Source organism: Papaver somniferum, chromosome 3 (assembly GCF_003573695.1).
Source record: "Papaver somniferum cultivar HN1 chromosome 3, ASM357369v1, whole genome shotgun sequence".
NCBI lineage: Eukaryota > Viridiplantae > Streptophyta > Magnoliopsida > Ranunculales > Papaveraceae > Papaver > Papaver somniferum.
The window spans coordinates 87,867,322-87,939,410 of NC_039360.1; the positions used below are offsets into that span (position 1 = coordinate 87,867,322).

At 39.1% G+C, this 72,089-nt stretch overlaps 3 protein-coding genes and 1 long non-coding RNA gene across 4 annotated transcripts; 1 reads left to right on the forward strand and 3 right to left on the reverse strand.

Moving 5' to 3' along the window:
- Window positions 1-7,301: 7,301 nt before the first annotated feature.
- Window positions 7,302-12,304, reverse strand: LOC113356748. Its single transcript, XM_026599956.1, has 3 exons — window positions 10,632-12,304; window positions 8,309-9,254; window positions 7,302-7,772 (listed from the first exon to the last, which is right to left on the reverse strand). The coding sequence occupies exons 1-3, from the start codon at window positions 11,971-11,973 to the stop codon at window positions 7,586-7,588; spliced, it is 2,475 nt and encodes an 824-aa protein (XP_026455741.1). The 5' UTR covers window positions 11,974-12,304; the 3' UTR covers window positions 7,302-7,585.
- A 1,528-nt stretch (window positions 12,305-13,832) lies between these two features.
- On the reverse strand, window positions 13,833-16,286 carry LOC113359707. Its single transcript, XM_026603298.1, has 2 exons — window positions 16,199-16,286; window positions 13,833-14,377 (listed from the first exon to the last, which is right to left on the reverse strand). Exons 1-2 carry the CDS (start codon window positions 16,284-16,286, stop codon window positions 13,833-13,835), a joined length of 633 nt encoding a protein of 210 aa, XP_026459083.1.
- A 19,960-nt stretch (window positions 16,287-36,246) lies between these two features.
- Window positions 36,247-36,611, forward strand: LOC113361449. Its single transcript, XR_003365124.1, has 3 exons — window positions 36,247-36,258; window positions 36,352-36,438; window positions 36,519-36,611. It is a non-coding gene; the product is annotated as an uncharacterized LOC113361449 (long non-coding RNA).
- Window positions 36,612-37,448: 837 nt separating this feature from the next.
- On the reverse strand, window positions 37,449-39,570 carry LOC113359708 (zinc finger BED domain-containing protein RICESLEEPER 2-like). Its single transcript, XM_026603299.1, has 4 exons — window positions 39,508-39,570; window positions 38,527-39,228; window positions 37,764-38,436; window positions 37,449-37,615 (listed from the first exon to the last, which is right to left on the reverse strand). Exons 1-4 carry the CDS (start codon window positions 39,568-39,570, stop codon window positions 37,449-37,451), a joined length of 1,605 nt encoding a protein of 534 aa, XP_026459084.1.
- Between the last annotated feature and the right edge of the window lie 32,519 nt (window positions 39,571-72,089).

The window sequence follows — 72,089 nt, forward strand, 5'->3', positions numbered from 1 at the left end:
GGACTGCTTCATTCATAAATAGAAAGATAGGGTTGGTCTATGCAGGTAAGTTGAAAGACATGAGACTAGAGTTTTGAGTTGCAGAGAGTTGAAAGAGAAAAAAACTCCAAGAAAGGTTTGTAGAAAGCTACCTTTCGTTATGAACTGGTGTTGTGTTTAGAGTTACCAATAATTAGTCTATTTATAGCTTTGAAAAACCTATAATTAGTCTATTTATAGATTTGCAAAACCTATAATGTGTTTAGCATTACTGATAATTAGTCTATTTTTAGCTTTGCGATATACGGACATTTGCGGTTTTCTCTATAACAAAACCTTGTTGTGTGCATTTGTTTTACTTTCTGCACTGCAATTATTGTTTTTGTTATAATAAAATGGACGCACTTGTACGTAAATCCAACACTTGGGTTTGATCCAAATAATTAGGTTTGGTTACCTATTTTATATATTCATTGTCACCTTGTTGCAAAGTAAACTCCTTGATAGTACTTGTCTAAATTAGATTACACAATGTGTGTCTTAAATAGGTTCATATCGAAAAGATTGTGGTGTACTTGGTACCGTCATCATTTTATTTTCCCCAAAGAAATTTTCTCAATATGGTGTTTAGTTTATTCTCAATAGAAGTAGGAAGATAAAGTAAGGAAAGAAAATAAGTGTAAAGGCATGCTAATGAGATTTTTATCAAAGTGATCTTCCCATCCTTATTGGGAAATTTTCTCTTCCAAAGTGTGCTAATTTCTTTTGCATTCTCTCTACAATCCTCTCCCATATCGTAAGGCTTCGTTTCATAGTCCAATTGGCCTTCCTAAATAAGTAATTGGAAGTGAGTCAACTATGAACCCATGTTTCAGAGCTAGCTCATTGACAACATTATCCGCACCAATGCTTATCATTGATCTTTTCTTCAGGTTAAGCTTGATCCCAGTTAGAACGTAAAATATCACGAGAATAACATGTAGCCTCCACTTCAAATTTAGATGTACTAAGCAAACTTATTGTATCATCTGCAAACTTATTGTACTAAGCTACTTGAAAGTTAAACCCTCTAATTTTATTTTGTCTTACTACTTCATATAGAAGTTTAAATAGGATTTCAACAACAAGTAAAAACAAGAAGGGATATGGGGTCACCCTGTCTTATTCTTTTAGATGGTATAAATTTTATAGTTGCCACATCATGTCTTATTCTTTTAGATAGTTTAATTTTATAGTTGTCACACCAATTACAAGAATGGAGCACTGAGCACCAGTGACACGACAATGAATCCAGCTAATCCATTTGTAAACGAAGTCGTTCTTTCTCAACATTGGAAAAAAAACCATTCAAGTTCACACTGTCAAATGTCTTACAAACAATATCAGGTAATTTTTTCTTGAGTCTGCTATCAATACACTCATTAGCAATCAGAATTCCATCGAATATCAGCTTATCCTTGATGAAAGCATCTCGAGGATTGAAAATAAGTCTTGACATTACAATCTTCAAACCCAAACATATTTCTAAAATAGAAGTTTAGGGGAATTAAAGTCTAGACTTTATTATCGGTAGCAGGGTCAACTTCTTTGTAATCTAAGTAGTATTTAGCTCGTAAGTTTTTCCAGAGAAGGTTATCGATAAGGGATTTTGGATGGATTCTAAACTCTTTTTTCTTGGTTTGTACGCCATTTTGAGCTCTCTTCATTTACTCTTGGAAAGTCACTCAACATATTTTTAAAATTTGCGAACCAAAAAGTAAAACATGACATGTCGTGGAAATTTACAGAATCTTATTTGCGCTTGAATTATGAGAATTAAACTTCTTTGAGTTAACTTTACAGTCTGTTATTATCGGTCTAATATAGGCAAACCAGGAGTTAAAGACTATGTCTAGTTATTATAGAACGATTTTTTGGGGACCGTGGTTTTTTTGGGGGACCATGGTTCTATTTTTAGTAAGACATTGAGAAGTAAATCTAGGTCACCCCTTATCTAGATATTTATATTAATACCTAAACTACCCTCCTGATTAAGTTTGGATAATGATTAGTTAGTGTTAATATTAGTTAGTGAAATGATTAAGTTAAAGACAATTAGTGAGATTAAAAAATCAGATGAGTTTTCTTAAAAAGAAGTAGAATTATTGAGTAAAGTTAGAGAAGATGAAGAAGAAAAACATGGGAAAAAAAATTGAGTTCACTAAGCTTGAGTATTCAAGTGATGATTCAATTGATGGCTCATCTGAATCATGTAACCGAACAAAACCGGAGAAAGACTATTTGGGTACCCAGGTATGCTTCAAACTTAGATAATGTTGGTTGAATTGCTCCAAATTTTCAAAAAAAATATAAATTTTTGAAGTAGATTTGGCCTTGTTCGGTTACCTTATGTGAAGAACATGTAACCGAACACATCTGAAAGTGTAGTTCGGTTACTTTTTCCAAACACGCAGGTTACCGAACTCCCTCGTTAATGGAGGTTTTTAGTCGTTCGGTTAACATACATGTTACCGAACTTTGTTTATAGGACTTACATAGTAATGTTCGGTTTCCCCGCAATGTTACCGAACTTTAGGGTCTAGAAGTTCGGTTGGTTCGCAAACAATATCTAACCGAACTTTACGTGAACATAAGATTTTACCAAGTGTACATAGTTTGGTTGGTTCGCAAACTTCATACCAACCAACTATCTAACCGAACTTTACGTAAAAAAAATTTTTATGCCAAGTGTAAGAAGTTCGGTTGGTTCGCAAACTTTTACCCAACATCATATCTAACCGAACTCAATATCAGAGTAAAGTTCGGTTAAATTAAAAACTTAACAATTTTTGTGATCCAACCGAACTGAACTTGCAAATGCCTATTTAGAATTAGCCCATAGTTCAGTTACAAGGAAAACTTAACATTTTTGCGAACGAACCGAACTTTTGGACTTTTCATTATTTTCGTAAACTAAATTTCAGTGATATCCTTATTTTGCGAAGGAACCGAACTTATGGACTTGTGTTGTTCTAATACAAGGAGTTCGGTTAAAAGTATTTTTTGTGAATCAACCGAACTGTGAGTTCGGTTAAGAAAAAATTAATTCGTGATAACCGAACTTTTTGCGATGAAACAGAACGTTTTGCGACGTAACCGAACTAAAAGTTCGGCTGAGACTTGTTTTTTGCTACGTAACCGAACCTTTCTCTTAAAAAAAAAATCCATTAAACCTCTCTGCAACTTCCATTTTCAACTCATTTTGATGATTATTTCTCATTTTTTCAACCAAAAACAAATTACAAGTAATGGGTTTGTGAGAATATCTTTGTTAATGATTTAAATTAAGCTATATATATAGAGGTGGTGGTGGTTGGTGGTGGTGGTAATCGGAGGTGGTGGTGGTAATCGGAGGTGGTGGTGGTAACCGGAGGTGGTGGTATCGGTGGTTGGTGGTGATGATAATCGGAGATGGTGGTGGTGGTAATCGGCGGCGGTGAGCGGTGGTGGTGGGAGGAGGTGGTTGGTGGTGGTGATAATCGGAGGTGGTGGTAGTGGTAATCGGCGATGGTAGGCGGTGGTGGTGGGAGGAAGTGGTGGTTATATATATATATGTGTGTGTGATTATTAGGTTGATTTTAAATTAAATTAGGTTAAGGATAGGTTAGTCATTTCAACGCTTTAGGACACCCCTTATAATTATAAGGAAGGTGGTCTAATAAAACCATGATCCCCTCTATTATACGCGTTAAAGAGAAGTAAGTTGAGAAAGAATAGAGCCCGTTCTAGTATGGTTGGCATTTATCACCCGTAAACAATAGGGGCTTGTTGCTTGTTTTGGGCCTACCTTTTTTGTTTGAGTTTTTTCTTAAATATCGTCTGCGTACGTAATTCATTGGTTGGTATGTAGGGGTGTGCAACGGACGAACGGTTGCGGATTAGAGGTCACCCGTGTCCAATCCGTCAAAGTTGTGGATTTTAAAAATCCAACCGTGTCCGGCCCAATCATCCGCAGATTTGGCATCCGTGGATCGACAAATGATACGGGCCGGATGCGGATAAACCGCGGTTTAGTCTCTTAAAAAATAAAATCCATTAGTGAAAGATTTATTCAATGGGTATCGGCTAAACACGTGGTTAGGAGTCCAATATCAGCCGTGTTTGTATGATGGATTGGAATAACTCAGTTAGATAAACACGGTATCATGCAACTGTTGTTGATTTCTTCCCCTCTCAAATGTCTTTGTGATAAATTTATTCTTGGGAGTCCAATTATGATGTGTGCGTGACCGTATGAGCAACCTTATATCGCCCTTCATACATGGAACTATTTCATGGCTATTGATGACGCATTATCCACTTGGCCCACGGAACTTCGCTTAGTTGGGTAACAAAATTACTGGAGGCTGAAAATCCATAACATTCCATGGTAGCCAGTTTGATTAAACTTAATTAATTTTAGTAGGAATTACTGGCTAGTCCAGTTCTAGCAGACCCAGTTAATGGCTAGTCCATCCTTGGAAAAGATTTACTCTCTAGTCCAAAAACATGTTTTTGGACTAGATTATTTACTCTCTAGTCCAAAAACTTCGTGGAGATTATAAAGTATATTTTATAAATTCCTAAAACACCCTTCCAGGTCTAATTAGTAACAACACATGTAAATGTTACTAGTAGTATGTTACTACATACTAATAGTATCAATACGGTGATACTACATATTAATATGTACTGTACTAGTAGTAACAAAAATATCTTATTGTTACTAGTAAATTATGTAACTACTCTAGTATACTAGTATACTACTATAGTATAGTATACTAGTAAATTAGTATACTAGTAAAGTAGTACTAGTAGTAAAATATGTAGGATCAATACATAACAAATTTTTTTTGATATGTAGTATCAATACATAACATACTACATATCAATATGTAGTATCAATATATAACATACTACATATCAATATATAACATACTACATGTCAATATGTAGTATCACTACATAACATATTGCATATCAATATGTAGTATCAATATATAACATATTACTATTAGTATACTACATACTACATATGTTATTACTACATATTACATACTAGTTACTACTAGTATATTACATACTACATATGTTATTACTACATACTAGTTACTACTAATTACTACTAGTATACTAGTTACTACTAGTATACTATACTACATATGTAGTATCAATATATAACATACTACATATCAATATGTAGTATCAATATATAACATACTACATATCAATATATAACATACTACATGTCAATATGTAGTATCAATACATGACATACTACATATCAATATGTAGTATCAATACATAACATATTACTACTAGTATACTAGTTACTACTAGTATACTACATACTACATACTAGTTACTAGTAGTATATTACATACTACATATGTTATTACTACATACTACATACTAGTTACTACTAATTACTACTAGTATACAAGTATACTACATATGTATTATTATACGTAATGTTATATACTAGGATTAGTAGAGTAAATTTACTCTTTTCAAAACTTTTTTGGACTAGGGAGTAAATATTTTTTGGCGCTGAACTAGCCAGTAACTCGGATCGGGTTTTCTGGACTAAACAGTAAATCCCTCTTAATTTTAAGCTAAATACCTCGCCTTATTGTCCTGCGGTGCGGGTGAATGCGCGGATTTCAAAACCCATCCGCAACCAAACCGTTAAAAATCTGGATTTGAGAATCCCACCCAAGACCGGCCCATAGATCTTGCGGATTGGGTTTCATCCGTAATTTTACGGACGGATACGGATGAAATCCGCGGTTACGGACTTTTTGCTCACCCCTAATGGTATGTTAATGTTGGTATGTTAATGAAAGGCTAAACTTCCAAAAGGTGGGTTCTTCCTAATCTGCTACTTTACCTGTCCATATCGCATGTATACCGTTTTGGCAAGTAACCTTTTTTTCTTCAGATATTGTCTGCGCAAACAAATCCTTTTCCTGCTAACGAAAGGCTACATTTGCTAAAAGTGGTTTCTCCTAACGGCATACCTTTCGTAACAATTTGTATGCTGTGGACATGTGGTTATGAAAGCGTTTCTATTGCATTAATAACACACACCACCCGTTAATTAACTGATTGGATTAGATTTTTTCATGCAGAAAAAATGTACAGTATGATTTTACTCAACTTTGTGTTTGATACTGTAATTAAGTGTTAAGACAATCTCATTTAAGACGTTCTGTCCCAAATATATTTATAGCACCAAATAGAACCCGATCACTCCATATATTTGAATGGACGAGAGTGAAGTGTTCTGAGGCGCGACGTGCTAAGACTTTCGTCATTTTTTCATAAAAATAACAAAAATGAAAATGTAGCTGGTTTCATATGGTGTGCTGTGAAAGGAAAAACGGAAAGTGTATATAAGAGTAAGAACAGATCCTGTTTTGACAGATGATGATTATTTTTTACGGTGGTTTTGAACCACATAAAAACTGCTCGCACACATAAGGTGTGGGTTTGCTCTCCGGGAAAAAATACGAGGTCTTATTTATGAGTTTTGTTGTGAGTGGATGATTTTTATGCGGTTCAACACTACGGGTTGACAAATGATCACGACTAACAAACTAGGCTTTTTTCAGTTTCTTGCATAACATTTAATTTTGGATAAGAACGTGACACACAAGAAAAAAATCAAAACCTATTCACCAACTCGCATGTAGCCACCACTGTATAGTGTATAGCGTCAAATTACAAGTTTGCGTCCACAGTTCACACACTAGATGCTGGACCAGTATGCACGAGGACTTTCAAGAACCTGCTAAATCCTAATAGTCGGTCTCTGCCAACATTGTTTTCCAATTACAATATTTGTTATTTGTTTATTACAAGGTCCATTTCGTCTATTATTTTGTTCTTAGTGCGTAAAAGTAATCCAATTGTTTGCAAAGAATACGGCTGAAAAACCTTTGTTGAAGACTGTACGATTTTAAGCTACAATAATGAACACAGCAAAACATCTCGGGTTGAACACAGCAAAACACGAAAAAAGTGTTGCTAAATCAGTGAATAGCAAACAAACGTGTTGTACTTCATGCAAAGGTTCAACGATATATCAAGTTTCTCGAGTCAAAGGAAGAGCAGTGGAATAGTATCCCTTGTGTTTCTCAGAATCATTTGGTTTGAAAAATTGATTGGTGGGCGGTGCCAGGATTTGAGGAATGGGTGAGCAAGACATCAATCGGCACGTATTTGAGGGGTGCAAATGGGCTAAAATGGCTACAAAGCAGTCAAATTAGACTTGGGAAGTCCAATGGGCAACTGAGAAAATGGAATTTGAATGCTCTTCAGATGCTAATTGGATCCGTGCGACTAGCATCAAGGGTTCATTTAAATGTCAGTTTAATACAGGAGACAACAATCTAAGAAGACTTGTTACTTTTGAAGTTACCACTATTACTATTAGTATCGTCAGAAGAATGGCCAACTCTGGGGCTGTCAATATGGCAAAAATCTGTAATAGAATGGACAGACTCAACTATGACTGTGGCACCATGATATCTACAAACTATGTGCGAACAAATCACACAGTTTCATCTCTTAACGATTTGTTGAACTAGGTTGGACGAAAGAAAGGATCTTCTTTCTTCTGATATATACTGAATAATTGCTTTGAGTAATTTGCAGCCAATCTCCTGCAGTCTCCAACGGCTTTCCGATCAAACATCTCCAAGTCCTTTACAGATTTGTTCAAGTCACCTTCTTGGCCTCCGTCCATCAAAAATTCAGCTAACGCAGCTCCCCTGCGAATAAATATCAGAGACTACAGTATCAATAAATTTCTCTACTGGAATGATCATGCAAATGGTTCTACGGGTTTGTATAGAAGAAAAACATTGAAATTGGTCAGATGTAGATCTCATTCAAAACATAGCAAAGCACACTTTTCCGTATTCCCGTGAGCTAACTGTAATTCAAAGAAGAAGAAAAAAAAGGCTAGTTTGTCACTAAAGCACCTTGTGTCTGAGGAAAATTGATGATAAATTTCTATTTTCACATCAATACACAGAGATATCCCCTTGAATAAGTTGATAGGTGCATAAACATGGACGAAATATTGAAAGTAGCCCTACAAGTGAATTTATAACACTGAAGAGACGGTCATTTCTATTTTAGAAAAGATTAACAGTTCATCTAGTTTCGTGAAGATAATTTTTAATTTTTTGACCCGGCTGACCACTTTAGTCTCGGTTTAAGGTCAGATGTCGGACTAGGAGCAGGTGAGATGCAAATCAGATAAGAAATGTAGAAGCTTAACAAGGGGGACTTGATGCCATACCTGAGCACATCATACTTGTTAAAGCCTCGGTTAGTGGAACATGAAGATCTCGTCTCTGAGTTTTTGAAAGACATTTGCTGCCGATAGAGAGTACAAACAGCCTTCATACAAAGTTCCGGATCCTCTTCAAATGAAGACAGCATGTCTGCCTCAAACTGCCATTTTGATTCTCTCAATCTGCTTCGTTTAAGTTTTTCTAGAACCTGTTTATAAGACAAGTCGATGCATTTCGAATCTTCTGAGTCACTAGAACTATCTCCACTGCCGGAACTATCAGAGCTTTTTACACATAGTCCACCCAAATTTTTACCCTCACTGTCGTCTGACCCAACTTTATCCACAACATTTTCTTTGTACAAATGCTTTATAGTACTTTCTGCACAATAACTTTTGCCTAGACACTGTCTCGGCGAAACCGATCTCCTTCTCGAAGAGGATACGGAAATTTCCATCTGTTGACCTCTGGCACACAAATTCATTGTACTACTGACTGGAATTGTAACATCATCTTTACTTTTGGTTCTACTGATTAATGCTTCCGTAATTCTACATTTTTTCGCAGTTTCAGGTAATGGGATTAATGCCTCATCCTCTCCAAAGATGCTTTCATATTCCTCACATCTCTGATCTGGCAGCGGCCTCTTTAAACACTTATTAGGAGTCAGCAAATTTTTTTGGGAAGTAACATCAGTTGAAAACTGATCCATTTCTTTGTTTGTGATGTTATAAGTATGATTTGGAGAAATCTCCTTTCCATGGTCACTGTCATCAATCTCAATTAGACCTCTTGACAATGTTCTTACACTACCTTGCTCGGGTATAAGTAGCTTTTCACTAGATATCCCTTTTATCTCATGACCTAGTTGCTTTTCTACTATCGTCGCTAATCCCACCCTCGAAGCTAATGGTGTACTCATCTTATCGTCCTTGACATTATAACACGGGCCTGCATATAGTCAACAAATTAGCAAAGATTATTATATTGCACTATGAGTTTATTTTCACTGTAATGGTCAGTGGTGCAGACATCCCATTAAGAAGCACAACATACTTGTAAGTTTGTACAATCAACTTTTAAGTTTATCTTCATAATCCGCAGCACATACCCTAGGTCTATCTACTTGGATTTATAAGGTGGTTCTTTAGTAGATCTTCTAGTGCAGAAAACAAGTGAGCAAGTTATTGTTTAGCATGGATAATCTTCTTAGTAAAAACTCCTAAGAGGTATTTATACACCCATAATGAAAAGTACTAAACCTTTGAACGAATGATGCATTACAAATTTACAACTAAGACTTATACCTTTTTATCAAAGAGAATTTTAATGCTAAAAATGATTGCGCGAATTCATCCTTAGGAGAAGATAACGGTTTCAAGATAAAGGTGAGAATTCGATTCACAAAGAAAGAGGCATTGGAGAAAGGCATAACAGCCTTCACAGGGTTTGTTGTTTTGCTAAAAATCAGAATCATATTGAAAGAGAAGCATTTATACATACACTCATATAAAAAATAAAATAACAAAAACACAGATCCTAAGACGAGGAGAAACTTGAGGTTCTTAATGTCTTGTAATCATTTGAAAAGGATTCCTGCACACCAATGCATAAAATAAAAATTTGGCCAGTAGGTTGATACAATGAACGCTCAAAGAAGTGGATAATATCAGGTGGCAACGCACTAAGTTCCTGGCAGTGGATTTAGTGTTCCTTGCAAACAGTACATCCAATGCACTTTAACCACAGATTTCAACTCAAGTAAGGTCTAATATCATGGAACAGAACTCCATATTGTAAAAGAAACTCAGCAACCAAATTATAAGAAAATTCAAGTACTTGCTACATCCCCACTAGGAATGCCAAATTGTCAATGGAATATTAGAAATTCACCCAGCAGGGGTGACGTATGAAAAGTGCAGATCAATAGAATACATACACCGTCCTATCAGGGAAATCAGTTTGAGATGGTTATTTTAGCGAGTTGTTTGCCTTTTGTTTAAAAACCTTAATTGCAAAGGGAAATTTAAATAGCACTTAAGAGGATAAAAATAAAAGATGATCAAGTCTTTGCAGCCATTCCAATTTTCTACTCAGCTTTTATAATAGGTACCCTTCTTTCTACTGTGATACTCCAACTGGGTTGTTCCCTGTATGTTTACTAGTTAAAGAGAGACCATGAAATGGTCTACTTGAATGCAGTAGATGAAGGAGTTAATATCCACCTATGGTATATACAGACACAAAAAAATACAAGGGGAAAATGTAAAACAATTATACTAAGTAATACCAATTAGACATATCCAAGAAGAGGTATATCATTGTTACCTGAGCCATGTTCATTTATGCTCCCCTGAAGTGAGGCAGGGTTGCAACTGGGTAGAAAGGCGGATGTAAGAATCTTTTCAGTGTTACTAAACATCTTCTCTTTGATGGTGGACGGAAGCACATGAGCATCATCGGCTGCGCTGTCCATTTCACTGCAAAGTATTTCGTTTATATCGTTCTTTCCTTTATTCAGCGAACCTTTTGGTTCAGATTCTCTTTCTTTATTACCATGAGAATGTGATATTCTCAAAGCTGAATTACCGTCGTCCAGCCTCAAGACCTGCGCCTCCGACTCCCTTCCATTTCCAATCTTTTTGACTACCTCTTCCAGGTAAGTAATTCTTTCCTGTGACTTCTTCTCTCTTTCGCAACTAACATTAAGTTCTTTACATAGACACATAATATGCTCTTCCAGTCCACTGAATCCCGTCTTATAACCTTCAATTTCATTTTCAAAAGCGACTTTTATTGACATTAGATTCCTCAATTTATCTTCAAACTCAACACACTTCATTTCTTTATCCTTAAGCTCCAAAGACAAATTGTTACACTTAGTTCGATAAACTTCCAATTCTTTCCCCAATTCAATTCCATTGTTCTTCCAAAAGTCTGCTTGAGTCTCCAATTGCCTAAACTTAGACTTAAAGAGTTCAATCTCATCCTCAGCTCTTCTTTTCTCCTCATTGAGCTGGATAATTTTTTCTCCCTCATCACATTTCATCATCATCTTCTTATTTTCCTCCTCCAAGAAATTGATTCTTTCTTGTACCTTTTTCTCTCTTTCAATTAAAACATTTTTATCTTCTTCAAGACTCTGAATTTGCTCTTTCAGCTGAACACACATTTGCTTGTACTCTTTCAGTTCACTTTCAAGAGAAATCCCTCTTGTTTTCTTCTCCCTAAACCTCATACGCAACTCATCACACTTAGTTTGCGAAACTTCCAATTTTTTCTCCAAATCAAGTTCATATTTGAACCTCAAATTTGCTTGAACCTCCAAATCCTTAAACCTTCTCATGAATTCCTCAATCTTCTGATTCATTTTATGACACAAATTCTTCTTCTTTTTGAGTTCGTTCTCAGTAGAAACCCTTGCCTCAGTCGATTCCTTCAATTTACCCTCAACAACAACAAAATCTGCATTCTTCTCCTGAAGTTCCACATATAATGCATCATACTTAACTCTATAGTCTTCCAATTTTTCTTCCAAGTCAGTGATTTTAGATTCATTTTTTTTCTCATTCACAAATCGATTCTGTAAATCTAAGAATTTCCTCTTCCAGAAATCAACTTCTTCATCTTTTCTTCTTCTCTCACACTCCAAATCCTCAGAAACATCCATTCGATTTACTAATTGGTAAAATCTTTCCCAGAAGCTAAAGAACTAGGGTTTAAAAGGAAGCAAGATTGAGAGAAAGAAAACCAAGAAGATCATTTCTGCAAAATTAACTGAAAAGAAAAAGAATTGTAAAAGAAGCGAACCTAGAGATGATGAATAACTTTCAACATTGCTGAGCTATCTAGAATTTCAACGATGGCCTGTAAAATTCCCTGTTAGAAATTTCTTTAGAGTGAGTGAGCAGAAAATGAATGAAGGGAGAACGAAACGACAAAAATTGTACTCCGTACCCCCCGAAAAAGCGAACGAAGAATATAGTTTTCCTCTCTTATCCTTAGTTTGATACGGATTTCAGGCGCTTATTTGGGGGATTAAAATGTCTTTGCAGGCAGCTGGACAGTTGGTATGATCGCTTATGTGTTTCCTTCAGTCAAAGTGAAACTGAAAGTGAATAGTAATCAATAATGGGACGAAGCTCAATTTCGTCAGAATTTTGAACTTTGCCAATTCGCATCTAGCGAACATGTAACAGGAGATTGGTCCTCTCGTGACCCTCCTTCTTGTATCTACTTTTACCTCAATTTCCTTGAGGAGTAAGATATAACCTGTGTGGTAACAGCTTGAAATTTATCACTGCATAAAATAGTTCTAGCCAATAGTTTTGACTACTGCATTTTGTTCCTACCCATTGTAAAGTCAGTTAGTTCCCGAGTAAAAGCAGTCTCGTTAAGTGAATAGTCATCCAAGCTTTAAATCGGATTGCGAGTTTTAGTTGCTATTCACGCGTTTAGAATTGCTCAGTCCTTCAATACGAGGAAAATACCGTTCGAATGCTATTCATCTTGCGGTCTTGAATGATAACTTGGTGTCATGGAAGCTACCGCTCCACTGGAAGAACCGGAAGAGGTTTTTGATACTCCCATATATAGAGAAGGAAACAAATGTGCGGATGTGATAGCCAAATGGGGAGCAAAGTTTGTAGTCGAGCGCAGTGGCGGAGCTACTGTGAAGCAAGGGTGTGCAGTTAAGACCCCTTGCTTTCAAAATTCTCCACTAGGCACTAACAACTTTAGTTATCCAAGCCCAAGAAATTGTTGCGCCCCCTAAAGCCCAACTTACTGCCTAAAAAAACATGAATTCTTTCCTTTATTTTTCCAGTTCCATTATTCCATGTCGAGGAAACACACAAAAACTCAAAATATCTCTCTCGTATCTCGTCCTCACAGAAATTTCTATGATGCGATTAGGTAAGTCTGATAAATTTGATGAGATTTGAGTTATTGTTTTCTTTCTTCCACAACTGCAGGTACATCTTTTGTTAATTTGACTTTGTAATTTCTATCTTAACTAAGACTAGAATTCATATCAAATTTTTGGGGTTTTATTAACATTTGACCCTTTTTTTTTACTCGGTCAAGGAAATAGAATAAAAAAGCGAAACTGTACAGGGGCAAGGCTATAATAGCGCTAAGCCAAAAGGCTGCACGCTAAAAAACCTAAAAACGATAGTAAACCTCTCCAGGCCATTCAACAGATTGAATAAAGCCTGGCCTACCCTCATAAAACTCATAATGTTCCTCAGCCAACAAACAAGCTTGTTTGGCCGAGACATCCGCTGAAAAATTAGCCTCTCTGTAGCTATGAACATAGCTAATATTGTTGTAAAAAGTCTTCGCTATTCTCCACCTCTGCATCAGTTGCCATGGTAATTCCTCTTTTTGAAGAGCAAAGAGGCAACTCATCGAATCCGATCTAACACACATGTTCTTCACACTCCATCTTTGAGCAACGACAGCACCATAGATAACCGCACAAACTTCAGCATAGAAGTTGGTCTGCCAGCCCAGACCAACGCACAGAACTCACAAAATTACCGAGTTGGAATCACGGATGACTACACCAGAACCAGCTTGCCCCGGGTTGCCAAGAGAAGCACCATCACAACAGATCATAATCTCACCAGGATTCGGTGGCATCCAAGTAACTTCAATTGGATCAGAGTGATCGCAAGATCTATGCTTCACTGTAAAGAAATTCACAATACGCAGATCATCCAAAGTATTATGCATATGGCCCTTCATTCTAATAGAGTTATCACGAATTACCTGATGAACCCTTCCTTTAAATTCCAGCCAACGAACCCGCATGTTATCGAAATAAGCTTTGTTACGCAACTTCCACAATTCCGTAACTATTGCAAGATTAGCAACAAGCCACAGGTCTTTTATCATTCTACTCCGCCCCTTTGCCTCCTTGTAAGAGGCCACGAGATCCTCGTTCGGTTTTATCTTAAAAATAGCAGCTGCCCAACTCCAAATCCGCTTAGCAATTTTGCAATGCCAAGTAATATGGCTAACATCTTCGCAATCATCCCTGCATAGTCGACACATAGAAGGCATCTCCCTAGCTGTCTTCTTCATAACATTATCATCAGTAGCACAACATTGCTTATGAAATAACTTCCAGTATTGAACACTCAAAGTAGGATGCACAACACTTCTAGAGAAAAGAGCTGCAACTGGCGAAACTTCGATAGGCCCACGAATGGCAGCCTTGGCCGACTTGACAGAGAAAATCCCCTTACTGTCCAAGTCCCAAATTTTATAATCATCTCCACCACCAATAAGAGGCAAATTATCAACATCAATATTGCATCGTATCATCAAATTCTTTAGTCTTTGGAGGAATAACCCAAGAGCCATCAACAATAATATCACTAACTTTAGCCTTAAAATCATTAGGGCCCTTTGTTGTGATACCAATACGTTGTGCAATTGAAAAATCAGCACACCAATTATCAAAAAATAAGGAAGTATTAGCACCGTTACCTATAATTGAGCGTGTATGCCTTTGCACAAAATTATGCACCAATCTGATTCCTGGAAAAACCGAAGAACCCAACTTATAATCAATCAAGTTGCCACTAACCTTGAAATATTTTTCCTTCAAAAATCTGGCCCAAGTCTTATTAGAGTCTCGAATCGAAACCCATAACTTCATAAGCATGGCCTTATTAACATCATTCAATTTCTTTAGACCAATCCCACCTTCACGCCTAGAACGGCATAAGTCATCATAAAGAACCGTGAAATGTTTGCGCTTCTCAGCATCCCCAGACCACAAAAAATTGCGAATGTCTCTCTCCACCGTTTGGATGGCCGTGCGTGGCCATTTATACACAGCCATTGAATGAAGCAAATAACTAGAGATTACTGATTTGATCAAAACTAAACGGGCTTGAAAAGACAAAAGCTTACCCTTCCAACCTGCTAGCTTATCCATAATCTTCTCCATTACTTGACGAACATGAATATGACGCACAATACCAGGTTTTAATTGGATTCCCAAATATTTATCTGGGAACAACGCCCTCTCCATGCCCATAAAGTTTGCAATAGCAACAACACGAGAATGTCTATCTCCACCATAATAGAATTTGCTTTTAGCATAACTAACATACTGCCCGGAAGCACGTTGATACATGCCAAGCATCTCCTTCAAATTCTGCAAACTATGAAGATTTCCTTTACAGAAAATAAGAATATCATCCGCAAAGAGTAAATGGGTTGGAGCCGCACCTTTCTTACTCACCATGTGGTGCATACTTCTGGTAGCAAACAACTTTGAGAGATTGCGGCTCAAAACATCTTCAATAAGAACAAATATCAAAGGTGAAAGAGGATCACCTTGACGAAAGCCTCTTGTAATACTGAAAAAACCTTCAGGGCTACCATTAATCATAATAGATATACGGGCAGAGTTAAGAATACTAAGCATCCACGAACACCATGCATCAGAAAAACCATATTGACGAAAAACTTCAACAACAAACTCCCAACTAACCGTGTCAAAAGCTTGGGCTATATCCAATTTAAGGCCAACATTACCATGTTTCCGTTCCACACTAATCTCATTGATCAGTTCAGAGGCCAATGCTATGTTCTCGTGAATGTTTCTTCCTTTCATAAACGCCACTTGCTCTTCAGAAATCAATTTGTTCAACACCGTGCCAAGTCTGGCGCCATAATCTTTGTAATGATTTTGAAGAAGAAGTTGCTTAAACCAATTGGCCTATAGTCTTTAATAGCATCAGACTTGTTATTTTTTGGGATTAGGACAATAAAACTAGAGTTAATTCCATTAGGAATTTTCTTCATCGCCCAACAGTTTGCAATAGCATTAAAAAGATCTCTAGAAATAATGTTCCAACAGACTCGAAAGAAAGAACCTGTAAATCCATCAGGGCCAGGTGCAGAATCCGCTCCCAAATCAAAAAAAGCTTCTCTAACCTCCTCCATTGACGGAATAGCATCCATGAAAGCACTCTCAGCAGCAGAGATGCTCTCATGATCATAATCAAACAGCCTCGGATCGATATGCACAGCTCAACCATTGAACTTTGCACGATAGTGATCAATAATGTAATATTTAATTTCATCCTGCAAAAACAAAGTAGAGTTAGTAGAAATCTTCAGTTCAGAGATGGTGTTTTGGCTTCTTCTCATTCGAATGGCATTGTGAAAGAAACGAGTGTTTTGATCACCATCCTCCAACCAACTAGTTCTCGATTTGTGCTTGAGCATAATGGCCAGCTCAGAACGCACATCATCAACAGCCTTCCTGGCGTCAGCAACCTTCAAAAATTGTAGCTCACAACTAACATTATGATCCAAAATATCATTCTCCTTATCAAGATTCAATTCCGCTTGTTTTAAGCGAAACTGAACATCTCCAAACACCGTTCTATTCCAAATCTTCAAAGCATCCTTCAATCTCTTCAACTTTGACGTAAAAACAAAAGGAGGAGCACCATCCAACCTAGCACTCCGATTATCTTTAACGAAATCCAAAAAAGATGGATGAGAAAGCCACATCTTCTGAATTCTAAAAGGAGCCCTCTTCGGCCTTGGACTATCAAAAACAAAACCCAAAAGAGGAGAATGGTCAGAGCAAATTCGCGGCATAGCTTTGCATCTCCAGTTAGCATACTTATCATGCCAAGCATCATTAATAACAACCCTATCATGCTTAGAAACAATTCTATGAATTCCACTCCGACAATTAGACCAAGTATATTTCTTCCCAATAGCATCTGCCTCCACCAAACCATTGTCAGAGATCCAGCTTCGAAACTCATTCATATAAATTTCTTTGATCGGCCTTCCACCACGGAATGGAAGAAAATCCCAGCCCCAGCTGCCGCCAAAGAGACCTCCTTGTCACCGCATCAGAAGAAGCATGCACAGCCGTAATATAACTACCAAAAAAATCTAAAGTGATAGCCTGCTTTGAAGAAGATAAAACACTCGTCCTTGCTAGAGTATTCCTCCAAAAGACCCAAATGTTACCTCTCTGGCCATGCACTTCATTAGTGATAACATCTTCACAAAAATCAATCAAATTAAGATTCCTAACAAAACGTGTAGTGCAACGAACCAGCGGCTCCGCAATACAAATAACATCAGGATTGTGCAAGCGATAAAACTCACTCAACTTGGCCCTTGCACCATCTTTAGCCAAGCCTTGAGCATTCCAATAAAAGACACACATTAATTAACTCTATTCCTCGTAGGGCTTTCCGAACCCTGTCTAGAAGATCTTCCACCGCGTGTTTGAACTTGACTAACAGCTGCCACAGCAACTGCCTTCTTCTTAGGAGCTTTTGATTTTTTCTTCTTGTTAGCCAACTCCTTCTTCTCATGATCATCTAATTCCTTATCAGCAAGGACTTCCAAATTCTTTGCCTCGTCTTCAACAATTTTGTAAGTGTTAGTTGCAACCATATCCATCTCATCTGTAATATCATCATCAGCCTCAATAACTTCCTTATCAATTTCCTCGGTCCCAGTTTCAAACATATTAGAAAGCGTTAAGTTCTCTAAAGATTTAGCTGGTGTAGATCTTCTTGAAGTCTTCGTGGCCTCACTAAAATTAGCCTCCTCATGAGCATCCATAGTAGTTGGATTATTAACTAGAGAATGATGCAAATTTAAAACCTGCTTCCTCAAATTCTCTAGCTTTGTTCGAGCAATATCTTGTTGAATTTTAGCAGCTGCAGCATCAGCCTCACGTTGCCTAGATGCCTCCTTCATGGCCTCATAATTCCTATAAGCTTCCATCTCCTGCATCTCCAAAGTGGTATCATCTTCCTTTGATAGATTATCATGCACAATCTCCGCAAGAACCGCACCAGCACTACGCAAGACCGATTCCACAGCGTCATTGCGGACAGATTCCGCATCCTCCTTACGTAACCCAGGTGAAATTTCACCACCAGCGTTTGCATCATCTTCGCATTGTTTAGATAGGCCACCATCCTCCATGAGCTGCACGGACTGTACAACATCCTCATTGTGAGCTTCAGCTATCGAAGAATCATCAGAATGCAGCACGGACAATGCAGCATCATCGTTATGCATCTCCGATTCTTTACCATCTTCTTCTAATGGACCACCATAACTATCACTATGCTCATGAAAGATTGTACGCTTACCAGTAGCCATCTCAATAATTGAATGCTTCTTCTTCAAAGTTATTGGATCTTCACCAGGCTTAGATTGGTCTTTTTCCAGGATTGGAGCATCAGACGACAAATTCTTCTTACCCTTAGGAATTCTTTCTTTTTGCCAGAAATTCTTAAGCTCATCCATATCAGCTTCTATTGCTTTTTTAATCTCAGGATCAGTTTCTACATCGGCCTTGTTTTTCAAATCATCAAACTTCTTTGTTCTACAATCAGATTTTTTATGACCAATAGATTTGCAATAATCTCAAAAGCTAGGCCTATTTAAAATTTCATAATCTTGAACAAAAATTTCGTCATTCTCTTCACCATCTATCAAAATCCTTCCCAAAGGTTGAGAAAAATCTATGTCAATCAAAGCTGCAGCAAAGTAACCATATTCATGGCGCAAAGTACGCGGATCAACCGAAACCGGCTTACCAAGCCCTCTTGCCATCCTAAAAATCGTCTCTTCATCCCAAAACTCCATTGGCAAAGCCGTGAAACGAACCCAAACTGCAGCTCTAGTAATCTTATCTTTCCCAGGATCAAACATAGGCGTCCATGGATGAATTTTAAGCTGTTAATTCCTGTTGCAGACTTAATCTTCCACGGACCATCGTAGATTACACGTTTTCGATCATCTTCATTGTCTAGCTTAATAACAAAGTATCCCTTCTTCCATGGAATAAATTGAACCGAACCAGATAGCTTCCATTGATTCACTCCACACAGCCTTAATCCTTGCATGAGTCTCGCGCGGGATCTTAATCAAAACATCATTATTTGTTGTAGAACGAATTGGAGGATGAGATAGTGTTTCAGCATCAATTCTTGATAAAACATGAGTTCTTCTCCTTAATATAGCCGCATAAGATCCACCTTGATTTCCATCTTCATGCGATTTCCTAAACGAGCCATGATTTCCATCTTCAATCCTAGACGCGTTATGATTGCCGGACTCCATCTGATTCCTTAACGCGTTAGGGTTTTGTTCTTCGTGCTGCCTCCCAAACTCAGATGAATTAGGGATCATAGCATTAGGGTTTGCGGGATGATTCCTAGGGATATAGATACTTTTTGTTCCTGATTGATTCCATATCCTTTTTGATTGATTATCATAACGATTGCTAAAAACTGGCGGATTATTGTCTTGATTTTGCGCCATTAGAGCGCAAAATCAAAAGAAACTTAAAAAACGCAAAGAGAAAAGAGGGAGAGAAAAAACCGGAGCTACACCACTATTAACATTTGGCCCTTGCAAGACACTACGAGGGATAGGCAGGGGCGGAGCCAACCCCATGCAAGGTATGCAGTTGCACCCCCTTAATTTTTCAAATCTCCATTGATTGTTGTGTTTTCAAAGCCAAAGAAACAAACGAGACCTTGTTTGCACCCCCTCAAAAACCCATACGGAAAGCAATTATTATTATTGTTAGATAACTTGGATTAGCAGAGATGTGTTCGTGTCAGCTTCTTCACTACCGAGTTTGTGCTTTCTCTATTTCATATCATCATAGAATCAATATAGTGATTCTTCAATTGACTGATTGATGTACACAACATCTAAACTCTAACAAAGATTTTCACCCAGCATTTGTAAATCTTCTCTTCTGATTCGTTGTACTTCCAACTCATAAAAAATTGAGGAATTTACTGATGTAAGAAGTGCAACTCTTCTTATTTCAAATTTTTAGTCTTTGCGCACTAATACAGTATACTTTATTTACGAAGGGGTTTCATAATTCCATCGTGAAAGAGGTGTTTATGAAAATCAGTTACATTTGATTGTTGTTTGCAATTACTTGTATAATGGAAGTTGAGAATGAGGTTGAAATCCACAAATTTGCAAAGATGATGTTTGAAGAAATGACTAAATGAAGTTACACATTTAGTTATTTGGAAATTAATTATAGGCAGGTTTGGTCCCATACTCCCATTTCCTCTATTGACTTCGGCATTTGCCATTGAAGAAAACTCCCTCGATATTCCTTCATTTCTCTATTCTTCTAGATCTCTTCTTATTTTAAACCATGAAGCCAATATCGAGAAAGATTTCGTTTTTGGAAAGAACATGAAGTATGTCTCTTTTAGGTGACTGCAACATGAATTTTGATGTGCGCTGGAAAAAAAACCTTGCACCCCCTCTCTCCAAATCCTGGCTCCGCCCCTGGGGATAGGCGCATACTTTCTGAAGCGTTCCCACAATAATGCTTCGAGAAACATTGAAATAATACATGACTCAATTTTCATAAAGCAATTAGAGACACTGGAATATACAACCAATGGGTCTAAGTTGGAGAATAATGAGCCCAAGAACAGACTAACAACAGGAAGTCTCTCACCTTTAGCCATTTTAATAGTGAAAGGAATCACAAATGGCTTCAACAAGTGTCCACTATCTTCAAGCACATCTCTGAATAACCACAAAGACAAGAAAGCATCAATGGTCAATGTACCATCAGCAGGCCTGTCAGGATCCTTATCTATCGGCCACCAATACCTCAACCACTAAGCATAACATTTGCTAGATGATTTATTAAATTCAAGCATCTTAGTTGTCAAAACTTCAGATATCACAGTTTCTTCTGCTGAGACCCCTTCAGGAAGATTACCTGTAACAGGAAGGTGAAACAAGACTGCCACGTCCTCCAAAGTAATGGTGAACTCTCCTCATCTTCATATGAAAGTATGAGTAGGAATACACCAAAGAGCGAGCAAGGCTACTATACCTCGTACGTCATGATAAGCAAACAAGTATCCAACTGCTCGAATGGCCTCAGTTATCTGTGCATGGTCTAACATGGATCGAACGTGGTCATGACCTAGCATATGCCTCGTCCATCCAGAAAACTCTGCTAAAGGTTTTCGAGAAAGCTTAAATTCTATGGGCGAAGCAGAATAATGTCCACCTTACAGACAAAACCGGATTTATGAGGAAACGAAATGCATAACCCAGAGGATACTTTTCGGTACCATACTGAACTACAAAGAAATCATCATCCGTGTTTGGAGTATTCTTAATCACTGATACTTCTTCTCCTTCATCGTCAATGGAATTATCATCATAGCTAGTGCCTGACATCTCTGCAAAGTAGTTGTAACATTCATACAATGCTTCTACTTCAGTATATCACTCATACAGGATGCAAGCTTCAGCAAAGCAACTGAGTTGAAGCACAACAATGGAATAATAAAGATACTGTTCACATCAATTAAAAGCGTCTACAAAAACGATAAGGGTTCCCTTTCTTGGGTCACAGTCCTACAAATGCTAAACCCATCAAATTGAATTCCTAGAAAATATTATATTTTCATCAAAATATCTCATTACTTCAATTCACGGCTTTTCTCAGCTGAATTCCATGGGTTAATAATAAATATTCACTTTTCGGGCATATGGGCACCACCTAGTAAGCCCCGAGAAAATGGTGCGAGTGTACTTATCAATAATACACGAACGCGCACCCAAAAATATAGACGAACGAGGAAATATGGAGAGATAAGGAATAATTAAAAAAAAAAGTTTGGAAGAGGCGTCACGGGACCGGGCCCACCAACCAGTCGGCCATGCCATGATCGGTCCCACGCCTTTCCAATTACTTATATTATTATTATCATTATTATTATTATTTTATTTTTTATTATTGAAAAAGCGGGGGTCTAACAACACCACCCAATATTTCGCTTAGCAATCTGTATGGACTAACTCCGAAATACTTTGCTAGAGAATCAACTAGACAGTCAGACTCAATCTAGATAAAAGTATCTCAAGGAGTTAATATCTCTCTCTTGATTTGATTTTTACTCAAGCTAAAAATAATAGCGAGTCTTTATCAAATACAAGGAATACTTGGACGGTACCAAAGACCAATGTCCAAGGATCAATCAATATCAATCAACAACCAAAGGTTGGATTTCCAATTGATGATCACGAACGCACAACATGTGTTATTCCAATTATATAAAATATAATGCGGAAAAGAAATAACACAGACACCAGAAATTTTGTTAACGAGGAAACCGCAAATGCAGAAAAACCCTGGGACCTAGTCCAGATTGAATACACACTGTATTAAGCCGCTACAGACACTAGCCTACTGTAAACTAACTTCGGACTGGACTATAGTTGAACCCCAATCAGTCTCCCACCGATCCAAGGTACAGTTGTACTCCTACGCCTCTGATCCCAGCAGGATACTGCGCACTTGCTTCCCTTAGCTGATCTCACCCACAACCAAGAGTTGTTGTAACCCAAAATCACAGACTTGATAATAAACAAATCTGTCTCACACAGAAAAGTCTATAAGAGGATAAATCTGTCTCCCACAGATAAACCCTGGGTTTTGTTCCGTCTTTAGATATAAAATCAAGGTAACAGGAACCAATTGATAATTCGGTCTTATATTCCCGAAGAACAACCTAGATTAATCAATCACCTCTCTACAATCCTTCCTGACTACACAAGCGGATTGTCGAGGAATCATAAACAGTGAGACGAAGATGTTTGTGACTTCTTTATCTTGCCTATCGGAGAACTCCCACGATCTCAAGTCAATCAATCGATTGTACTCGTACGATAGAAGATGCAAGATCAGATCACACAACTACGATAAAAGTAGTATCGGTCTGGCTTCACAATCCCAATGAAATCTTTAATTCGTTAACCTGATTTTAGAGAAGAAAATCAAAGGTTAATGGAGATCGACTCAAGCAGGCGCACTAGTAGCACACAGACGTGTGGGGCTTAGTTTTTCACAATGCTAGATGTCTCCTTTATATAGCCTTCAAATCAGGGTTTTGCCTTAGTTACAAAGCAATCCTTATTCACCGTTAGATGAAAAACTGATTTAGATTCAAGCTAATATTTCTCAACCATTAGATCGAAAACTTAGCTTGTCACACACACTTGGGTAGACGTTTACTGGGTTCGTGAAAACCATGCCCAAACGTGTATGTGTATGTTGGTTCAATATAGTAACCCAAAAGGTTAACCATATGAGTATTTCATATTAACCTTGTTCTTCTTCGCCATAACTAGTTCAATTGACTCAAATGAACTAGTTAAAGAGTTGTTCAATTTCAATGAGATCTTATGTAACTACACAAGACACAATTAAAACATAAATGATTCGATTTGATTGAATTGGCTCATGAACATTATAGCCACGGTTTGCATAAATCATTCCTTAGTAATTTAATGTTTCATGTTCAGAGCACATCTTTAGATCATAGCCTCTTAAGTTCACAAACAAGTTCGCGGACTTAAGTTAATCGGTTGAGTTTTCCAAACTCAGCAAATTCTAAGGATGAGAACTTCCGCCAGTTCGCGGACTTAGCACACAAACGAGTTTTGGAAAATCCCAGCAGAAATTCTCAGTCGAGAACTTTTGACAGTTCGCGGACTTGGCAAGCCAATTCCACAATCCTCCTGATTTCTCTTGATCAACAAAGTTCGAAAACTTCGGTTCAAGGAATACATGGTTATGTACTCTAAACTCTCATTTCAATCATTGAGACATTCTCAGAGGACGCTATGTAGCCGTTATTCACAGACTGATTCACGTCAGAGCAATTCTCAAAGTGATTGAAACTTTTCATGACTTTCATCACTAGGTGAAGATAAACTTAATCATAGAGAAACGCTTTACCAACACATGATTTCGAGATAAAAGATAAGCAATGAATGCTCAGCTCGAAATGTCAAATGTGCATGATCTAGTTTATATAGCATACGACTTTTGTCTCATAAGAAGTAGGAGATAGAATAGATAGACTTTTGAGTGATAGATAAGTTCAAGTCTCCACATACCTTTTTTTTGATGAAGTTCCACGGTTCCTTGTATAGATCTTCGTCGTTGTACGATGAATCGCCATGAAGTCCTTGAGCTCAACTACACTTTTCTATCCTAGTCCGAGACTTAGCTATGTAGGCTAGAAATTAAGACTTATAGTTTTGATCACTAACATTGACAAACATGCTTGAGATATAAACGCATGCGAGGTTTACCGAGCTATGCTCTAACAATCTCCCCCTTTGTCAATCTTAGTGACAAAACTATTAATACATATGGAATACAAAAAAGATAAACTTTAGTGGCTCCTATTCCATAATCTAATCTTCAACGTTCCTTGAAATCTTCGTCCTTACAAGTACTCCAATGATCCCAAAGGCTGTAAGTTTAGCACCATCGTTGTTGAAGATCCGTAGCTATAACAATGAGAGAAATCGAGATTCTCGATCATTATTATACAGTGTTATAGTATTATTATATAACATCAAAGTCCAATTGTATCACGACTTTAACAATAATACTACGGTGATACGTATCACTCCCCCTTAGTCAATACTCCATCTCGATCATGGAAACCACTCCCCCTTACACAATGATCCGAAAACCATATGTATTTGTAGTGTGAACTACAATATTTCTCCCCCTTTTTGTCAATAAAATTGGCAAAGGTACAAGAATGGGATCATAATGAAATTACCACAAGAGACATTTCATGACCAAAAGAAAAATACATACCAACTTAATTTAGATGCAATCTAATAGCCGAAACTAAAAGCATTCATCAAGGAGTTTTAAGATACAAGATAGCCCCTATAAAATTCCACAGCCGCACTCCCCGCGAGATATTACCATTAAGCACAAGTTCAAAAGAACTCTCCCCCATTTGATGTCATTCCCGAGAGAACAACAAGAACGACCTTAATTTCGAAAGAAAAGAAGTATTTTTTATTGGACACCAAAAACCATGAGAATGATTTTCTATATCCAAAACTCAACTAAATTAACCACAAGTAAACCCATGATTAATTCAATTGGAATACACAACTAAATAAAAACCACAAAAGTGATCAATTTAATTGAAAGTGCTCAACATAAGTAAACTCACGGAGTTACGACTAAGTCAATCACACGGAGATGACTAACTTAACCGTTCAAATACTCAACATAAGGAAAACCTTACGGTATATATGACTACATTAACCAAAGAACATGATAGTGTAGCCTTTCATATACTCAACATAAGAACTTGTGGAATATATGAAAACTCAACTAGATTAATTACAAGAGAACCTATAATTAATCTAATTGGAATACAAATAACCAAACTAATCACTGAAGTAATCAATTTAATTATTTTGGGCTCAACATAAAAGAACTTATGGAACCCCGACTAAGTTCATCATAGAATATGACAACCTTAACCGTACATGTCCTCGATATAAGAAAGAAAACATATGGAGTACAAACTAAATAACCAAACAAGTTGATTAATTTAGTTCTTAATGCTCGACATATAACATCTTATGGAACAACCAACAAAGCCAAGGTAAATCGACTTAGTTGTAAGGTGCTCAACATAAGACACACAATGGAGCCTTCACGGAAAAACATAATAAAATGGATCAATGAAGATCAATACCGTGGATAATCATACAAGGATCTATTCTATTTTCCATCATAACGACATAATAGACTTTATCCTTGTTGAACAAAATATTTTATCCTATTTTCCATCAAATTAATAATTACATAGGCTTACCTTTGTATATGTCAAAAGTCCATTCGTCCTTTCATCAATACGAATACTGATTCATGAACAACTTTACTTTTGACTGCAATATGGGACCTTCAAATTCACGGTCGTAAACAATACATATCCCATAAAAATATTGCAATATCAAAAACCATTAAAATACTGCAATAAACATCACCCTCCAAATATTTTTAGAATTTAATACCGATAAACCTAAAAAATAACATAAGAAGATGAAAACAAAAATAGCTATGTGTAGTCACAATCATCGCTATTCAAAGCACTATTTATTCTTCCAACTAATCCAAAAATAAGACTTACTAGGTATTCAACTAGAACCAAGATCATACGAAACGCTAAATCTTGTCTGCAACCAGGGATTGAACAAAAATGAGTTCCTCAGTTGCCTTCCTTAGTTCGTCTTTTAGGTAGTCTAGATTCCATGTTGCGATACCAAGCTGTTCGCGAACGATCTTAAAGCATCCAAGAAGATTTCCTACCAATTGTGAAGAAATCTGAATTGGCAGTTTGTCTTCGTTTTCATGATCAAGAGCATGAAAGCATGAGATATCAATAGGACATAGCTCAACATCATCAACTTTGTTGCTTCCCTTCATTGTGCACCAAAAAGGATTTTAGAACATCTTTTTGCACCTTTGGAACACAATATATATATATATATATATATATATATATATAAGAAATTCCTTCAAACCCTAGGAACCATGAAGTTCGTGAGGGTTGGTGCGTGTACTAGAGAAACGGGCCTATGATAGACCAGGAAGCCCAAAATATATGTTGAGGAGCAAACGGAATAAAGTAACAACAAATGCAGTACAATCCTGACAGCTTTCTCAAGACGAAAAATCCTGAGAATCAAGAGCATCCCTTTTTAACAAGACAGAAATTAAAAAGAGATGCAACATGAACATGTCAGGGTGTAATAAGATGAGCATCTTGCTCATCATTGTTTACTTCTTCTTTTTCCTTTTCATCGGTATTTAATAAACTACCTGGTTTAGTTGAAGAAGTATTATCAAGATAAGATTTAGAAGTACCTGGGTTAACAGCATTCCATGTTTTCTTGATATTCCGTCTTAGTCTGTTTATGTGAATCTTCAGATCAGAGACACGATTGTTGACATGTAAGAAGTCTGAATTGGAAGTCTTGGATTCACAGTCCTTTTTGAGAGAATTTGAGGAACCTGACCTTTTCTTCCTTCTGTTCCTTTTTCTCTTTTCAGACTGATTTAACAGATCCGTTAGATTTTTTCCATTATTTTTTCTTCCTTTGTAGAAATCCTTCGAAGGAACATGGCAAGGATCAACTTTATCACACTTCCTCCCTTGATAGCGAGATTCATTGATTCTGCCAATCTGTGATACAGGTGTAACAACTTCTTTAGACATCCACGTAAGAATGTTACGAAGTTTTTCATTCCTTTTCTGAATACAACATCTTTGCTCAGAGTGTACTTTGTTCCCGTAAAAATAACAGTGAAAGGATTTATATTCAGTGGTTCTCTTACTAGCAGACTTTGTTGGAGTAGAATCCTTGTTCTTGCAAGATGACACAGGTCTTTCACATGAAGTATTATTAATGTCTCTAACAAAGTTGATCTTACCTGTGCTTGGAATGTCTATACCTTTATATCCCAGACAACGGGTATCACGATGTTCTTTACATGCTCCAAGCATAGATGATAGCTTTGTAGAGTTAATGTTAAATATCTTCAGATTTTCCTCCAGAGATTTTACCTTCTCAAGCGCAGAGGCAAGTTCAGTTTTCAAGGATTTTTCTTTGGTAAGAAACTGATGTTCTTTGTCCTTGAACCATTTACGCTGAGATTCATATCTTGCTTCAGTTTCGTCAAGCCTTTCTTTTAACACATCGAGGTTACGAAGAAGATTATCGCATTCAGTTTTTTTTAGCGTACCTCTTCTTCATGATCTTTAACGTTAGATTGTAATAGTTAGTATCCACCATCATAACCCTTGAAGAGTTTTCTCAATTTTCTGGTTTCTTGACAGAGAGGACCCATGAATTTTCTCAGGAAAGCAGTTGTCTTGGTTTCTTTTAATTCACGATTAAACAACATGATATATTTGAGAAAATTCCTTATCAACGCTCTATTCTTCTTCTGAATCACTGTCATCTGAAAGATCATCCAACTGTTCATCAAGAGATTTTTTCCAGTTGAATGCAGATTCGGCAGAAGGAGACGAGAAGGAGTTTTTCTCAAAGGTTTCAGATCTCTGAATCTTATCTGAATAACCTTGACCTGATGTTGCGTTATCATAGATAGTACTCTTGTCCATAGAGTCAGATTGCTACAAACACAGACTGATGAGGTCTTAAACGTGTTTGCATGCTCTGATTCCAATTGAAAAAGCGGGGCTCTAACAACACCACCCAATATTTCGCTTAGCAATCTGTATGGACTAACTCCGAAATACTTTGCTAGAGAATCAACTAGACAGTCAGACTCAATCTATATAAGAGTATCTCAAGGAGTTAATATCTCTCTCTTGATTCGATTTTTACTCAAGCTAAAAATAATAGCGAGTCTTTATCAAATACAAGGAATACTTGGACGGTACCAAAGACCAATGTCCAAGGATCAATTAATATCAATCAACAACCAAAGGTTGGATTTCCAATTGATGTCCAGAAATTTTGTTAACGAGGAAACCGCAAATACTGAAAAACCCCGGGACCTAGTCCAGATTGAATACACACTGTATTAAGCCGCTACAAACACTAGCCTACTGCAAACTAACTTCGGACTGGACTATAGTTGAACCCCAATCGGTCTCCCACCGATCCAAGTTACAGTTGTACTCCTACGCCTCTGATCCCAGTAGGATACTGCGCACTTGATTCCCTTAGCTGATCTCACCCACAACCAATAGTTGTTGTAACCCAAAATCACAGACTTGATAATAAACAGATTTGTCTCACACATAAAAGTCTATAAGAGGATAAATCTGTCTCCCACAGATAAACCCTAGATTTTGTTCCGTCTTTCGATATAAAATCAAGGTAACAGGAACCAATTGATAATCCGGTCTTATATTCCCGAAGAACAACCTAGATTAATCAATCACCTTTCTACAATCCTTCCTGACTACACAAGCGGATTGTCGAGGAATCACAAACAGTGAGACGAAGATATTTGTGACTTCTTTATCTTGCCTATCGTAGAACTCTCACCATCTCAAGTCAATCAATCGATTATACTCGTACGATAGAAGATACAAGATCAGATCACACAACTACGATAAAAGTAGTATCGGTCTGGCTTCACAATCACAATGAAGTTTTTAAGTCGTTAACCTGATTTTAGAGAAGAAAATCAAAGGTTAATGGAGATCTACTCTAGCGGGCGCACTAGTAGCACACAGACGTGTGGGGATTAGTTTTGCACAATGCTAGATGTCTCCTTTATATAGCCTTCAAATCAGGGTTTTGCCTTAGTTATAAAGCAATCCTTATTCACCGTTAGATGAAAACCTGATTTAGATTCAAGCTAATATTTCTCAACCGTTAGATCGAAAACTTAGCTTGTCACACACACTTGGGTAGACGTTTACTGGGTTCGTGAAAACCATGCCCAAACGTGTACGTGTATGTTGGTTCAACATCGTAGACCAAAAGGTTAACCATATGAGCATTTCATATTAACCTTGTTCTTCTTCACCATAACTAGTTCAATTGACTCAAATGAACTAGTTAAAGAGTAGTTCAATTGCTATGAGATATTATGTAACTACACAAGACACAATTGAAAGAAAGATGATTCGATTTGATTGAATCGGCTCATGAACATTATAGCACGGTTTTCATAAAGCATTCCTTAGTAATTTAATGTTTCATGTTCAGAGCACATCTTTAGATCATAACCTCTTAAGTTCACAAACAAGTTCGCGGACTTAAGTTAATCGGTTGAGTTTTTCAAACTCAACATAAATTTTCGGGATGAGAACTTCCGCCAGTTCGCGGACTTAGCACACAAACGAGTTTTGGAAAATCCCAGCAGAAATTCTCGGTCGAGAACTTCCGACAGTTCGCGGACTTGGCAAGCCAATTCCACAATCCTCCCGGTTTCTCTTGATCAACAAAGTTCGAAAACTTCGGTTCAAGGAATACATAGTTATGTACTCTAAACTCTCATTTCAATCATTTAGACATTCTCAGAGGACGCTATGTAACCGTTATTCACAGACCGATTCACGTCAGAGCAATTCTCAAAGTGATTGAAACTTTTCATGACTTTCGTCACTAGGTGAAGATAAACTTGATCAAAGCGAAACTCTTTACCAACACACGATTTCGAGATAAAAGATAAGCAATGAATGCTCATCTCGAAATGTCAAATGTGCATGATCTAGTCTATATAACATACGACTTTTGTCTCATAAGAAGTAGGATATAGAAGAGATAGACTTTTGAGTGATAGATAAGTTCAAGTCTCCACATACCTTTTTGTTGGTGAAGTTCCATGGTTCCTTGTACATATCTTCGTCGTTGTATGTGGAATCGCCATGAAGTCCTTGAGCTTAACTACACTTTTCTATCCTAGTCCGAGACTTAGCTATGTAGTCTAGAAATCAAGACTTATAGTTTTGATCACTAACATTGACAAACATGATTGAGATAGCAACGCATGCGAGGTTGACCGAGCTATGCTCTAACAATTATTACTATTGGATAAAGAGTATTACATTAACTAGTTTGAAGCCTAACAAGCTAAGCTCCAACAACATACTACTACATTAATTGAACAGGTTGTTGTACTAACCTACCAGCGAGCCTCATGGGTAACCTAGCCAAGGGAGCCGAAGCGGATGGGGGGGATGAGATTGTGTCACAAGGGGGGCAAACTAACACTACCTTCCATGTTAATATCTGCAATATTACGCTATTGGGGACTCGAACCTGGGACCTCCTGGAACGCATGAAATTTTTGATAACGGGGATGACCAGCTGAGCTAGGAAAACTCCATGTTATTATTATTATTATTATTATTATTATTATTATTTCCCTCATCTCTTGAAACTCTCTCGTTTGAGCAAAACTCCTAGTTTTCCATATTTCTCTAAATATTTCTCAAAGTTGGAAAGTTGAAAAACTAATAATAAAAATAGGAAAGAGACAGGGGACTGGGCCCGCCATCCGGCCATGCTATGGCCTTGGCCGGTCCCATGCCCCTCCAATTCCTTATTTTATTATTATTTCTCTCATCTCTTGAAACTCCCTCGTTTAAGCATACTTTTGGTTTCCATATTTCTCTAATATTACTTAAATCTCCAAAAAGTCAGAAAAAGTCAAATGGTCCCACGACCATCCGGACTTCTCGCGGAAAATGTTAAAATTCCGTTATTTTAATATTCTTAAAATAATGGTCACACGAGTAAATACCTACTTGATCATTCATGCAAAATTGAGAGTTTCAGTCAACATCAAACTCTTCTGAAAATCCAAAATATTGCTCGAACGTCCAACAAAAATACCTAAAATTCTCAGGAATGGACGCGCGAGGGGCATGGTGGCCCATGCACCACCATGACCGAACTTGGTCGGTCCCTTGGCCATCATGGCCGATCGGTCCCACGTCTCTCCATTAATATTTTAATAATAATAATTCATATATTTCATGATTCTCCAATAATCAATCCTCGTTCAAGGATATTTCCGCACGCTCGGTCGTCCACCCACCACCAATGGCCGGATCTCATGCCCATTGATTGATCGATATTTCTCCACCCACATTGGATAATTGTCCATCTCCAGGAACCAGAGTTCTCCAATATTAAGGTACTGGATTTATGATAATTCGATAAACGTCGGTAACTTTTATATTTATCCAACAATCAATATTTTAATTTATATTTAATGTTCGGCTACCAACATTTTTGCTTGACCGAGCAACATGGTTCGAACAAACGACCGTTCAATAATCACAAATCCAATACTTTGATTCGTACTTTGTCATTCGACCATTCATGACATATTAGATCATGAACGAGCATTCTGCATAATTCAGCAACATCTGTCGAATACTCAACATATCAGAATAGGTCCATGATCGAGAAATCCCATCGGACGCGTCAATCCAAATTATCAAAACATCATTATTACCTCAACTGGTAAAATGATATATCACAATTCATCAAGACTTAACGTTTGTGCATTGTTCTACCTCAACTGGTAAAATGATATATCACAATTCATCAAGACTCAACTTATATCCATCATTCTGTCTCGGCAGACACTTTATGCTCAATCCATGAGTCTCAGAGCATAACACATTATTTCATTATGCTCGAATCATCAAGGCTAAGATTCATGTCTAGTTAAGTCAACAATTGACCAATTAAATACACGTCTGCCTTGTAGACTCCATATTCATGAGACATAAATCACGTCACATGGGGGATATTCACTAGGGTTTTTCTATGGAAGCCTACAACACGTGTGTACACCCACGACGAGAAATATGAGTAAGTCGTGTAAGCAGTTGAATGATTAACAAAGTAATGGATGGAAAATCAACCAAGTATCCCGCATAACGTGGAACTGGTTCAAACACGATTTCCACTTTACCAGTCTTTCACTTCTCGGCAACCGTCACACTTACTGGGGTCAATGTATCTACTACTCTTGCAATATAAATAGGTTCCTCAATCCACGATTGAACAACATAAGAAAACTTAACTCAATGGAACTCAGTCGAACTTATCAGAATTCACCGACGTTTCGTCAAACTTGCAGAAGTCTCTAACACATATACAATCCTTCAATCATTGTTGATCTCACACATCTCAGCTTCCCTCCTACAGATCGACCCTCATCCCTCTTTGTGACCGAATTGACTCTGGAACGGCCATTGTCTTGGTTTAGGCCGGAGTCCTACAGATTGATCTCTCGAACTCAAAGCACTCATGTGCAGTGCATCTGTTTTGTAAAGGTTTGGGCAATTTGCTCGATCGAGGAATGGCTCGTCTCTCCACTTTTTATCAAAACCAGCAAATCATTTTCACCCATCTATAACCGTATGTTGTCTGCTTTTGAGGTGGATCCCTAATCAAATGCTTTTGGTTCGTTTGAGAGCATCTGAAGCTTCTCTAGGTGTATAAAAGGCTAGTAGGAATTGTAACATAAAATCTATTATGTGCAACGGATTTTGATTTTTTTTTGCTAGTTCTTTTTGTTGTGCATTATTCTTTTTGCTACGCTTGTCTTAAAATCCTGGATTCTCCGCTGGTCTAGCGTTGATGGAGTAATTCATTTGATTTTCTTTAGCCTTTAATGGGAGGTGACATGATGGATATTTACTGGTTTCATTAATCCTTGTCGTTTTTATTTTATTTTTGTTAGTTTTTTTTTTCTTTCTCTCACCTTTCAGTAAGTTAGGCTTATGTCCCCCTCTTTATTTTATCTTTTTCTTCATATATATATATATTTATTTATTTATTTATTTTGGATAAACAAGAAACCTTTTCATTAGCGATAATTTGAGGTTACAATGAGTTTAAGATCAAAAATAAGAGAATACAAAGAAACAAGATCATATCGTAAGAGTACAATACCGAGAAAACTGACTAGAGAAAGAGAAGGATTACCGGAGTAAGACAAATACAAGTATGAATAAGATCCGATTAAATTGGAGGAAGAATAGTTCTTTTCGTAATTAAATTCCAACCATTTAGTTTGATTTTCTTCTATAGAAAGATGTGCTCCCAAAATAGGAGTGATCCGCTCAAATCTCTTGTAATTAGGGATGGAGATTTCGTCATCAAAAAATCACCGTCGTAGTTTCCGTCGCCGGATAAATTAATGATGAAAATTTCTTCTCCGGAGACAACAAAGATGATGGTTTCTTCATTGTAGAACATCTCGATTGATCTTAAAACCCAAACTAATAACCAAGAACTTTCATTAATGCGCGGATAAACCTTCAAAAAAGGGATAAAACCACCATAATGGTGTAGATAACTAAATAACATGATAACGACTAAACTAAACTTACTAAATAACCTAGAAATCAAGAAAAATGAAGAAACCTGCTCAGATCTAGCCCCAAACAGACCAGATCTAGGCAGAGAAAGAGTTACCAGAGGTGTTTTTGTTGGAGAAGAAGAATGGGGAGAGAGAGGTGAGAAAGGTTAACAATAAAGTGCTTGTTCATTTTCTTTATAATTTAATCCCCAGAGTTTGCTCAAAAAAAAAAAAAAAACTTAGTAAAATGGAAAAGTAAAGAAAATGGGTAACGAGAAATAGAGATTATAGCCAACTCACTATTTAGATCCATAAGGTCGGTTCCTATGCACATGACATTTGTGTCAGTTTGCCATTTATGCACCACTGTATATGGGCATAACAAAGTGATAAACATAAATGGCTAAGTAGGAAATGTGCCACTTACTCAGTCAAGGTGGAGTGTCTATCGAGCGGTAGATTCTTGACTACTCGTTAGAGACTACACCGCGCGGTCAAGTTGAAGCCTCCAGCAGTCGAGATCCGATGGCTACAAATATATGACCCCGCAATACTCAACTCTAATATCTTTTCGACTCACATCTCTCTACACTTCTCGATCTCTCACTCAAATTTGTTATAATCTAAAATAAAATTCACCATTTTACTCCCACCTTCTCTACAGTTTATTATTGTCTAATTTTCTTTAATATGGCTTCTCAATCTGATTTTCAAACTGGCTGGCGTAACAAATTAGTTCGGGGTGCAAGGTTTGACGTAGCCGAAGATGTAATGACCGTCACTCCATCGATATTGTCCCAACTTAGCCATTGCGTCTATCCGGCAGTGTGGGGTTTTCAACGGGCATCGCTGCGGTAATCCAGCAGCCACTTCCCAGGAGGTCACCCATCCCAGGATTGCTCCCGCCCGAGCACGCTTAACTTCAGAGTTTTCTGCCAACTCTGGAGCCAATTATGTTGAAGGCCTCGTTTTTAGGAAAGGACAAACCATTACTTATTTTCCGTTCGGCCAACCACTGCTGAATATCGGGGTATTACAATACCACCACCTTAAATTGGAGCCATCATCGGCTCCGGAATATATATACAATCCCAGATCTCCGACGTTCCCTACCTCTCATGAGAAACACCTGGACCAACCCCGTCCAGTGTACCTTCCCAGCCTCTGTAGGAGACCCGTCGTCGGCTCTGATACCATTTGTAATGACCCGTCACTCCACCGATATTGTACCCACTTATCCACTGCGGCTATCCGGCAGTGTGGGGTTTTCAACGGGCATCACGGCGGTAATCCAGCAGTAACTTCCCGGGAGGTCACCTATCCCAGGATTGCTCCCGCCCGAGCACGCTTAACTTCAGAGTTTTCTGCCAACTCTGGAGCCAATTGTGCTGAAAAGGCCTCGGTGTTAGGAAAGGACAAACCATTACTTATATTCCATTCGGACAACCACTGCAGAATATCGGGGTAGTACAATAAGCGTGCTCTATCGGGAGTAGTCACAGGTTGGGTGACCTCTCGAAAAGCTACTCCTGGATAACCGCAGTTAGGGCTGCACATGGGTCGGTTTGGGTCGGTTTTGGCCTCACCCACCACCCAACCCACTGATGGCGGGTAACAGAAGTTGTCACCCGCAACCGACCCAACATCACAATGGGTCGGTTTTCGCCCGACCCACATTACGGCGGGTTTGGTCGGGTGGGCGGTGGGTTACCCACCATAAAATAAAATGACATTACAGATTTAGAAAGTGTTTACTTAATAGTGTTTACTGTTTACATAATAAAGTTGATGCAAAGTTGCAAACTACAAAGTGATAAAGCTAACAATAAAAAGGAACAGAGTTCAATTGTTCAAAGCTCAAAAGATAAAAGAGTGCATTACTATTGAGTATTGCCTACTATACTAAAGCCTAGTATGTAAATTAGTTACAGACTTACAGTAACAAAGATGAACTCAGAAATATCAAGCTATTGACAATGACCCTTGGCGTCATTACCTTGTCTAAGCCAATAGGAATCAGTCATCTATGACAATGGAAGAAGCAGCAAGGTCACCGAATAGCTCTGCAAGCGAAATGAACAATTAGAATGAATGAAAGGGTAGATGAATTTCTTGAAACAATTAAAATAGCTCTGCAAGCGAATGATGAAAATATGGAGTTAAAGAATAAAAAGGCTAATCTTGGTGAAGATTACGTTTGGACTGATTACATGTCATTGCCATTTTACTCAAAATGTGAGTTCTAAATTGGAAAACAGATATGGTTTTAAAGTAGTTTAACTCTTAATGATGTTTATAGTTTATGTTGGATCTAAATTATTATTACAGGTGATTAGTGAAACTCTGAGAATGGCAAACATAATCAATGGGGTCTGGAGAAAAGCTCTCAAGGATGTTCAAAACTTCAAATCAAAGGTAAAAAATAATTTACAGATCAAAGGAATTTAATTATTAATTTATCTACTGATCAGAATTTATGAATTAATAATTTGCAGGTTACTTGATACCTAAGGGATGGTGTGTGTTAGCTTCTTTTAGTTCAGTTCACATGGATGAAGAGAATTATGACAACCCTTATGAATTTGATCCTTGGAAGTGGCAGCAACAGGTATGTTAATTCACATATGGTTAGATGATTATGTTTGGTTAATTAAATTCAAAAGAAGTCCACTAATCAATATTCCAATGTGCTCAGTACTTTTTGAACATGTATGCTAATCATTTACGCAGAGCTAAAGTACCATAAATGTTGAATCAAATTATATTGGCTTAATCAAATAAAAACAATAGAGCCAAGGAAAATTTAGACATACCAGACTCAACAATATCAATCTCCTCCTCCTCGACTCCAAGGGTAGATGAATCCATGTCTATTGGTGTTCGTAACCAATTTTGTAACAAAATTAAGGCCTCAAGTGTCTTGGGATTTAAGGAGCTTCGAAAAGGATCCAAAATTCCTTTTCTGGTACTAAATGATGATTCTGAAGCAACGGAAGAAACAGGAATAGCAAATATATCTTTAGCCATAAGTGGCAAAATTTCAAACCTCGTAGCATTTACCTTCCACCATTGTAATATATCAAAAGTAGCATTTTCATTGGTGGGTGTGTAGATCGGTTCAGCCAAGTACCTTTCTACCTCAGATCTCCCATTGTCCTCCACATTACTCAATTGATGCTTTCGTTTATTCCTTCCCGCCATATACTTGGCCTTGCTAGAAATAGTACTTCCAAAACTCGAAGAACTTTGAGTAGAACTAGAATTAGTCTCGCCCACAGATTCTGATGAAGATACTGCACATCTAACATTTTCTGCTTTATAAGCTGCAAACAGCTCCACAAAATTTTTCAGAACTTCTTCAACCCATTTTTCTACAAGGTTTTTCTTCATTGCTGGGTCATAATGCACAATTAAATCTTCAACAGTCACAAATAATCCATGTTCTTTCTCTCGTGGTCAAGAAGTACAGCCATAAACATCAACGAATTCATCTTTCTGTATGTTCCCCAATATTTGTTGTACTTGAGCAACATTACAGCACCCATGTGGCTTAAGAAAGGGTCCTCATGTGTATTTTTCCATTCTTCTAATTCTTGACGAACAGTACCAAGTTCCAATAAGAAAGAATGAGAAGTAACATAAGTAGAAGCTGAAAATGCAACAGTTTCTTCATAAAATACGTGTAGAAACTTAATCAGAACTCTCGCATTGCACCAATCGTATCGTTCAGGAGCATGCACTTTTGGCCTGTTTTTTTTTCTTGGCTTTCCTGACAGCAGCAGAATCTTCTTCTTCAGTAGTATCAAGTTCTTCTTCATTTTCTGATTCCATATCATAATCAGCATCAAGATCAACAGTATCATCACCATCACCCATAATATTATCTGGTACTGGAATATCAAAGCAAAACTCTTCACAAAATTCCTTATCCAAATCACGTAGCCTTTCAAATGCATTTTCATATCTTTCAGCAGCAACAAGCATTAAGTAAGTAGAATTCCACCGCGTTCTCACATCTAATATCAGAACCTTTTTACAATCTATTCTTTCCGACTCAGCAGCCTCCGTAAACCTTTTATATCTTGCGGGAGATTTCGTGACATATTTTACCACTGCCCTGATCCTGAGAAGTGATGTATGATACTTCTTCATACCGTCCTTCACAACAAGTGCAAGTACGTGAGCCGCACATCGAACATGTAAATGTTTAGCTCCGAGTAATGCAGAACCCCAACTCTGAACTCTCTTCCTCAAATAGTCAACAACAACTTTATTTGCAGACGCATTATCAAGCGTCACAGTGAAAACCTTTTCAAGTCCCCAGTCTAGCAAACATTTCGCCAAAGCATCTCCAATTTTTGTACCTTCATGGCTATCAATCAAACAAAAACAGATAATTCTTTTATGTAGTTTCTAGTGATAATCAATGAAATGCGCAGTCACTACCATATAATTGTAATTCTACGATGACGTCCAAGTGTCAGTAGTAAGGCACACTCTTACCTTGTTTGCTTTGAAATAACTTTTCAGATTAGCCTTCTTTGTCAAAAACAGCTTGCACACATCACGGTATATTGTCATACGACTTGGAAGCTTAAATCGAGGCTCAAGATACTTACAAAAAGCTATAAAACCTTCACCTTCAACAATTCTAAAAGCCATTTCATCGGTAACGATAAATCTAATCAGCGCTCTCCTGCACGCATCTTGAGAAAAAGACACCCCAACCAACTGTGGTTCCTCTCCAAGCTTGCAAGGATGGAAGTCAAGTGTTTGTTGTCCGTCAGCTCTAGCCTCATTCATTTCATTCTTATACTTCTGACACTTATCCAAATGATGTTGGAGATTAGAAGTCCCATGTTTCTTACCATCCAAATTTTTCTTACCAATCTTGTAATTAGCCTTTTTGCAATATTTACATTTCGCTCTCTCACCATTTTCATAAATATCATAGTGATCCCATACCTTTGATCTCCTCACACTAGCATTAGGATTATTATCTAATGTTTCACCTGCGGCACAAGCATGTGAAGGTTTAGAAGCTGGTGTAGATGAGCCAGCGGTACTCCCTGTCCCTGCTGATGGTCCATGCACTTTTCCAAAACGCGGTGTACATGGAGGGGGAGGTCCCATTTGTGATGCCACTCCATGTATAATTGGAAGATTAGAAGCAGAATCATCTTCTGAGATTTCAACCATGGTAACCTGCACAAAAGAAACAAGTTACATCGTTAAAACACATTACAATCAAACACCATACTAACACCATACTCAATTGAATATTTGAAACAATTGAAAGTACTAACACCATACTGAATTGAACACCATACTCATGACTTAGTTCAATTACCAAATAAATTAACTAGGTTGTACTAAAGAACTGAGATTGATTTAAAATTTAAAATTTAAAATCAAACTACTGGTTCTGAACATAAATGAGTAATTCCAAATACTCATTGTTGCAGCTTAGAAGAATAATAACACCTGTAAAAACACATAAACATTAACAACGAGGTCCACAGTAATACTTCTCCCTGATATTATCATTTATACAAACAAGTTGTATTCGTCTCATGTAACTATCTCAATGGATCAGTAAAATAAGCAAAACCAATTTGGGTTTCTCAATAACCATCCCAAAGAATCCTTAGAATCTACTGATTAAACTCTTCATTACTGAGTTCTAACATCATACCAATTCATTCCAAACTGAAATTAAAAAACAACACCCTAAACAGATAAACCCTAAATTGAAAATTACAAAAAATCACATCATCAAAAAATTACAAGTTTACAGCGGTTCCTAATCTTACCTTCCGTTATTGGTTTGCTTCTGGTGATGCCGATGATCCACAAAGCGAATCTGAGAGTCTGAGACTAAGCGAAGAAAAAAGAATGGAGTCTGTCTGAGACTCTGAAAAGGAGAGAAGAGGCCGCGGAAGTGAAGGGTTCGTGAAAAATACGATTAGGTTAGGTATTTTATTCATCAATTCAATGGCTGTGATAATTCATTCTAGGTTAGGATTAGATAATCTAAGGGTCAGGAATCCTATGTTAGTTTTGGGCGGGTGGGTGGGTCGGTTCGGGTGACGGAAGTTTCTACCCGCAACCTACCTAAGATAGGTGGGTTCTGGCGTGCCTCACCCATAGTCGACCCATGCCTAGGTGGGTTGAATCGAGTGCGGGTATTTTTGGTCGGGTACGGGTAGGGTCGGCGGGTTAGGTCGGGTATGTGCAGCCCTAACCGCAGTAGTGCCGTTAAAAAATCCCACACTGTTGGATAACCGCAGTGGGTAAGTGGGAACAATATCGGTGTTAGTTGGGATATAACTAGGGGTCGTTCGCCTGTACTCGGGTCGGGGATTATGCTGGGGATTATGCCAGATACTGATCTCATAGGAGACAAGGAATGTCTACATTATACTGAGGCTTTTTCATTAAAATTGCTACAGAGTTGGCAAAAAACTCTGCAGTTAAGCATGCTCGGGCGGGAGCAATCCAGGGATGGGTGACCCCAGGAAGTTGTTGCTGGATAACCGTAGCGATACCCGTTGAAATTCCCACACTACCGGATGACCGTAGTGGCTAAGTGGGGACAATATCGGTGGAGGGACGGGTCATTACAAATGGTATCAGAGCCGACGAAGGATCACTTGTCGAGGGTGGGAAGGTATGTTGGACGGGGTTGGTCCAGGTGCTTATCATGAGGGGCAGGAAAAGACGGATATCTGGGCTTGAGAATATATTCTGGAGCCGAAGACGGCTCCAATTTAAGGTTTTGGTATTGTAATACCCCGATATTCGGCAGTGGTTGGTCGAATGGAATATAAGTAATGATTTGTCCTTTCCTAATACCGAGGCCTTTTCAGCATAATTGGCTCCAGAGTTGGCATAAAATTCTGCAGTTAAGCGTGCTCGGGCGGGAGCAATCCAGGGATGGGTGACCTCCCGGAAGTTACTGCTGGATAACCGCAGCGATACCCGTTGAAAATCCCACACTACCGGATGACCGCATTGGCTAAGTGGGGACAATATCGGTGGAGGTACAGGTCACTACAGAAGATGAATGTATTTGCAGAAATTAATGTTTATTTACACAAGATAGTATCAATGGTGCCCAACAACAAGGAACAAGATGTGCGGGAATATGTATTTCTATAATTATATGAAGAAACTATGAACATCAGTAGTCGTGATCTAAATGGTATGCCATGTCGCTTTGTTACAATCAACTAGAAAGTAGCCTTATATGTTGTTGTTGTTGTAATGCAATCCATTCATTCCCGAGGGATCGATGATGTCGATGTTGATGTGGAACCAAAGTGTCAGAATGATTGGCATCATACAATTTCCATTTGAAAGTCATTACCTGTTAAAGCACTGTTCAGTCTCACTCGTAAGTTTTGCTATCTCAAGTTTGTTATCAATGTTATATGCACAAAACTGTGTCTTGATTTCTAGTCTACTAAAGTCAAGTCCGTGGACATCACTAAATAACGTTTGAAAATTTAAGTCTGGAGAACAAACAAAGACATTTGCGAGAACTTCACTAGAAATAGTTATGTGAATATTGACCTATCATATTCACTCACGACATCATTTACAAGAGTTAATCAGATTCTAGAGCTTACATAGGATTTGACATTGGCAAGGCAATGTTATTAGTCGGCTACACCAGAAACACCAAAGATGAAGTTTGCCCGGCTCAAGATAAGTTTGTAAGAAGAACAAACTTCACTATTTATAGACCAATGTAGTTTGGACACCAAGGAATTTGCATAACCGAAGATATTCAAAAAATATGCAATAAAACACGTAAATTCGGTTTTATGAATTCCAACCAATATCCAACAGTACAACCGAAATTTTAATGGAAAACTCAATTTTAGATAACAATTAACTGATATATATTTCCAGAGATATGTTTTGATTGTTGGTAAAACAAAATATATTATTTTCAAAAATCTCAAAAAGATTCTCTACTAATTTCGGTTTGGGATCTCACCTTGAGTGTCAAGGAATATCTTTGAACAATTAAGAAATAAGATTTCAGCACATGTTCAAATTACTCACTATGTCGACATCTTGAACTCTCCTATTTTGCAAACCCAATTTCCAAATCACACAAACCCTAAAGTGTACGTGACTTATAGAAATCGGTTTTGCCTATGGAGATCGTTTCTACCATGATACCTACATCAAATTAGGATCAGTTCTACCTTGACTCCCGATATAGGTAGGGATCGGTTCTACCTTGAATCCCAACATAAGTTAGGATCGGTTCTACCTTGATTCTCTATATAGGTTAGGATCGGTCATACTAGGATCTTTAATGAAGGTTCTACGAGACCATAATCCTTTTGATTTCCTTTCGACTATGAAACAAGTCCATACATCTGCTTCCTTAAACTTATGTAATTAAACATAGTTTCTTTAGGTATGAAATCAAACCTATGTTCACTGCACAATCTGGTAACAAGTTACAAAGATTATGTCGATCGTAATTACGAAGTTCCAAAAGATAAGCATTATACTTCGTAAATAAATATACTAGTATAAAGCACTTATTACTTATTGATATATTGTTCCTTGACACTTTGATCACAAAATAATGATCCACCCTATTATACTAGAGTTTCACATATATAACTTCGCATGTTATGTTTTCAATCAGAAACAACTTGAAAGCAAACGATATAAAAATGGAAACAAGTCAAGTCATGTATTACTAACCTCATGTGGAAGTATGATGTTATCTTCGTTGTCGATACGTCTTCGGAATCTTCGGGTCTTCAGAGTAATACTTGTATGTCTCAACATTTCCAGACTTCTTAGTCTAACCTAACGAAGTTGATTCTAGTAATCTAATCAAGCGACTTATGAGTTTTGATAATAAAATATGACAACCAACCTTGACATACCAATGCTTGGTAGGTTCCACCGAGCAGTGCTCGAACAACTTGAAGATGTGTTTTTTTTTATTTGTATATGTTTAGATGAATAGTCTCTTGTCTCTCTGTCTCTTACCTACTGCAAGCAAAGTTGTTTTAATCAACTTGACTAGGATCTGAATTACTTCTAATCCTGTTGAATAATGACTTAATCAGATTTGAGTTTTGTTAGACAATGTTTCTGACTAATATTATGAAATGCATGGAGCATGCCGAAACAAGTTTGGAGGTGCAAGGAGTTTATGAATTTGGAATTTGGAATTTGGAGCATGTCAAACTTGGAGTTTTTTTAATTTGTAATGTTTATGTTTTGAATTGTGTTTATAAACTTGAATTCTGAATTGTGTGACTTGTGTGTTAATTACATTAAGAATGTTTATGAATTTGGAATGTGTATAAAATATGAATGTCTGCAGGTAGGTTTAAATTTTTTTGAACTGTGATTTTCTTTAAAGATTTGAACTATCATTTTCAGGAAACTTACATAGCAGTCGGTTAACCGAAACCCGCTAGAGATAAACCGAAATCGATCAGAACCTACTAGAAACCGAGCCGATTGTTAATGGCTCGGTGTCGAAACCGAGAGTAAGGGTTTCAAATATGGTTTTACTGGAAACCGAGACGAACCGAGCCATATACAACACTAATCAATGTAGTTTTTATTTATTTGTTTGTTTGATGGAATCATGATGTTTGTAGTGGTCGTGGTAGATGAAGCGACCATGATGGTCGTGGTGGAATCATGATGGTCGTGGTGGATGAAGAGACCATGGTCGATGATGATAGAGATAATTGTAGTCGCGAAAATTGGGTCTGAAAGAACTTACTCTGATACCAATTGAAAAGAATGGTTTGTTTCTTATTCAACGACCAGCAGATTCAAGCCCATAAGGTCAGGATACTATAAACTGAATAAACCAAACAATAACAATTTTCTCAATTCTCCGATTAATTCTTAATAAATTCGCAAGGCCTTTTTATAAGTTATATCACTTAGAAAATAAGAAAACAATATTTTCCTAAATACTATCCTAAGCACATATAAAATTTGAATAAAATAAATAAATATACTTATAATATAATAAAATAAAACACCTAATACAATAGTTATCTATATTTATAAATAATTTACGGTTACTCAATTCCATGTGCCTCCATTAGACTTGTGTACTCATCGCGCCCTATACTAACTATCCAGGGTGGCTTGGATAATTTTAAAAAACATGATTCGTATAAAGGACCATGTTAGAGCACTGCTCGGTCGAACTCGCAAGCGTTGCTATCTCAAGCTTGTTTGTCAAGTTTAGTTGCAAAAACTATAAGTCTTGATTTCTAGTCTACTTATAGCTAGGTCTCAGACTAGGATAGAAAGTGTAGTTGAGCTCTAGACTCCACGACGTTCATCATAAAAAGACGAAGAACTACTCAAGGAACTGGTGGAACTTCATTGACTAAAATGGTATGTGGAGACTTGATCTTATCTATCACTCAAAAGTCCATCTACTCTATCTCCTATCTTGAGACAAAAGTCGTATTGCTATATAGACTTCGATTTTAGACATTTGCTATTTCGATCCGAGGTTATCTCGCTTATCTATTTCTTGAAATATGTGTTGGTATGATTTCGCTTTGGCCAAGTTCATCTTTACAAGTGACGAAAGTCATGTTGATTATTTCAATATCTTGAAAATCGCATTGATGAAAAATAATGTGTGAATAACCTCTATTTAACATCCTCTAAGAATGTTTCAATGATTGAAATAGAGAGTTTAGAACATGTAACCATCTTTGGATACAAGCATATAGTGTGTTTGCATATTAGTGTATAAGTCCAAAACCGGGAACCAAATGTATGCATACTTATGTGTATACTAAATGGTTGATGGAGACTGGGTAAGTATGCGTACCCGTACGCATGCTGGCGGAAGTTCACGACCGTAAATTTCGGCTAAGTTTGGAAATCAAAACCAACTCAATCTGGTTACCTAAGTATGCGTACCCGTATGCATATTGGCGCAAAGTTCACGTCTGTGAATTTCTGCTGAGTTTGGAAATCAAAACAAACTCAAATCCAGTTACTTAAGTACGCATACTCGTACACATACTTAAGTGTGTTACTTTCTAAAATTGGTTTATTCATGAACTAAAACATTTATATAATAAGGAATGCAATTTGCAAACCGTGGCTATAATGTACATGAATCGATTCGAGTGAATCAAAACCGATTTTTCTTCGATTGTGTCTTATATATTTCTATGAGATCTAAGCAATTGAATAACTCTCTAACTAGTTATTTTGAGTCATTTGAACTAGTTATGGTGAAGATGAATAAGGTTGATATGAAAGTGCTCATATGGCTAACCATTTGGTTAACTATTGTTGAACCAACTAGGTGTACACGTTTAGGTACGGTTACACAAACCTAAATGAACTTGCATTTCATTTGTGTATACAAGCTAAGTTCGATCTAACGGTTGAAAGATATTAGCTTGAATCTAATCAGGTTTTCATCTAACGGTGAATATTGAATGCTTTGTTACCAAGGTAGCATTGATTGCAAACCCTGATTTAGAGACTATATAAAGGAGAACTCTAGCAACTGGGAAACCTAATCCCCACACCTCCTGTATTATACTAGTTGTATAAGCTAGAATCGATTCTCCTTTAACCTTAGGTTTCTACCGAGACCCTGTAGGTTAACGACTTGATAACTTCATTGGGATTGTGAAGCCAGGCCCAACTATTTTCTTTGTAGTTGCATGATATGATCTTGTTGTTTCTATCGTGATTGAGTGCAATCGTAAGATTAGCTTGAGATTAATTTCTCCGATAGGAAAGATAGAAAAGTAGTCACAAACATCTTCGTCTCATCGTTTGTGATTCTACAATATCTTGTTTCGCTAGTCGATTAATATTATTGTGAGGTGATTGATATTTTTAGGCTGTTCTTCTGGAATATAAGTCTGGTATATCAATTGGTTCCTGTTCACCTTGATTTATCAAAAGACGGAACAAAACTCGTAAGTATTTCTGTGGGAGACAGATTTATCTATTATTGTAGACATTTCTGTGTGATACATATTTGTTTATTAAAGTCTTCGACTTTGGGTCGTAGCAACTCTTAGTTGTGGGTGAGATCAATTAAGGGAATCAAGTGCGTAGTATCATGCTGGGATCAAAGACGTAAGGAGCGCAACTGTACCTTGGATCAGTGTGATATTGCTTGGGTTTCAACTAAAGTCCAGACCGAAGTTAGTTTGTAGTAGGCTAGTGTCTGTAGCGGCTTAATACAGTGTGTGTTCAATCTGGACTAGGTCCCGAGTTTTTTATGCATTTGCGGTTTCCTCGTTAACATAACTTCTGGTGTCTGTGTTATTTCTTTTCCGCATTATATTTTGTTATATAATTGAAATATCACAGGTTGTGCGTTGAATCGATCAATTGGTAAATCCAACCTTTGGTTGTTGATTGAAATTGATTGATCCTTGAACATTGGTCTTTGGTACCGTTAAAGTTAATTTCTCTTGTATTCAATTAGGCTCGCAGATTTCTATTTGCTTGAGTAAGTATTAAATCTAGAAATTGAGATATAACTCTTTGATATACTTTTTATTAAGATAGAGTCTGACAGTCTAGTTGATTCTCTTAAAAGTATATCGGAGTTAGTCCATACAGATTGCTAAGCGAAATATTGGGTGAGGTTGTTAGACCCTCGCTTTTTCAATTAGTATCAGAGCAGGCAAACATGTTTAAAGACCTTACAAGTCTGTGTTTGTGGTGATCTGACTCTATGGACAGGAGTACTATCTCTGATAAACGCATCACCAGAAACAAAAGTTTTGTTTCAACAATGTCTATTAAAGAGAAAGATTCGTCAATCTCAAATATTGACGAACCTGTTATTCTGACGAGACAGAAAAACACTGACATTTGTTATCCCGATTACCCTTCAAAAGAGTCTAACTTCGTTAATGATAAGGAAGCAACTTAAGAAAGTAAACTGATTCTAAACCTTGTTAGAATCCAAGTTGATAGATTTAATCGGTTGAAAAACAATGTCAATGTTCTTTTTGGTATAGTAAGAGACTGTGATTCCAAAAATGTTGAAGTTCAATCTTCACGTATCCTACTCGAGGAAAGCCTCAAAAAGGATGCATTGGAAATTGAACATCGCTTGAGTAAACTTTCTATTCAAGGATGTTCCAAAAAGTCCTCTATACCATTTACTTCTATCATAACTGAAAGAGTTCCAGTTTCAGAAGTAAAACCGGAATCCCTTCCCATGGGAAAAGATGTGCCTATAACCTCCACTAATCAAGGATGTTGCACATCACATGGAATAAAGAAATCTCCAAAAGATGATGTTAAGTCTGTACTATCTAATCACCTTCGTGATCAGAAAGTCTGTCTCTTTTGTGATTCAAAAGTGCCTGTTAAGCAAAAGAGAAACTCTCGGTTGAATAACAATTTCATTGTTCGTCTTCAAAACACCTTAGATTTAATCCTCAAAGGTGTAATTGACATTCGTATGTCTAAACCAATTGGTTTCAGTACTCACCCTGGGTATTCTACCAGGAAATTCAGTTCGATGAGTTCCTCAAATGCTCAAAAGCATAACAGACGACTCAACAAAAATCGTTTGAGGAGAGATCAAGAATCTTCTTCTGTCAAAACAAGAGATAATGGTACTTTTGATGTGAACAAAGTTTCAGGATAAGGAAGCAAACATGATGATATGAAAAATAACCTAAAGGTGTTAATTGAAGGTTATAGGGAAATCGTTAATAGGCTGTGAACTTCCTCTGGTCAAAATCTGTCTGGTAAGAACTCAATCTATGTCTCGTATTTTGATGACAGTAAGTTTTATGATAATTGTTCACATCAAAAGAGATTATTTCCTAGATTCGAACGGAAAAGGAACCGTAAACACATTTCACCTAATGAGCAAAGGGCTCATACTTGTGGTAACTAATCACAAGGGTTAAGAACTTACTCATAGAAATCCTGTTAAGTAAGATGTGTTAATAATCAGGTATACCGTTGGAAAAATTTTTGTCTGTTAGTTGAGCTATTTTCTTATCGTCCATAGCTTAACTATTGTCTGCAGACAACGTTGCTTAAGTATTGGTTATGTCTATTGTCGTCCTTCTTTATTTTTTCTTTTAAGAAGAAGTTTTCGTTGCAACTATGTTGTCTGCTACTTTTGTGTCTCGATGAAGATATAAAATTTATTGAGCCAAAAAAATTTGTGAAAATTTTCACGTAGCAAAAATTTTGTCGTGTCGTAAAATACGACCCTTTGTGTTTTTATTTTTAGGTCAAGTTGTGTCCGTAGGGGTATCCATATTACTGTCACGAATCAACTAAGGAAACCCTAAAAGTTACCTTCCCTAAGAAACCTTTTAAATACCAAACCTTTGAGTCTTTTTTTTATGAAAAAAAAGAAGGTTTGGTATTTAAAAGGTTTCTTAGGGAAGGTAACTTTTAGGGTTTCCTTAGTTGATTCGTGACAGTAACATGGATACCTTTGAATCTCGTACGTATACTCATGATTATTTTGTGGATTGTCAAGAATGTCTTCTTCTTCATACTCTGGTGGCTTTGCAAGAGGTTTTCTTGATAAAGGTATTGGTTTCGAATCCAAAGGGAGGAAGAAAACAACTCTAGTAGAAGATGATCATCCTAATGCCTCATGTTTCTATGCCTATACACATCAGGATATTGAGAAGGAGGATATGGTCTCTGCTGAAGTTGTTCATGATTTTCTTAAATACTTTGAGGAAGCAAAACTGCAACTCGTTGATACTTTGAATACTCTTGATGTGTTAAGAACTGAGTTGAAAAAGGTTACTTCTGACCTTGGTCTCATAAAGACTGTTGATGGTGGATTTTAGTTCAGGGCTAAAATTGTGAAACCAAATTTATGCGCTGACATCTTGCAAAGGATAAATCCACTGATAAAATGATGAATACTTCTTCACTTCGCTAATTTACCTAGAATGGAGCATGTGGTAACAATCCCATGTACCCTGTGAATTTATAGCATTATTAATGCATGCTTAGCATTGTATTTCCTGCAGAACTCTCATTATTAGTGCGACATGACGACTGAGTGTTACTCTCATCAGAGTAACACGAATCTCCAAGTATTAATAGTGAGGAATGCACGAAATACGCGTACAGGCTACATCTCTCGGTGTGTTATACTAACTCGATTGAGCATATTCGAATATGAACTGTCCATATCAGTCTCAGAAACAATCATGACCACGCAAGTTGGCCGCACGATTTAACCATCCCTAGACGATCCTCAGCGGGAGCAGGCTACTAAATTAATGACCACCAGCGGTCCCACTTATGCCCTGGTCGGTCGAATACCTACCATGCCTCCCAAACTACCACCGAACACCAGCCTGAAGTTGGATGTCCAAACGGGTATGGAGCAGCTTAGAGGAATCGTACAAAGGCCGCCTATGGCAGTCTCAAGTTCATCACATCCATCCAACTTCACCAGCGTGGTTGGACAGCGTGGTTCAGCCCAAAGCCGGTGGAACAAGCGCCGTGGTGTACACCGGCGGACCTTCTTCCTACCTGCATGACCGACTCTTCCTTAACCTGACCAGATTGCAATATATGATTGTCCGAAGTTGTGTCAGCGTGAAGAATTGAGGGTCGCAGGAAAGTCCACTAAAAACCTAAAATTAATCACGACCATCCAACTTCACCAGCACGGTTGGATGGCTTAGATTAACCCTGAGGTGGTCGGACACATACCACCACACTCACCACCGGCCTAATAAGTGCCCCGTACAATCGGCCTCTCCATATGAGGTGTATAGCATGTATTTTCGTTTAGCCGAACTAGCTAACATGCGGCCGGCAAAACCCCTAATTAGAGTTTATGTCGCAAATCGATCATGAGCGTCCATTTTCTTCTGCTCGGATGAAGGGTCTGGGAATAGACTAAGCAGGTCCCGTGAGTATCAACACGATCATCGTGGGCCCACCTATCTCCACGCTCGATCATCCAAGTCAAACCATGGCTGGATGCCTTGGTTCGCACGCCCTAAAGATGGCATGTTGCTCCTCTTTAAAAATTCTTTGCAGCACGAGATTTCTGTCGCAAATCGATCTCAACCACTCCTCTTCACCGGTCGAATTGAGTGTCCTAGATCGCACTTTCACAGGACAGTGAGGTATGGACATGTACACCGGCGTGCCTTCCACACGCATGCCCGGTCGGTCCTGCCAAAAAATGTCCCCAAGCTTGGTTTCGACCAAGCTGAAGAGTGATGCTTGTGCACCTCTTCAAAACCCTAATTCCACTAACAGTCGCAGATGAATGTCACAAGATCATCTCGTCCGTTCAACTTCACCTGCTTGGTTATATAACCCTGGTCATGAGTTAACTGGTCAATAAGGTGTCGTGGTGATTACCATCCGCCACTCTACCACACCATGTGGTCGGCTAAGGGAGAACTTGCCTGCGCAGCCTCCAAACCATCACATGAAGATGGCTAGACATGCATCTATTTTAAGACGCTTAAATCGCGACTAAATCCGTTAATCCTTAAAAACAACGATGCTTTCTCCATATTGAATTTATTTAATGCATTACATGCATAGAATTAACACGATATTTCATAAATATCGACTTCCTAAATAACTTAGTTATTTAACCTAGCATCACATGCTTTCTGTGGGTCCCACAATCCACACACTCGAGACATTAATCATGTCACAAACTTGGGGATACATACTGGGGTATTGGTCTGGCGGTTTACAGCTGTTTATGGGTGAAAACTATTTCCGCCGGTTTTGGTAATTTGGGGTGTGCGGATGAGAAATGAATCTAAACCCTATACAAATGCACTGCACGTGAGTGCTTGTGATTCGAGAAATCAATCTGCACAATTCTGGCCTAAACCAAGAAATGGCCGTTCCATACTTGCTTCGGTCACAAAGTGAAGGAGATGGGGTTGATTTTAGGGAGGGAAGCGAAGAAGGTGTTGAGATTGTGAAGGTGTTGGCTGTGTATGACTTGTATCAGAAAGATGAACTGGCTTGCAAAATGTAAGCTATCAGTTCTGGTGTTTGAATACGGTTGTATCAACACTTGCTTCTGTTGTCTTGTCTTGTTAATAGGGAGGAGAACCTATTTATACAAGTCATTGAGCCTAACCCACGTCTCTCATGAGAAGTGGAGAAAGTGGAGTGATGGAGTAGTGGAGTTGCGTGTGTTAGTGTTACACGATCAGTCTTGCCCACTTCTCCCATCATCACTAACCGTCCATAACTTCCTGACACGTTCTTGTGATGGCACGTTGTGCGCTGTAAACCGCCTGACCAATACCCCAGTATGTATCCCCCAGTTTGTGACATGATTAATGTCTCAATTGTGTGGATCGTGGGACCCACAGGAAGTAGCATGTAATGCTAGGTTAAATAACTAAGTTATTTGGGAATTTGATACTTGTAAAATATCACATGAATTATATGCATTAATGCATTGAATGTATTTAGCATGAGTGAAGCATCGCTGTTTTAAGGCTTAATGGAGTAAGTCACGATTAAGCGTCTTAAAATAGATGCATGTCTATCCATCTTCAAGTGATCGTTTGGGGTTGTACAGGTAAGTCCTGACATGTCCGATCACTTGGTGTGGTAGAGTTACGGATGGTAATCACCATGACACCTCATTGACCAGTTAACTCCTAGCAAGGGTTGTATTACCAAGCAGATGAAGTTGAACGGACGAGATGATCTTTAAGACACTCATCTGCGACGTTGGTGGAATTAGGGTTTATGAAGAGGTGCGCAAGCATCACTCCTCAGCTTGATCGAATATAAGCTTGGGAAACGATTTTTGCAAGGCCGATCATGCATGCGTGTAGACGGCATGTCGGTGTACATGGCCATACCTCATTGTCCCGTGAAAGTGTGATCTAATCCACTCGATTTGTCCGGTGAAGAGGAGTGGTTAAGATCAATTTGCGACAGAAATCCGGTGCCGCAAAGGTCGCGCGTCATGCCAACTTCAGGCGCGCGTTTCGAGGCGACCAAGCCTGGTCGGTCTTGGCCGATTAGACTGGTGTGAAGATGACGGGCTGGTGTACACACTTGTATTTCATTGTCCCATAGAAACGTGATCTAAGCCACTCAATTTGTCCTGCAAAGTTGAGTGGTCGAGATTAGTTTGCAATTGGGAGGTGTGACCACGCCTAGTTTGGGCATGCGAATCAAGGAAACTAGGCATGATATACCTTGGTCGATCGGGTGTGGAGATATATGGGCCCAAGGCGATCATGTTGATGCGCACTGGACTTGCCAAGTCTATTCCTGGACCCTTCATTCGTGCAGGAGAAAATGGACGCTCGTGATGTTCAAACCGTAATTAGGGTTTCACCGGCCGTGCGTCATGTCTTGTTTGGGCGCACGAACTGGAACGACCAACTATAGTTGGTCCTGACCGATCGGTCATGTATGTAGGCGGGCCCACGGTGATTGTGTTGACATGCTCTGGGCCCTTTGAATCTACATCTACACCCTCCATCTGTGCCTGCGAAGATGGATGGTTGAGACTGCTTTGCGACACATGTAATGTGCCGCAGACCCTAAATTAGGGTTTCTCGTCTGCGCTTCTTTGGCTGGACGATTTGGAAATCCATGCTACCCTTTTGGGGAGGCCGACCATACGGGGCCCGCATTGGGTCAGTGGTGAATACTCCAATACCTTCCTGGGGGTTATGGATCGGACCTAAGCCATCCTATCATGCTGGTGAAGTTGGATGGTCGTGATCGTTTCTGAGACTGATACGGACAGTCCAGATGATCGATCGGGATAGTATAACACTGCGAGAGTTATAGCCTGTACGGGTATTTCGTACAGACCTCCTTATTTAATGATTGGAGATTCGTGTTGCTCTGCTGAGAGCGATCACTCAGTCGTCATGCCGCACCAATAATAAGAATAGATTAGTACAGGAAATACAAGGCTGGTCATGCATTAATTGGTAATGCTATAAGTTTATAGTGAAGAAGTATTCTCCACTTTATCAGTGGCTTTATCCTTTGCAGGATGTTAGCGTATAGTTTTGGCTTTTACAATTTTAGCCTTAAATGAAAATCCACCATCAACATTAAGTCACATGTCTAGCACATAATGGTTACACTATTGTGGGGTAAGCATGAGATGGTGACATACATATGTGAGAAAGACAGGATAAAGGAAGCTTACCCGGAAGAATTTTGACTGACCGCTAGTAATTGTTCATGCAAACACCGCCGTGCAAGCATGGAATCCTTTGGTGGGACCGGTTTCCTTCCTTGGGTGTTTAAATCAAAAGAAGAATCTAAAAAGAGGAATCCTTTTTCTATTGAGATTCTTCCAATTTTTTGTCTATAAAAGGGACCGACCCCTTTTTTTCTTTTTTCACGAATTTCTTTTTTTGTTGTTGTGTCCATCTCCCGTCCGTGATCTTCACGCCGCCGCCGTCCGTCCGCAGCAAGGTAAGTTTTCCGTTTTTTTTTTTTTTTTTTAAGGAAAAACCTTAATTTCTTAGGTAAAACCCTTTGGCAAGATATATCATGATTAGTTCTTCCACCGAAATTGATAGCAAAAACCGCCGATATTTTCTAGGATTGTTTAACGAGTCATGAATCCATGAATATATTTTTTTTGCTTCTTTTCTTCTATTGTTGCATGCAAAGCCTAGCTTTTAGGTTATGGCTTGAAAAACCTTTCCATTGAATTTCGTAGACACGACCCCCATGAACAAAGTGAAACCGTGGTATGATGTGTGCGAATGAGTGCGGACCCACCATATGTGCTCGATTGAACTTGGACGATGTGCTTGGACTGAAAACCGATCTTGCACCTATATTATTATACAGGCCTTATGTCCTGATTAATACCGGCCTTTGTGACTTGATCAATACCGGACTTGAAACTTGAACAATACCAGCCTTGTGACTTGATCAATACCAGACTTAAAACTTGAGCAATACCATCCTTGTGACTTGATCAATACCAGACTTGAAACTTGAGCAATACCAACCTTGTGACTTCGTCCTTTGCTGACGTGGCCCAATACCAGACTGGTGACCTTGACCGACCCTGACTAATACGGATTTGATATGACCCAGTACCAGCCTATTAACATGATATCGATCTTTCTTGCGTGGCCCGATACCCGCTCGACTACGTGATATCAACCTCATTTGGGGGTATTAGCCCTGGCTTTGTAGAATTGACCAACGGTTTCATTTGTTGACGTGGCTCAATACCGGTGTTTGGACCCAGTACCATCCTTGTGTACTCCAACGTGAATGTGTGTTCTGTCGTGTGTGACTACACATCTCATGCGTTTTTATACAAGCACTGACTCTCTCGTCTTTTGTAGGATGAACAAAAAGACTCCTATTGAAATGCCTTCTGAAGATAATGCTGGTGCCAAGTCAGGGAGTGTTAACAACTTCAAAGATATGCATAACATAGATGATGAGTTGTTCATTGTGCCTTTTCCGAACATTAGGAAACATCCTAGTCACAAGATAGTTCTGCTCTCTGGTTCAGAAAATATGGAAGCTGATCCATCCTCTTCTTCAGCACTTGTGATGAGGTTCTGTCTTCGGAGAAATGAATATCCACCTTCACCTATTGACTTCAAGATTTGTCACACTCCACTGGGCTCTTACGAAGGATGGATGAGACACATGCTGAGTAATAAAAAGATTAAGGCCAATTTAGTTAAGGCGCAAATCCTTGCGGCCATGGCGTCCGCCACTCTTCAGATTAAGAAAGATGTTGCAGGCTTGATGACTTTCATTTCTCGGTGGCGTCCTTCTACTTATACATCTATATGCATATGGGGAGATATGACCATTTCTCTGGAAAGTATGGCTGCGTTGATGAACCTGCCTGTTGCTGGAAGCTTCTTTTACAAACTTACTGATGCAGAACGTCGGTCTTATAATGCTATACTTCGAATGGCAGGAGAATTCGATGATCTGGAGAAGGAGAAGAAAGACACGAAATGCTTTTACACTTGGTGGGGGTCGGAGTGGTCTCCTGTAGACCCGAAACCCGGTCAGGAGTTGGAAGACGAGCTCAGTATGATTGCATTCCTATCTTTGTGGTTATCCAGAGACATATTTGACGACGGTTCTGGAAGGAAGACCATAAGAGGTGACCTCGTCATGTTTGCTATAAAGCTGGCAAAAGGTGAGGTCATTCCCCTAGGTGCCTTGTTTCTTGCATCACTGTATTCTCATCTGGACGCCTTAGCGACGGACATGCATGCTTCCAAAGGGTATTAGAAGGTGGAGTCGCATATCCACATTTCTTTTCTTCAGGCGTTTTTATGGGAACATTTCAAAAGCTATGCTCCTGTTCCTGCAACTTCACTCAGCAATTTGTATGGTGGTTCGAGAATACTTTGTTGGCAGAAGAGACGTCCAAAAACCGGTGTGAAGCATGTGGATGTTTTTGACAACGTGTCCTCCATAAAGTTTCGTCCATGGGGGCCGATCCACCCTTCATTATTCATCCAAATACTTTTGCTATTGTTCCTGATGTTGTGTTGCGTACTGATGCCGAAACCGCGAGTCTTGGGGAACATATTTACTTGCGAAGCTGCTGATGTAATTTTGAAAGTGGTAAGTAGAGTATCGTTCAAACTCGGACTTGTAAGATTCGATTTCAGACTTAATAAAATATATACAATAAAGTTGTCACAGTATAGAGAGAGACTGATGACTCAGGATTCCACCAAATTCCATTCATGTGATTCAAATGATAATTCCAATCAATTATAGATCAAATATTAAAAATATGGACTCTTATTCTTTGCCAAAAAGTAGATTTTTGAAAAGCAATGATTGTAAATCAAAAGCATGATGTATCAAAAATACATATACCAAGCATACACCATCGAACGAAATCACACCCATTCAATAAAAATCATAAATCGATTAAAAATCAATGCAAATAGTCATAAAAGAATTATTAGAATTACCATATGCGTGAAATAGGGATTCCTCCGTCATCCCAGTGTTGGGGTTTAGCTTCTCATATCAAAAACAGGCTCAAAAGAATAAATCATGGCTCAAAAGTTGTTTTTATTGAAGAGATGATATGATTCAGTGAATATGCAACGACGTACTGGCGTTACAGAGTTCACTGTTACAGGAGGTGTGGCTAACTGAAGATAAATGTGGTTGTTCAGCTATTACAGAGAGAACACTGTAGCAGTGTTGAGAATTTGAGACGTTGTTTTCGTTCTGCAACACTTGTTCTTCAGCAGCAGCAGCAGAGACAGGCTTCCTGTAATCTCTGATTCTCGCCTCCTGATCTCTCCTCTCGACCCCAAACTCTCGACAGACCTATTCTTGAGACCCTAGGAAACCTATTTATACACCACAGGGCGATTAAATCTCTCCCAAATCGCTTCGAAATCTCTTCTTTCCTTCCTTGGCAGTCACGACAATAATTCCTTCCAGAAATTGTTTTACGCGTTTCTGAGCTTTCCCACTTATCTCAAACTCTTCCTTAGATATATATGTATCTTTGGAAAGAGTTTCTTGCATTTAATATCTATGAATGTCCAAAAACAAACTCGACAGGGACCGTGTTTCCTTTTTTACTCTGTTTCCTTTTTCCGGCAATTCCATCCCAATTCGATCGATCTAAACGCATGTATTAAACCTGTTTTGCTCTATCAAGTCCAGCCCAATCGATTTCTAGTGTTGAATCACCCTGAAACTCGTTCAAATCTTCAATCCAAAATCAACAGCGTCTGCATGCATTTTTCCCGCCAAAAACCGTTTTAAACGTGAAGAAGAAGGGTGACCTCCTATCCAAAGCGAGAGTCCTAATAGCAAATGTCCTCCCAGGTGCCTTTAACAACTTTTCGAGCCAATTTCGCCGCAAAAGCTTATTTCTCCAAAAACACCTACAAAGAGATAAAATACCGAAATAAGTACAAAAATGGGTACTAACAATATACACAATAGAGATGAAAATAAACACATAAATGCGTCTATCAAATACCCCTGAACTTATTATTTGCTAGTCCTCGAGAAAAAGTAAAATAAAAATAAAATCCTAACTCACTAACGCAGGCACCGTCGATTGCATTTAGCGTATGCAACAAGCCTTTAAACCCCTAGGTGGCCATAGTGGTCGAGTTATAGTCTTGGGAGGGCTTACAAGAGATATACCCACAAAACTTTTATACTCCAGACCCTAGCTATCTATACATAACCTTGGAAGGAACTAAAGAATCTCCTTGGTTGGCATACTTATTGACTACAGGAGGAAGTACCCTGATGCGAAATTCCAATTGTTGTACACGAGTTTGCACTCAAGCATACTAAAATTCATAATAAGTGACAGAGCTCTACTCAGATAGTTGCACTATGGACATCATATTCGGAGTCAAAACTAATCACATGGATAGATCAAGAAGATGGATATAGAAAAACATAGATGGTTTTGATGTTTACTAAGTGAACGGCGTTTCCCATATCTGTCTGAAGGCCTCTGCCAAAATGAACCTATCCTAATGGATTGAGATATTAGTCTGACTAATATCAACACATTGGCATATACAAGGGAACCAGTGGTCGATAACCTAACTCTAGGTCAACACAACTGGCATATACAAGGCCAGTGGTCGACTTTATTGAATTTGTTCCTTTTGGTCAAATGGTCTGGTCTCAATTTTTTTATTCTTTTTTTTTTCTACTTTTTGGTAACTACCATTTTATTTTTAATTTTTTCATCTCTCTTTTTTTTTCTCTTTTTCTTCTTCAACTTTTTTTTTCATGGTATCTCAATCACTCTAATTCACCCTAGCATTGGTAATAACTTGAATCGTGGGCCCCACCTATCACTTAGAGAAACATAGTTTAAAAACAAAATAAAATAAAAATAGAAGTGAAAAGGACTCAACGAGATATGGTGAAACTATCATGTTATTTCTAACACCTGAGCTCTGTGCTTTTATGAATAGACTCTTCTAGATGTTGCCATCTAATCAGATTGGTTCCTCAACTCCTACAACCAAAATGCTTACATCCACTTAGATTAGTTAGTGCAATCCTAAATAGGCATAAATTTCTAAGCTCTGGAGTTTATTTATTCATACTGCAACTAAAACGTTTCTCCCATACCCCCAAACTTAAATCTAACATTGTCCTCAATGTTCTAAAGATGAAATTAAAAGCATGAACAAGGAGAAACTGTTACCATTTGAAGCAAAAGAGATAAGGAAAGATATTACCGTGTCACATGAATATTGGGTTACCTTCCAAGAAGTGCTAAGTTTAAAGTCTTCAGCCAGACTAAGAAAGGATTAGTCACCTCATAGAATAAAGTAATAGCCGAAATTTGTGTGGGTCATCAAAACCAAATAGAGCTATCACAAATAAAAGGAATCTGCAACCTACCAAGAAAATTAACAAATAAAGCGCACCCTTGTCTAGTTTCCTGTTTAAGACAACTACATCTAGCTGTGGTTCAGGTTCAGGTTCTATAACTGGGTCCAAATAAAATATTTTCATGGGTTGGAATTCCTCAAAGCTAAGATCCGGTTCAGGTATTAGAGTTTGAATAAACTCAAGTAAAAATTTAAAAGCACATAATAATAACCTGAATAATTGAGGATCCTTAAAGTCAATCAGTTTTGACTCACACAGCTGACCACAATAAGAGTGGTGGTCTATCTTAAGCAAATGTATCGACCCTAATCTCTTAAAGTAATTAGGTTTAGTCTCAAAACTAAATAATTGACACATCTAAAATTTATACGTTCCCACAATTGGTTGAAAAATATTTGGTGGGAAAACAAAGTCGATCTTGGTATCATAGCCTGGTCTAACCTCATCAACCAGAGGATGGGTTTCTAACAACTGAACTTCCTTATGGACATCACTAGGTTCAGGAAAACGTGTGTGAAGATAATCTTGTAAAATGGTTGAGGCACATATGTGAAGTCCCAAGTGAGGGACCTTTCTAATAGTTAAAGCATATGGAGAATGATAATCACCCCCAAACTTAGAGTTTTCAGTGTCTCTAGAAAGACTAGTCACAACTTCCCTAATTTCAAGGTCATTAGATTCCTGAAAATGGTCAATTGATTCTTCTAAGTATGGTTCATCCTCACTCATCTCTACGAGTTCACTTTCTTTGTCTAAGACTAATGTTTCTAAATCGCTAGACTCTAAAACAATATTCTCAGAAAAAACTCGTTCCTCTAAACCATCGTTGGCTTCGTAATCATAAGGAAATACTACATCGTCTAAAACGGGAGTATCTCTAATCAAATCCTCGTCCTTTTGAATAGGTGAATAATTATTAAAATTATTTGGATTTGAACTAGAAATAATATTATTATTAAGCTCAACTGGAGTAACAAATTCCTGATCGCGATGCCTACTTATTTCAAATTCTTCATCAACACTATCCTCATCATAATCATCATTATAATAACATGAAAATGGTTGAACCTCATCTAAACAAGTAGTGTTACCAATTTTATCCTCGTCATCTTGATTATGAAAATTACTATCCTCAGTTTCAAGGGTATTATTGGAAACATTGTATTGGAAATTAAGATTATTTCGAGCAATTCTTTCATTCGTCTCAGCAATCAGCTTGAAGGATTCCTCTATATAAAGTTCTCTTTCGTCATAAACTAAGTTATTCATCTCAGCGAACTTACGTGTCGACTCCTCTAATTTCCTGAGGGACTCTTCAAAAGGAGAAATATAAGAATTTTGCTTGTATGACCGGTGCGTGTGTGGATAGTAATTGGGCTCATCAAGGTATGAGCCATAACCTTGAAAAGGCTGATGTTCCCAACCACTATTCACATTATGGTCAAAGTAGTAACGTCCATTTTGAAACTCAGTCGGATATTCGTTGTATTGGCTATCGTAATACCATTTCGACATTCTATTGCAGGGGTGTGAGTTGTCACACAAAATAAAACCCACTGACAGGGGATTCGTGGGTGGATAGAGTCTTACCTCCCGTACCAGACGGGCGATGAACCGTTGAAGTCGACTCAGGCTACCGACTTCGATGTCAGTGTACGAACCCGAGGGGCCGAGACAGTATCGTAACTGTCGTCCTTCCCTGCAAACAGTTTATATTTAATCTTAACCCTTCCGTAGGGTTTTAAAAAATAATGTCCAGTCCAAAAATAAAGTCCAAAAAGTGTCCAAAAATAAAAAGAAAAATTACAAAAACTAAAACCCTATTTACAGTTTCTAAAAATAAAACAAAATAACTATATACAAAATATTCTTCTTCACTCCTTTCAGATTCCTCTTTTCTTTCCTTCTTTGGCGATGCTTTCCTTTTCTAGCACTTTTTCTTTCCTTGTAGCTTCGCTCGAAATCTGAAAAGAAACAAAAAATACCAAAGGCGTAAAAGAGAAAAAAATTCTAAAAGAAATAAAATAAATCTAAAACCTAATACAAATCCGCGCCGGCGGTGCCAAAAATTGATGTAATTTTGAAAGTGGTAAGTAGAGTATCGTTCAAACTCGGACTTGTAAGATTCGATTTCAGACTTAATAAAATATATGCAATAAAGTTGTCACAGTATCGAGAGAGACTGATGACTCAGGATTCCACCAAATTCCATTCATGTGATTCAAATAATAATTCTAATCAATTATAGATCAAATATTAAAAATATGGACTCTTATTCTTTGCCAAAAAGTAGATTTTTGAAAAGCAATGATTGTAAATCAAAAGCATGATGTATCAAAAATACATAGACCAAGCATACACCATCAAACGAAATCACACCCATTCAATAAAAATCATAAATCGATTAAAAATCAATGCAAATAGTCATAAAAGAATTATTAGAATTACCACATGCGTGAAATAGGGATTCCTCCGTCATCCCAGTGTTGGGGTTTAGCTTCTCATATCAAAAACAGGCTCAAAAGAATAAATCATGGCTCAAAAGTTGTTTTTATTGAAGAGATGATATGATTCAGTGAATATGCAACGACGTACTGGCGTTACAGAGTTCACTGTTACAGGAGGTGTGTCTAACTGAAGATAAATGTGGATGTTCAGCTGTTACAGAGAGAACACTGTAGCAGTGTTGCGAATTTGAGACGCTGTTTTCGTTCTGCAACGCTTGTTCTTCAGCAGCAGCAGCAGAGACAGGCTTCCTGTAATCTCTGATTCTCGCCTCCTAAGCTCTCCTCTCGACCCCAAACTCTCGACAGACCTCTTCTTGAGACCATAGGAAACCTATTTATACACCACAGGGCGATTAAATCTCTCCCAAATCGCTTCGAAATCTCTTCTTTCCTTCCTTGGCAGTCACGGCAATAATTCCTTCCAGAAATTTTTTTACGCGTTTCTGAGCTTTCCCACTTATCTCAAGCTCTTCCTTAGATATATATGTATCTTTGGAAAGAGTTTCTTGTATTTAATCTCTCTGAATGTCAAAAAACAAACTCGACAGGGACCGTGTTTCCTTTTTTACTCTTTTTCCTTTTCCGGCAATTCCAGCCCAATTCGATCGATCCAAACGCATGTATTAAACCTGTTTTGCTCTATCAAGTCCAGCCCAATCGATTTCCAGTGTTGAATCACCCTGAAACTCGTTCAAATCTTCAATCCAAAATCAACAGCGTCTGCATGCATTTTTCCCGCCAAAAACCGTTTTAAACGTGAATAAGAAGGGTGTACCCCTATCCAAAGCGAGAGTCCGAATAGCAAATGTCCTCCCAGGTGCCTTTAACAACTTTTCGAGCCAATTTCGCCGCAAAAGCTTATTTCTCCAAAAACACCTACAAAGAGATAAAATACCGAAATAAGTACAAAAATGGGTACTAACAATATACACAATAGAGATGAAAATAGACACATAAATGCGTCTATCAGCTTCACTCCGGGATATGTCCCGTCTTTATTTGACGAAGAATTTACCGTGACTCCGTACAATATTGACAGGGCTGCTCAGCAAATGGGATTTTACCAGGGTGTTCCATTTCTTCGTCCGTCGAAGGCTCCAAAAGAACTTTTCCCAGATATTCTTAATGCTGACACATTTTCGTCAGTGCAAAGCCTTCATTTCTTTTCTATCGGAAGAAATACGACGATAACTAGCAGGTATAAGGAATTTTGGAGGGAGTAATTGTTAACCTTCCAGAAATTCTCGGAGGAGGTTGTGACAGATTCCCGCGGAGAGCCATCTTTTGACGTCTTGAAGGAGCATCTTCGATTGAAACCACTCCCAGGTAAACGAACCAGAGCTGACGACTACTGTCCCCAAGCAGGAGTGCGGTGTAAGAAGCAGGCATGTGGCTCGGTGATCCTCAATTCCTCCAATATGCAGGTATTTAAATTTCTTTCTGTCGATTCCCTCATTTTTCCAGAGTAATTTCTTATAAGAGTGATCCTTGTTTGAAATCAAGGAATTCTGAAAGAGAATGTTTTCACAAGATTGGCGCGCATTCAGAACGAGAAGTCTGGTAACGCTGATCTTCGTGAGAAGTCTGGCGATATTGACCTTTGTGCTGGGAAGCCTGGTAACACTGATCCTTATGCTGAGAAGTCTGGTGACACTGATCCTCATGCTGAGAAGTCTGGTGATACAGGTGAGAAGTTTGGTGATACCGGTACTTTTCCAGATGACAGAGATGGTGCAAGTTCGACTGGACGGAGTGCTTCCCCGAGTGGTAACCTTAGTGATCTTGTAGACGAGGTCGTGATGGAAATCAGCACTCAGAGTGAAGTAGACATCCGGAAGAATGCGGGAGAAGAAACATCTTCTATCGTTACTGTCGAGGCGACTCCCCTTAAAGATCTTCTTGATCCGGTCCCCATTGATAAGGCAGCCATGGTGACTTTTTCTGAAAGGCCTCTTGCAGCTGACAAGGTTTCTGATGAAGCATTGGCATGGCAACCTGTTGTTCCTAGGGCTATCTTCGATCTTCCCTTTGATGTCCCTCGTGCATGTCATGTGTTGGTTGGGGGGTTCAGTGTGTCGGCTCAGTTCGAGGAGTTGTACACAGCGATATGGAAGAAGCACGGCCACATTGCTACCACCACGAAGCTCAAAAGCGCCTTGCATTAGTCAATCACGTCCAAGAAGATTTATTCTCCATTCAAGGGATGAGCGTCACGACTGGTCACACCGTTTCTGAGGAGATGATCGAAGACTGGAAGTGCCATCCAGACGTGTTTGTCCAGTATGACTTCAACGCTCCTTGGTTCTTCAGAGGGTTTTCCGAAATCCAGGAGCTTCAGAAATCGCAAGGTGAATTTCCCTCCACAGAATGCGTTGCTCGCCAGGAAGAAGAGGTTGAGAGGTTTTCTATGGAGTTGAAGCTGAAACAGGACGCGCTCCAGAAGATGAAAGCTTCTCTTGCTCAGAAAGAAGAGTTGCCGTTGAAGGACTTTCCTTGAAGGATTCGTGCTACCTACTTGCTTTCTTTCTTTAGATGTTTTTGAGTGATTGTGAGGATTTCCTTTTACAATTTGATTTTAGGTTTTGAACTAATAGGTGGGTGAATTGGTTTATTTTGAGATAGTTTTGTGAATGACTTTTCTGAAAGAGATTTATTCTAAATGAAATTTATATCTTGGTTATGAATGATAGCACATGTCGTATGAAATTGCAAATATCATACGAAAATGGAAGTATGAAAGGGAAACAAACATGGTGTTTGGTTATCAAATCTCTTTCTCATGTGTGGTATGTCAAGTCCCCAGTAAATTCTAAAACTATCTTTCTCGTAGAATTGTTTGATAGAACTTACTTGCTCTTTGGAGTCTCATTTGTACGAAACTGAATCTTCCCGAGCAACCTCGTCAAGAAAACCGTACTCATTTGTACGAAACCGTACGCATTAATTTCCACTGGTAGTGTGATGAAGGAATCGATGATAATGACAATACCTAGGGTCTGTCATTTCTTGATAAATCGGCGGACACCACACAGAAGGCAGTTGCACTTCTCCGTCTCGTACCCATGCCTCCAGCAATAGCAATATCTTCTCCATTGGAAGCGGGAAACGTGGATATCTTGAGTCTAGCTTCTCTTGCGTTAGTGGACGTCGTGACGTCTCTCTGTGGTTCTGATATGGAGCACGCTTCGGAGATGTATTTGGTAAACCAGCATGTGTCATCATATCCGCGGCTCGCTTGACTGGGTGACGGAAAGCGGAAGGCATTGTAATATCACTTCTGAGTGAATGAGTTGAATGCTCCCATCTGCCACACTCACGCGTCCTTTGGTTGATTTCCCCCTCCTCGAGCATTTCTTCACTTGGATGAAAGGTATTTGTGGATCGGGAAGTTTTCTGAGCTTCATCAAGAGTCTTGAGATATAAATCTTCCAGCAAGGCTCCGTAAGCTGCAGGCTCCATTTCTTTATTCGGCAGATGTGGCATCCCGGACAAGTATTTTCTTCTACGGAGTTGTCCCGAGTCTCTGCGCCAGCTGGACCATGTTGTTCTTCTCTCCTGAGTCCCCTGTGGCTACGCACTCTCTCTGCATCTCCGCTGGTAAAGGCATGACTTCTAGATAAGGATTCAACGTTTCTTGCACCGTCTGGGTAAATGCTTGCCGAACCTTCTTGTAATTGAGTTGTTATATCATTCAAAATGAGAAATGTTTCGCTCTGCCTTCTAGCGATACCAGCTTGATTTGCCAGGACATCCTCCAGCATTCTAGCCACACTTCCCATGATACTTGAATCATCTATGGTTTCCGAAGAATCTAGTGTGCGAGGATACATCGTGAGATGAAGACCGAGATAAAAACCAAAAATGGATATGTTAATGATTGAATCAGATCCAAGATCTATCCCAAGATTGAGAAGTTTGGAATGAACATTGAGAATCCAATTTTGCAACCGAGAGATTAATCTCCCACTATGGTCGCCAATTGTTTATGGGTGAAAACTATTTCCGCCGGTTTTGGTAATTTGGGGTGTGTGGATGAGAAATGAATCTAAACCCTAAACAAATGCACTGCACGAGAATGCTTGTGATTCGAGAAATCAATCTGTACAACTCTGGCCTAAACCAAGAAATTGTCGTTCCAGACTTGCTTTGGTCACAAAGTGAAGAAGGTGTTGAGATTGTGAAGGTGTTGGCTGTGTATGACTTGTATCAGAAAGCTGAACTGGCTTGCAGAATGTAAGCTATCAGTTCCGGTGTTTAAATACGGTTGTATCAACACTTGCTTCTGTTGTCTTGTCTTGTTTGAAAATAGGGAGGAGAACCTATTTATACAAGTCATTGAGCCTAACCCACGTCTCTCATGGGAAGTGGAGAAAGTGGAGTGATGGAGTAGTGGAGTTGCGTGTGTTAGTGTTACACGATCAGTCTTTCCCACTTCTCCCATCATCACTAACCGTCAATAACTTCCTGACACATTCTTGTGATGGCGCGTTGTCCGCTGTAAACCTCCATACTAATACCCCAGTATGTATCCCCCAGTTTGTGACATGATTGATGTCTCGATTATGTGGATCGTGGGACCCACATGAAGTAGCATGTAATGCTAGGTTAAATAACTAAGTTATTTTGGAATTCGATACTTGTAAAATATCACGTGAATTCTATGCATTAATGCATTGAATGTATTTAGCATGAGTGAAGCATCGTTGTTTTAAGGCTTAATGGAGTAAGTCACGATTAAGCGTCTTAAAATAGATGCATGTCTAGCCATCTTCAAGTGATCGTTTGGGGCTGTACAGGTAAGTCCTGACTTGGCCGATCACTTGGTGTGGTAGAGTGACGGATGGTAATCACCACGACACCTCATTGACCAGTTAACTCCTGACCAGGGTTGTATAACCAAGCAGATGAAGTTGAACGGACGAGATGATCTTTGAGACACTCATCTGCGACCGTTAGTGGAATTAGGGTTTATGAAGAGGTGCGCAAGCATCACTCTTAAGTTTGATCTAATCCAAGCTTGGGACACGATTTTGGCAAGGACGATCATGCATGCGTGTAGACGGCATGTCGGTGTACATGGACGTACCTCATTGTCCCGTGAAAGTATGATCTAAGCCACTCGATTTGTCCGGTGAAGAGGAGTGGTTAAGATCAATTTGCGACGGAAATCTGGTGCCGCAAAGGCCGCGCATCATTCCAACTTCGGGCGCACGTTTCGAGGCGACCAAGCCTGGTCGGTCTTGGCCGATTAGACTTGTGTGCAGATGACGGGCTGTGTACACACTTGTATTTCATTGTCCCATAAGAACGTGATCTATTTGTCCGGAAAATTTGAGTGGTCGCGATTAGTTTGCAATTGGGAGTTGTGACCACGCCTAGTTTGGGCGTGCGAATCAAGGCAACCAGGCATGATATACCTTGGTCGATCGGGTGTGGAGATAGATGGGCCCAAGGCGATCATGTTGATGCGCACCGGACCTGCCTAGTCTATTCCTGGACCCTTCATTCGTGCAGGAGAAAATGGACGCTCGTGATGTTCAAACCGTAATTAGGGTTTTACCGGCCGTGCGTCATGCCTTGTTTGGGCGCACGAACTGGAATGACCAACTATAGTTGGTCCTGACCGATCGGTCATGTATGTAGGCGGGCCCACGGTGATTGTGTTGACATTCTCTGGTCCCTTTGAATCTACATCTACACCCTCTATCTGTGCATGCGAAGATGGATGGTTGAGACTGCTTTGCGACACATGTAATGTGCCGCAGACCCTAAATTAGGGTTTCTCGTCCGCTCTGCTTTGGATGGACGATTTGGAAAGCCGTGCTACCCTTTTGGGGAGGCTGACCATGCGGGGACCGCATTGGGTCGGTGGTGAATACTCCAATACCTTCCTGGGGGTTATGGATCCGATCTAAGCCATTCTATCATGCTGGTGAAGTTGGATGGTCGTGATCGTTTCTAAGACTGATACGGACAGTCCAGATGCTCGATCGGGCTAATATAACACTCCGAGAGTTATAGACTGTACGGGTATTTCGTACATGCCTCCTTATTTAATGCTTGGAGATTCGTGTTGCTCTGCTGAGAGCGATCACTCAGTCCACATGCCGCACCAATAATGAGAATAGAGTAGTACAGGAAATACAAGGCTGGTCATGCATTAATTGGTAATGTTATAAGTTTATAGTGAAGAAGTATTCTCCACTTTATCATTGGATTTATCCTTTGCAGGATGTTAGCGCATAGTTTTGACTTTTACAATTTTAGCCTTAAATGAAAATCCACCACCAACAACAGCGTGCAGCGCATAACGCGCCATCATAAGAACGTGTCAGGAAGACATGGACGGTCAGTGATGATGTGAGAAGTGGGAAAGACTGATCGTGTGGCACTAACACACACAACTCCACTACTCCATCACTCCACTTTCTCCACTTCCCACGAGAGACGTGGGTAAGGCTCAATGACTTGTATAAATAGGTTCTCCTCCCTATGTCCAGGACTAGACAACAGAAACCAAGTGTTAATACAACCGTATCCAAACACCAAAACTGATAGCTTACGTTCTGCAAGCCAGTTCAGCTTTCTGATACAAGTCATACACAGCCAGCACCTTCACAATCTCAACACCTTCTTCGCTTCCCTCCCTAAGATCAACCCCATCTCCTTCACTTTGTGACCGAAGCAAGTATGGAACGGCCATTTCTTGGTTTAAGCCAGAGTTCTACAGACTGATTTCTCGAATCAAAAGCACTTCCGTGCAGTGCATTTGTTAGGGTTTAAATTTGTTTCTCATCCACACACCCGCATTTACCAAAAACCGCAGAAATAGTTTTCACCCATAAACAATTGGCGACCACAGTGGGAGGTTAATCTCTCGGTCATAAAGTCAATTTCTTCAAAGTCCGATTCAACTTTATCAATTTCGAAAAGTGAAGATCTTAGGACCAATTCAATCATCAATCCATTTCAAGATGGTAGAACTCAAGTCTGGATCAGCAATATGGAGCTAGTGTGGATAACAATCTCGGTATTGATGTACCTGTCACTGGAGCTACTGTGGTCAATACATCTCTTGGAGCCGTCACTTCTACCACCAACGCTAGCGGAGCAGGAGATGTTCCAGTAAGTGTAACGCCTCCTATCACCAGAGCCAGAGAAGCCGTGAATCCCGACATCTCCTCAAGTGTAATTCCTCTGGTGGTCACTAGAGCAACAGATTCCACTCCTTCGTCAGGACGAGGAGCCAGAGGGACGAGAGGAGGACCATCTCCCATTACCATCGCAGACTTGATGGAGAGGCAGAAATTTCTTGCTAAGACTCAAACGGATATGGATACAACTCAGAAAGAGGTACTCACTTTTCTTAAAAATTTAACTATCGATTGCCACAAGAGCCGCGACAGCCCCTGGAGCCAACAAGGAACACATTCAACGCACCCGGAGAAGGTACTTCAGCGGCACGTGCCTACATGGACCTGATCAAAGAAGCAACATCAGATATGAGCGGTCCTGTCATGGAGACTCCTACACCGGGGACTGATCCTCACAACGATCCTCCTCAATTCACTATGAACCAGATGCCGGATCAGGAAGCAGTTTCTCTAGGAAAGTTTATGCGAACTTTTACACCTCTCGAAGAATCAGCGGGCGGAGACGTTTTGCTGCAATCAACCAGAGGAAGGTCACAACCGTGACCTACATGTCACCGCACGCATCAAGGATTCAGAGTTCAAGAGGGCCCTTATCGACACATGAGCGTCTTCGAATGTGATTACTCGCAAGACTCTCAGGACATCCAAGGTTCGCCAAGGAAGCCTACTACAACGACGAGCCACGATAGGAAGTACCGGATGCTCCACGACAGCTGCAGGACGATACCAATTCCACAACTGATGAGATAGAAGTGGTCAACATCGGGGATGAGGAATATCCTAGGCCTATCTCCATCAGTTCGACCTTGTCTGCGGAGGAACACACGATACTTGTGCAACTTCTCAAGGAATACCAGGACATATTTTCCTGGACGTATGAAGAAATGCCAGATTTAGATTAGTCACCCATCATCTACATGTCATACCCGGATCCAAGGCGGTTGCAGTTCAGACACGAGGAAAATGGACAGATCAGGTGTTGCATGGATTTCAGAGACTTGAACAGATGTCGCCCCAAAAACGATTCTCCTCTACCTAACATCAACATGCTAGCAGATGCAACCAGCAGACACGGCATGTTCTCCTACATGGATGGATGTAGCGGCTACAACCAGATAAGGATATACGAGCATGACGAAAGTAAGATAGCTTTTCGAACTCCTCTCAGAAATTTTTATTATACTGTATTGCCATTTGGTTTAAAGAATGTCGGTGCAACGTATCAACGCTCTATGATGGCAATCTTCAACTGGAGCTGATACCTCAAGAGAGCCGCCTCAAGAAGATAACGATGTCCACGCGTCATGTCGAGCAAAATCCGGGCGAGTCACTCTATCAGACGATGGTGCATGTCTATCGTGCTATGTTGGAGAATCTGTGCTTTTGGTCATCCTCTGGACTTCGTGAAGCTGTTGAACGCGCATCTACAACAGCATCTTCCCTGCTAGAAAGAACCAGTTTCGCTGAAGCAGCAAGAGTAAAGCCACCGAGATACAACATCATGCGCGTCCAAAATTTCCAACTTCAACTCTAGTACCACATGCACGACTGCCGCAATAATGAAACAACGTCCAAGATATTCCATATATGGATCGATGGTAACTACATCAATGAGAGACGCTTTCAGAATTTGTCTCCCGTGGGAAAAGTAGTTATGTTACCAAAGGAGATTACACCTGCGACTTAAGAGGGTGTCAAGTTCGTACAAGTTGCCATCACGTCTCTCCCTGCCAGTCTATTCTGATCACAGCTGCTGCCAAGAACTGTTGTTGCTTTTCGATTGATACCATCCAGAGCTTCACCATATCAACGACCATTACGTACAAAAGACACATCGAGCATACAATATAAACCATGTAAACCACGCTTGGGGACTGAGGCTCAGCACGAAGTTCCTTCACCGTCAGTCAAGGACTTCTTCAACACGAGAGAGATGGTCAATCAAGAAGCATGGAATTCACAAAAGTAAATCAAACTGAAGAGGAAGCCACTTCAATGCTCCCTCCAGCAGAAGATGCTTCAATGGTCTATTCAAGAGCCGCCTCAACACTCTCTCCGGGACCCACGTTCGCTTTAGAATCCTGCTTCAATGCTCTCTCCAGGAGCCACCTCCACATTTGCTTCAGAAGCTGCTTCAATGGTCTATTCAAGAGCCGCCTCAACGCTCTCTCCGGGACCCACGTTCGCTTTAGAATCCTGCTTCAACACTCTCTCCAGGAGCCGGTTCAACGTTCGCACCAGAATCCACTTTAACATCATCTTGAAACGTTTCAACACGCAAGCTACATCAATAATTTGCGCTTTGGTCAAGTTATATTTGATGTAATCATTGCTCAACATATGTCTCATCCATCCTTCATAAGGGCCCAGCGGAGCATGACAAACCTTGAAGTCGATAGGATAAGGGTTATCTTGTGGAACGGATATTTTCAGATAGTTGAAAGAGCGCGGTGAACAACTCATCATCTATGTTAAGCATATCTTTGAAGCTGTCAATACTCCCTGACTTGGCATCAGAATTATCCCCAGAAGACATCTTAGCAGGACCCCTTTTGTTCATCCTAAAATAAAATAAAAGCGGGGGAGTCAGTACTTGTATGAAAACGCATGGGATGTGTAGTCACGCACGACAGGACATACATTCACGTTAAAATACACCAGGTTGGGAAAAGCAAACAAGGCTGGTATTGGGCCACGTCATCAAACGAGGCCGGTGTTAGTCAAGTCCGTAAAGCCGGTGTTGGTCGATATCGCAAGGCTAATATCCCGTCACACAAGCAAGACTGATATCACGTCATGCAAGTAGGACGGTATTGGGTCACGTCAGGCCGGTATTGGTCAAGGATGATCAAGGTCACAAGGTTGGTACTGGTTCACGTTAGCAAACAAAGGCGGTGTTGGTCAAGTCCACGAAGCTGGTGTTGATCAAGGTCACAAGGCCGAACGAAACAAGATCAGCAAGGCCGGTGTCGATCAAAGCAACGATGTCCGTCAGCAAGGTCAGGGTTCGTCAAATCAGCAAGGCCGGTGTTGGTCAAGGGGAAAGTATGTTGTTGGGGTGAGGCAAAAAGTATGGTGTTTGGTCAAAGCAGGCACGCGGAGGGTCCCACTTGATCAGGCACAGCCATCCCAGATTGGTTGAAGCAGACACAACCTTCCCCAAGCAAAGCAGGCACGCGGAGGGTCCCACGTTCGAGCAAGGCAGACATAACAAGCCCACGTTCGAGCAAGGCAGGCATAACAAGCCCACGTTCGAGCAAGAAGGTGCATGATGAGTACCACGATCGAGCGAAGCAGGCGCAACAGTCCGTTGAGCAGGAACATCGGCCCCATGCTCGAGCGGAGCAATCACGAAGCACGCTCTCGACCGAAGCAGTCATAGCAAGTTCGATCGAAGCAGGCAAGACCGACATCATGCTAGGGGAACGCTCGCCTGGACGCCTCTTGAACGTGACATGCTCCAAGGACAGGACGACTCGTCTCTCTTGGTAACATCGAACTTTCTCTCATAAGTTTTATCTGTATATGTCACCATCTAATGCCTACCCCACAATAGTGTAACCATTATGTGCTAGGCAGGGAACTTAATGTTGATGGTGGATTTTAGTTCAGGGCTAAAATTGTGAAATCAAATTTATGCGCTGACATCCTGCAAAGGATAAAGCCACTGAAAAAATGATGAATACTTCTTCACTTCGCTAATTTACCTAGAATGGAGCATGTGGCAACAATCCCATGTACCCTGTGAATTTATAGTATTATTAATGCATGCTTAGCTTTGTATTTCCTGCAGAACTCTCACTATTAGTGCGACATGATGACTGAGTGTTACTCTCAGCAGAGTAACACGAATCTCCAAGTATTAATAGTGAGGCATGCACGAAATACGCGTACAGGATACATCTCTCGGTGTGTTATACTAACACGATTGAGCATATTCGAAACTGAACTGTCCATATAAGTCTCAGAAACAATCATGACCACGCAAGTTGGCCGCACGATTTAACCATCC

What these genes read in the sequence shown, in the direction of transcription:
- LOC113356748 (XM_026599956.1), bottom strand. Translation starts at nt 11,973, where the DNA reads ATGGATGTTTCTGAGGATTTGGAGTGTGAGAGAAGAAGAAAAGATGAA. An exon ending in CATAAATGAACATGGCTCAG is followed by an intron (nt 9,255 to 10,631) that starts GTAACAATGATA and finishes GACTATATGCAG; the next exon opens with GCCCGTGTTATAATGTCAAG. An exon ending in AACAAGTATGATGTGCTCAG is followed by an intron (nt 7,773 to 8,308) that starts GTATGGCATCAA and finishes ATTTATTCGCAG; the next exon opens with GGGAGCTGCGTTAGCTGAAT.
- LOC113359707 (XM_026603298.1), bottom strand. Translation starts at nt 16,286, where the DNA reads ATGGATGCTATTCCGTCAATGGAGGAGGTTAGAGAAGCTTTTTTTGAT. An exon ending in TGGCCCTGATGGATTTACAG is followed by an intron (nt 14,378 to 16,198) that starts GTTCTTTCTTTC and finishes TGAAGAAGACAG; the next exon opens with CTAGGGAGATGCCTTCTATG.
- LOC113359708 (XM_026603299.1), bottom strand. Translation starts at nt 39,570, where the DNA reads ATGATAATATCAGGGAGAAGTATTACTGTGGACCTCGTTGTTAATGTT. An exon ending in ATGTTTATGTGTTTTTACAG is followed by an intron (nt 39,229 to 39,507) that starts GTGTTATTATTC and finishes TCTTTTGTGCAG; the next exon opens with GTTACCATGGTTGAAATCTC. An exon ending in GAAAAAAAAACAGGCCAAAA is followed by an intron (nt 37,616 to 37,763) that starts GTGCATGCTCCT and finishes CTGTTCGTCAAG; the next exon opens with AATTAGAAGAATGGAAAAAT.